Source organism: Aulonocara stuartgranti (assembly GCF_965226115.1).
Source record: "Aulonocara stuartgranti genome assembly, chromosome: 16".
Lineage (NCBI taxonomy): Eukaryota > Metazoa > Chordata > Actinopteri > Cichliformes > Cichlidae > Aulonocara > Aulonocara stuartgranti.
The window spans coordinates 34467397-34539485 of NC_138952.1; the positions used below are offsets into that span (position 1 = coordinate 34467397).

The window sequence follows — 72089 nt, forward strand, 5'->3', positions numbered from 1 at the left end:
GTACAAGATATTTACAATAAGCAGACCTCATTGCAAGAAAGAGTCTTTCCAACAATGAAAAAGCACAGAGGCCAACTTTGACATGAAAAGGTGTTCAAACAAGTGCAAGATATTTACAATAAGCAGACCTCAGTGCAAGAAAGAGTCTTTCCAACACTGAAAAGCACAGAGGCCAACTTTGACATTAAAAGGTGTTCAAACAAGTACAAGATATTTACAATAAGCAGACCTCAGTGCAAGAAAGAGTCTTTCCAACACTGAAAAGCACAGAGGCCAACTTTGACATTAAAAGGTGTAAAAACAAGTACAAGATATTTACAATAAGCAGACCTCAGTGCAAGAAAGAGCCTTTCCAACACTGATAAGCACAGAGGCCAACTTTAACATTAAAAGGTCTTCAAACAAGTACAAGATATTTACAATAAGCAGACCTCAGTGCAAGAAAGAGTCTTTCCAACACTGATAAGCACAGAGGCCAACTTTGACATTAAAAGGTGTAAAAACAAGTACAAGATATTTACAATAAGCAGACCTCAGTGCAAGAAAGAGCCTTTCCAACACTGATAAGCACAGAGGCCAACTTTGACATGAAAAGGTGTAAAAACAAGTACAAGATATTTACAATAAGCAGACCTCAGTGCAAGAAAGAGCCTTTCCAACACGGAAAAAGCACAGAGGCCAACTTTGACATTAAAAGGTATAAAAACAAGTACAATATATTAACAATAAGCAGACCTCAGTGCAAGAAAGAGTCTTTCCAAAACTGATAAGCACAGAGGCCAACTTTGACATTAAAAGGTGTTCAAACAAGTACAAGATATTTACAATAAGCAGACCTCAGTGCAAAAACGTGTCTTTCCAACACTGACAAGCACAGAGGCCAACTTTGACATTAAAAGGTGTTCAAACAAGTACAAGATATTTACAATAAGCAGACCTCAGTGCAAGAAAGAGTCTTTCCAACACTGAAAAAGCACAGAGGCCAACTTTGACATGAAAAGGTGTAAATACAAGTACAAGATATTTACAATAAGCAGACCTCGGTGCAAGAAAGAGTCTTTCCAACACTGAAAAGCACAGAGGCCAACTTTGACATTAAAAGGTGTTCAAACAAGTACAAGATATTTACAATAAGCAGACCTCGGTGCAAGAAAGAGTCTTTCCAACACTGAAAAGCACAGAGGTCAACTTTGACATTAAAAGGTGTTCAAACAAGTACAAGATATTTACAATAAGCAGACCTCGGTGCATGAAAGAGTCTTTCCAACACTGAAAAGCACAGAGGCCAACTTTGACATTAAAAGGTGTTCAAACAAGTACAAGATATTTACAATAAGCAGACCTCAGTGCAAGAAAGAGTCTTTCCAACACTGATAAGCACAGAGGCCAACTTTGACATTAAAAGGTGTTCAAACAAGTACAAGATATTTACAATAAGCAGACCTCAGTGCAAGAAAGAGTCTTTCCAACACTGATAAGCACAGAGGCCAACTTTGACATTAAAAGGTGTAAAAACAAGTACAAGATATTTACAAGAAGCAGACCTCGGTGCAAGAAAGAGTCTTTCCAACACTGAAAAGCACAGAGGCCAACTTTGACATTAAAAGATGTAAAAACAAGTACAAGATATTTACAAAAAGCAGACCTCAGTGCAAGAAAGAGCCTTTCCAACACTGATAAGCACAGAGGCCAACTTTGACATTAAAAGGTGTTCAAGCAAGTACAAGATATTTACAATAAGCAGACCTCAGTGCAAGAAAGAGTCTTTCCAACACTGAAAAAGCACAGAGGCCAACTTTGACATGAAAAGGTGTAAATACAAGTACAAGATATTTACAATAAGCAGACCTCGGTGCAAGAAAGAGTCTTTCCAACACTGAAAAAGCACAGAGGCCAACTTTGACATGAAAAGGTGTTCAAACAAGTACAAGATATTTACAATAAGCAGACCTTGGTGCAAGAAAGAGTCTTTCCAACACTGAAAAGCACAGAGGCCAACTTTGACATTAAAAGGTGTTCAAACAAGTACAAGATATTTACAATAAGCAGACCTCGGTGCAAGAAAGAGTCTTTCCAACACTGAAAAGCACAGAGGCCAACTTTGACATGAAAAGGTGTTCAAACAAGTACAAGATATTTACAAAAAGCAGACCTCAGTGCAAGAAAGAGCCTTTCCAACACTGATAAGCACAGAGGCCAACTTTGACATTAAAAGGTGTAAAAACAAGTACAAGATATTTACAATAAGCAGACCTCGGTGCAAGAAAGAGTCTTTCCAACACTGAAAAGCACAGAGGCCAACTTTGACATGAAAAGGTGTTCAAACAAGTACAAGATATTTACAATAAGCAGACCTCAGTGCAAGAAAGAGTCTTTCCAACACTGAAAAAGCACAGAGGCCAACTTTGACATTAAAAGGTGTTCAAACAAGTACAAGATATTTACAATAAGCAGACCTCAGTGCAAGAAAGAGTCTTTCCAACACGGAAAAAGCACAGAGGCCAAATTTGACATGAAAAGGTGTAAAAACAAGTACAAGATATTTACAATAAGCAGACCTCAGTGCAAGAAAGAGTCTTTCCAACACGGAAAAAGCACAGAGGCCAACTTTGACATGAAAAGGTGTAAAAATCAAGTACAAGATATTTACAATAACCAGACCTCAGTGCAAGAAAGAGTCTTTCCAACACGGAAAAAGCACAGAGGCCAACTTTGACATGAAAAGGTGTTCAAACAAGTACAAGATATTTACAATAAGCAGCCCTCAGTGCAAGAAAGTGTCTTTCTAACACTGCAGAAGCACAGAGGCCAACTTTGACATGAAAAGGTGTTCAAACAAGTACAAGATATTTACAATAAGCAGACCTCAGTGCAAGAAAGAGTCTTTCCAACACTGATAAGCACAGAGGCCAACTTTGACATTAAAAGGTGTTCAAACAAGTACAAGATATTTACAATAAGCAGACCTCAGTGCAAGAAGGAGTCTTTCCAACACTGAAAAGCCCAGAGGCCAACTTTGACATGAAAAGGTGTTCAAACAAGTACAAGATATTTACAATAAGCAGACCTCAGTGCAAGAAAGAGTCTTTCCAACACTGAAAAAGCACAGAGGCCAACTTTGACATTAAAAGGTGTTCAAACAAGTACAAGATATTTACAATAAGCAGACCTCAGTGCAAGAAAGAGTCTTTCCAACACTGAAAAAGCACAGAGGCCAACTTTGACATTAAAAGGTGTTCAAACAAGTACAAGATATTTACAATAAGCAGACCTCAGTGCAAGAAAGAGCCTTTCCAACACTGATAAGCACAGAGGCCAACTTTGACATTAAAAGGTGTAAAAACAATTACAAGATATTTACAATAAGAAGACCTCGGTGCAAGAAAGAGTCTTTCCAACACTGAAAAGCGCAGAGGCCAACTTTGACATGAAAAGGTGTAAAAACAAGTACAAGGTATTTACAATAAGCAGACCTCAGTGCAAGAAAGAGTCTTTCCAACACTGAAAAAGCACAGAGGCCAACTTTGACATGAAAAGGTGTTCAAACAAGTACAAGATATTTACAATAAGCAGACCTCAGTGCAAGAAAGAGTCTTTCCAACACTGAAAAAGCACAGAGGCCAAATTTGACATTAAAAGGTGTTCAAACAAGTACAAGATATTTACAATAAGCAGACCTCAGTGCAAGAAAGAGTCTTTCCAACACGGAAAAAGCACAGAGGCCAACTTTGACATGAAAAGGTGTAAAAATCAAGTACAAGATATTTACAATAAGCAGACCTCAGTGCAAGAAAGAGTCTTTCTAACACTGCAGAAGCACAGAGGCCAACTTTGACATGAAAAGGTGTTCAAACAAGTACAAGATATTTACAATAAGCAGACCTCAGTGCAAGAAAGAGTCTTTCCAACACTGATAAGCACAGAGGCCAACTTTGACATTAAAAGGTGTTCAAACAAGTACAAGATATTTACAATAAGCAGACCTCAGTGCAAGAAGGAGTCTTTCCAACACTGAAAAGCACAGAGGCCAACTTTGACATGAAAAGGTGTTCAAACAAGTACAAGATATTTACAATAAGCAGACCTCAGTGCAAGAAAGAGTCTTTCCAACACTGAAAAAGCACAGAGGCCAACTTTGACATTAAAAGGTGTTCAAACAAGTACAAGATATTTACAATAAGCAGACCTCAGTACAAGAAAGAGTCTTTCCAACACTGAAAAAGCACAGAGGCCAACTTTGACATGAAAAGGTGTAAAAACAAGTACAAGATATTTACAATAAGCAGACCTCAGTACAAGAAAGAGTCTTTCCAACACGGAAAAAGCACAGAGGCCAACTTTGACATGAAAAGGTGTAAAAACAAGTACAAGATATTTACAATAAGCAGACCTCAGTGCAAGAAAGAGTCTTTCCAACACTGATAAGCTCAGAGGCCAACTTTGACATTAAAAGGTGTTCAAACAAGTACAAGATATTTACAATAAGCAGACCTCAGTGCAAGAAAGAGTCTTTCCAACACTGATAAGCACAGAGGCCAACTTTGACATTAAAAGGTGTTCAAACAAGTACAAGATATTTACAATAAGCAGACCTCAGTGTAAGAAAGAGTCTTTCCAACACGGAAAAAGCAAAGAGGCCAACTTTAACATTAAAAGGTGTTCAAACAAGTACAAGATATTTACAATAAGCAGACCTCAGTGTAAGAAAGAGTCTTTCCAACAATGAAAAAGCACAGAGGCCAACTTTGACATTAAAAGGTGTAAAAATCAAGTACAAGATATTTACAATAAGCAGACCTCAGTGCAAGAAAGAGTCTTTCCAACACGGAAAAAGCAAAGAGGCCAACTTTAACATTAAAAGGTCTTCAAACAAGTACAAGATATTTACAATAAGCAGACCTCAGTGCAAGAAAGAGTCTTTCCAACACTGATAAGCACAGAGGCCAACTTTGACATGAAAAGGTGTAAAAACAAGTACAAGATATTTACAATAAGCAGACCTCAGTGCAAGAAAGAGCCTTTCCAACACGGAAAAAGCACAGAGGCCAACTTTGACATTAAAAGGTATAAAAACAAGTACAAGATATTTACAATAAGCAGACCTCAGTGCAAGAAAGAGTCTTTCCAACACTGAAAAAGCACAGAGGCCAACTTTGACATGAAAAGGTGTAAATACAAGTACAAGATATTTACAATAAGCAGACCTCGGTGCAAGAAAGAGTCTTTCCAACACTGATAAGCACAGAGGCCAACTTTGACATTAAAAGGTGTTCAAACAAGTACAAGATATTTACAATAAGCAGACCTCAGTGCAAGAAAGAGTCTTTCCAACACTGATAAGCACAGAGGCCAACTTTGACATTAAAAGGTGTAAAAACAAGTACAAGATATTAACAATAAGCAGACCTCAGTGCAAGAAAGAGCCTTTCCAACACTGATAAGCACAGAGGCCAACTTTGACATGAAAAGGTGTAAAAACAAGTACAAGATATTTACAAAAAGCAGACCTCAGTGCAAGAAAGAGTCTTTCTAACACTGATAAGCACAGAGGCCAACTTTGACATTAAAAGGTGTTCAAACAAGTACAATATATTAACAATAAGCAGACCTCAGTGCAAGAAAGAGCCTTTCCAACACTGAAAAGCACAGAGGCCAACTTTGACATTAAAAGGTGTTCAAACAAGTACAAGATATTTACAATAAGCAGACCTCAGTGCAAGAAAGAGTCTTTCCAACACTGAAAAAGCACAGAGGCCAACTTTGACATGAAAAGGTGTAAATACAAGTACAAGATATTTACAATAAGCAGACCTCGGTGCAAGAAAGAGTCTTTCCAACACTGAAAAGCACAGAGGCCAACTTTGACATTAAAAGGTCTTCAAACAAGTACAAGATATTTACAATAAGCAGACCTCGGTGCAAGAAAGAGTCTTTCCAACACTGAAAAGCACAGAGGCCAACTTTGACATTAAAAGGTGTAAAAACAAGTACAAGATATTTACAATAAGCAGACCTCAGTGCAAGAAAGAGTCTTTCCAACACTGATAAGCACAGAGGCCAACTTTGACATTAAAAGGTGTAAAAACAAGTACAAGATATTTACAAAAAGCAGACCTCAGTGCAAGAAAGAGCCTTTCCAACACTGATAAGCACAGAGGCCAACTTTGACATTAAAAGGTGTAAAAACAAGTACAAGATATTTACAATAAGCAGACCTCAGTGCAAGAAAGAGTCTTTCCAACACTGATAAGCACAGAGGCCAACTTTGACATTAAAAGGTGTAAAAACAAGTACAAGATATTTACAATAAGCAGACCTCAGTGCAAGAAAGAGTCTTTCCAACACTGAAGAAGCACAGAGGCCAACTTTGACATTAAAAGGTGTTCAAACAAGTACAAGATATTTACAATAAGCAGACCTCAGTGCAAGAAAGAGTCTTTCTAACACTGAAAAAGCACAGAGGCCAACTTTGACATGAAAAGGTGTAAAAATCAAGTACAAGATATTTACAATAAGCAGACCTCAGTGCAAGAAAGAGTCTTTCCAACACTGATAAGCACAGAGGCCAACTTTGACATTAAAAGGTGTAAAAACTCGTACAAGATATTTACAATAAGCAGACCTCAGTGCAAGAAAGAGTCTTTTCAACACTGAAAAAGCACAGAGGCCAACTTTGACATGAAAAGGTGTAAAAATCAAGTACAAGATATTTACAATAAGCAGACCTCAGTGCAAGAAAGAGTCTTTCCAACACGGAAAAAGCACAGAGGCCAACTTTGACATTAAAAGGTCTTCAAACAAGTACAAGATATTTACAATAAGCAGACCTCAGTGCAAGAAAGAGTCTTTCCAACACGGAAAAAGCACAGAGGCCAACTTTAACATTAAAAGGTCTTCAAACAAGTACAAGATATTTACAATAAGCAGACCTCAGTGCAAGAAAGAGTCTTTCCAACACGGAAAAAGCACAGAGGCCAACTTTGACATTAAAAGGTATAAAAACAAGTACAATATATTAACAATAAGCAGACCTCAGTGCAAGAAAGAGTCTTTCTAACACTGATAAGCACAGAGGCCAACTTTGACATTAAAAGGTGTTCAAACAAGTACAAGATATTCACAATAAGCAGACCTCAGTGCAAGAAAGAGTCTTTTCAACACTGAAAAAGCACAGAGGCCAACTTTGACATGAAAAGGTGTAAAAATCAAGTACAAGATATTTACAATAAGCAGACCTCAGTGCAAGAAAGAGTCTTTCCAACACGGAAAAAGCAAAGAGGCCAACTTTAACATTAAAAGGTCTTCAAACAAGTACAAGATATTTACAATAAGCAGACCTCAGTGCAAGAAAGAGTCTTTCCAACACTGATAAGCACAGAGGCCAACTTTGACATTAAAAGGTGTAAAAACAAGTACAAGATATTTACAATAAGCAGACCTCAGTGCAAGAAAGAGCCTTTCCAACACTGATAAGCACAGAGGCCAACTTTGACATGAAAAGGTGTAAAAACAAGTACAAGATATTTACAAAAAGCAGACCTCAGTGCAAGAAAGAGCCTTTCCAACACTGATAAGCACAGAGGCCAACTTTGACATTAAAAGGTGTAAAAACAAGTACAAGATATTTACAATAAGCAGACCTCAGTGCAAGAAAGAGTCTTTCCAACACTGAAGAAGCACAGAGGCCAACTTTGACATTAAAAGGTGTTCAAACAAGTACAAGATATTTACAATAAGCAGACCTCAGTGCAAGAAAGAGTCTTTCTAACACTGAAAAAGCACAGAGGCCAACTTTAACATTAAAAGGTCTTCAAACAAGTACAAGATATTTACAATAAGCAGACCTCAGTGCAAGAAAGAGTCTTTCCAACACTGAAAAAGCACAGAGGCCAACTTTGACATGAAAAGGTGTAAAAATCAAGTACAAGATATTTACAATAAGCAGACCTCAGTGCAAGAAAGAGTCTTTCCAACACTGATAAGCACAGAGGCCAACTTTGACATTAAAAGGTGTAAAAACTCGTACAAGATATTTACAATAAGCAGACCTCAGTGCAAGAAAGAGTCTTTCCAACACGGAAAAAGCACAGAGGCCAACTTTGACATTAAAAGGTATAAAAACAAGTACAATATATTAACAATAAGCAGACCTCAGTGCAAGAAAGAGTCTTTCTAACACTGATAAGCACAGAGGCCAACTTTGACATTAAAAGGTGTTCAAACAAGTACAAGATATTCACAATAAGCAGACCTCAGTGCAAGAAAGAGTCTTTTCAACACTGAAAAAGCACAGAGGCCAACTTTGACATGAAAAGGTGTAAAAATCAAGTACAAGATATTTACAATAAGCAGACCTCAGTGCAAGAAAGAGTCTTTCCAACACGGAAAAAGCAAAGAGGCCAACTTTAACATTAAAAGGTCTTCAAACAAGTACAAGATATTTACAATAAGCAGACCTCAGTGCAAGAAAGAGTCTTTCCAACACTGATAAGCACAGAGGCCAACTTTGACATTAAAAGGTGTAAAAACAAGTACAAGATATTTACAATAAGCAGACCTCAGTGCAAGAAAGAGCCTTTCCAACACTGATAAGCACAGAGGCCAACTTTGACATGAAAAGGTGTAAAAACAAGTACAAGATATTTACAAAAAGCAGACCTCAGTGCAAGAAAGAGCCTTTCCAACACTGATAAGCACAGAGGCCAACTTTGACATTAAAAGGTGTAAAAACAAGTACAAGATATTTACAATAAGCAGACCTCAGTGCAAGAAAGAGTCTTTCCAACACTGAAGAAGCACAGAGGCCAACTTTGACATTAAAAGGTGTTCAAACAAGTACAAGATATTTACAATAAGCAGACCTCAGTGCAAGAAAGAGTCTTTCTAACACTGAAAAAGCACAGAGGCCAACTTTAACATTAAAAGGTCTTCAAACAAGTACAAGATATTTACAATAAGCAGACCTCAGTGCAAGAAAGAGTCTTTCCAACACTGAAAAAGCACAGAGGCCAACTTTGACATGAAAAGGTGTAAAAATCAAGTACAAGATATTTACAATAAGCAGACCTCAGTGCAAGAAAGAGTCTTTCCAACACTGATAAGCACAGAGGCCAACTTTGACATTAAAAGGTGTAAAAACTCGTACAAGATATTTACAATAAGCAGACCTCAGTGCAAGAAAGAGTCTTTCCAACACGGAAAAAGCACAGAGGCCAACTTTGACATTAAAAGGTATAAAAACAAGTACAATATATTAACAATAAGCAGACCTCAGTGCAAGAAAGAGTCTTTCTAACACTGATAAGCACAGAGGCCAACTTTGACATTAAAAGGTGTTCAAACAAGTACAAGATATTCACAATAAGCAGACCTCAGTGCAAGAAAGAGTCTTTTCAACACTGAAAAAGCACAGAGGCCAACTTTGACATGAAAAGGTGTAAAAATCAAGTACAAGATATTTACAATAAGCAGACCTCAGTGCAAGAAAGAGTCTTTCCAACACGGAAAAAGCACAGAGGCCAACTTTGACATTAAAAGGTATAAAAACAAGTACAATATATTAACAATAAGCAGACCTCAGTGCAAGAAAGAGTCTTTCTAACACTGATAAGCACAGAGGCCAACTTTGACATTAAAAGGTGTTCAAACAAGTACAAGATATTCACAATAAGCAGACCTCAGTGCAAGAAAGAGTCTTTCTAACACGGAAAAAGCACAGAGGCCAACTTTGACATTAAAAGGTGTAAAATCAAGTACAAGATATTTACAATAAGCAGACCTCAGTGCAAGAAAGAGTCTTTCCAACACTGAAAAAGCACAGAGGCCAACTTTGACATGAAAAGGTGTTCAAACAAGTACAAGATATTTACAATAAGCAGACCTCAGTGCAAGAAAGAGTCTTTCCAACACTGATAAGCACAGAGGCCAACTTTGACATTAAAAGGTGTTCAAACAAGTACAAGATATTTACAATAAGCAGACCTCAGTGCAAGAAAGAGTCTTTCCAACACTGAAAAAGCACAGAGGCCAACTTTGACATTAAAAGGTGTTCAAACAAGTACAAGATATTTACAATAAGCAGACCTCAGTGCAAGAAAGAGTCTTTCCAACACTGACAAGCACAGAGGCCAACTTTGACATTAAAAGGTGTAAAAACAAGTACAAGATATTTACAATAAGCAGACCTCAGTGCAAGAAAGAGTCTTTCCAACACTGAAAAAGCACAGAGGCCAACTTTGACATTAAAAGTTGTTCAAATAAGTACAAGATATTTACAATAAGCAGACCTCAGTGCAAGAAAGAGTCTTTCCAACACTGATAAGCACAGAGGCCAACTTTGACATGAAAAGGTGTAAAAACAAGTACAAGATATTTACAATAAGCAGACCTCAGTGCAAGAAAGAGTCTTTCCAACACAGAAAAAGCACAGAGGCCAACTTTGACATTAAAAGGTGTTCAAACAAGTACAAGATATTTACAATAAGCAGACCTCAGTGCAAGAAAGAGTCTTTCCAACACTGATAAGCACAGAGGCCAACTTTGACATTAAAAGGTGTAAAAACAAGTACAAGATATTTACAAAAAGCAGACCTCAGTGCAAGAAAGAGCCTTTCCAACACTGATAAGCACAGAGGCCAACTTTGACATGAAAAGGTGTAAAAACAAGTACAAGATATTTACAAAAAGCAGATCTCAGTGCAAGAAAGAGTCTTTCTAACACTGATAAGCACAGAGGCCAACTTTGACATTAAAAGGTGTTCAAACAAGTACAAGATATTTACAATAAGCAGACCTCAGTGCAAGAAAGAGTCTTTCCAACACTGAAAAAGCACAGAGGCCAACTTTGACATGAAAAGGTGTAAAAATCAAGTACAAGATATTTACAATAAGCAGACCTCAGTGCAAGAAAGAGTCTTTCCAACACTGATAAGCACAGAGGCCAACTTTGACATTAAAAGGTGTTCAAACAAGTACAAGATATTTACAAAAAGCAGACCTCAGTGCAAGAAAGAGTCTTTCCAACACGGAAAAAGCACAGAGGCCAACTTTGACATGAAAAGGTGTAAAAATCAAGTACAAGATATTTACAATAAGCAGACCTCAGTGCAAGAAAGAGTCTTTCCAACACGGAAAAAGCAAAGAGGCCAACTTTAACATTAAAAGGTCTTCAAACAAGTACAAGATATTTACAATAAGCAGCCCTCAGTGCAAGAAAGAGTCTTTCCAACACTGAAAAAGCACAGAGGCCAACTTTGACATGAAAAGGTGTTCAAACAAGTACAAGATATTTACAATAAGCAGCCCTCAGTGCAAAAAAGAGTCTTTCCAACACTGAAAAAGCACAGAGGCCAACTTTGACATGAAAAGGTGTAAAAATCAAGTACAAGATATTTACAATAAGCAGACCTCAGTGCAAGAAAGAGTCTTTCCAACACTGATAAGCACAGAGGCCAACTTTGACATTAAAAGGTGTTCAAACAAGTACAAGATATTTACAATAAGCAGACCTTAGTGCAAGAAAGAGTCTTTCCAACACTGATAAGCACAGAGGCCAACTTTGACATTAAAAGGTGTTCAAACAAGTACAAGATATTTACTATAAGCAGACCTCAGTGCAAGAAAGAGTCTTTCCAACACTGATAAGCACAGAGGCCAACTTTGACATTAAAAGGTGTTCAAACAAGTACAAGATATTTACAATAAGCAGACCTCAGTGCAAGAAAGAGTCTTTCTAACACTGAGGAAGCGCAGAGGCCAACTTTGACATTAAAAGGTGTAAAAACAAGTACAAGATATTTACAATAAGCAGACCTCAGTGCAAGAAAGAGTCTTTCCAACACTGATAAGCTCAGAGGCCAACTTTGACATGAAAAGGTGTTCAAACAAGTACAAGGTATTTACAATAAGCAGACCTCGGTGCAAGAAAGAGTCTTTCCAACACGGAAAAAGCACAGAGGCCAACTTTGACATTAAAAGGTGTAAAAACAAGTACAAGATATTTACAATAAGCAGACCTCAGTGCAAGAAAGAGTCTTTCTAACACTGAGGAAGCGCAGAGGCCAACTTTGACATGAAAAGGTGTAAAAACAAGTACAAGGTATTTACAATAAGCAGACCTCGGTGCAAGAAAGAGTCTTTCCAACACGGAAAAAGCACAGAGGCCAACTTTGACATTAAAAGGTGTTCAAACAAGTACAAGATATTTACAATAAGCACACCTCAGTGCAAAAACGTGTCTTTCCAACACTGACAAGCACAGAGGCCAACTTTGACATGAAAAGGTGTTCAAACAAGTACAAGATATTTACTATAAGCAGACCTCAGTGCAAGAAAGAGTCTTTCTAACACTGATAAGCACAGAGGCCAACTTTGACATTAAAAGGTGTAAAAACAAGTACAAGATATTTACAATAAGCAGACCTCAGTGCAAGAAAGAGCCTTTCCAACACTGATAAGCACAGAGGCCAACTTTGACATGAAAAGGTGTAAAAACAAGTACAAGATATTTACAAAAAGCAGACCTCAGTGCAAGAAAGAGTCTTTCTAACACTGATAAGCACAGAGGCCAACTTTAACATTAAAAGGTCTTCAAACAAGTACAAGATATTTACAATAAGCAGACCTCAGTGCAAGAAAGAGTCTTTCTAACACTGATAAGCACAGAGGCCAACTTTGACATTAAAAGGTGTTCAAACAAGTACAAGATATTCACAATAAGCAGCCCTCAGTGCAAGAAAGAGTCTTTCTAACACTGATAAGCACAGAGGCCAACTTTGACATTAAAAGGTGTTCAAACAAGTACAAGATATTCACAATAAGCAGACCTCAGTGCAAGAAAGAGTCTTTCCAACACTGAAAAAGCACAGAGGCCAACTTTAACATTAAAAGGTCTTCAAACAAGTACAAGATATTCACAATAAGCAGCCCTCAGTGCAAGAAAGAGTCTTTCCAACACTGAAAAAGCACAGAGGCCAACTTTGACATGAAAAGGTTTTCAAACAAGTACAAGATATTTACAATAAGCAGACCTCAGTGCAAGAAAGAGTCTTTCCAACACTGAAAAAGCACAGAGGCCAACTTTGACATGAAAAGGTGTAAAAATCAAGTACAAGATATTTACAATAAGCAGACCTCAGTGCAAGAAAGAGTCTTTCCAACACGGAAAAAGCACAGAGGCCAACTTTGACATGAAAAGGTGTAAAAATCAAGTACGAGATATTTACAATAAGCAGACCTCAGTGCAAGAAAGAGTCTTTCCAACACTGCAGAAGCACAGAGGCCAACTTTGACATTAAAAGGTGTTCAAACAAGTACAAGATATTTACAATAAGCAGACCTCAGTGCAAGAAAGAGTCTTTCCAACACGGAAAAAGCAAAGAGGCCAACTTTAACATTAAAAGGTCTTCAAACAAGTACAAGATATTTACAATAAGCAGCCCTCAGTGCAAGAAAGAGTCTTTCCAACACGGAAAAAGCACAGATGCCAACTTTGACATGAAAAGGTGTAAAAACAAGTACAAGATATTTACAATAAGCAGCCCTCAGTGCAAGAAAGAGTCTTTCCAACACGGAAAAAGCACAGATGCCAACTTTGACATGAAAAGGTGTAAAAACAAGTACAAGATATTTACAATAAGCAGCCCTCAGTGCAAGAAAGAGTCTTTCCAACATGGAAAAAGCAAAGAGGCCAACTTTGACATTAAAAGGTGTTCAAACAAGTACAAGATATTTACAATAAGCAGACCTCAGTGCAAGAAAGAGTCTTTCTAACACTGAAAAAGTACAGAGGCCAACTTTGACATGAAAAGGTGTAAAAATCAAGTACAAGATATTTACAATAAGCAGACCTCAGTGCAAGAAAGTGTCTTTCCAACACTGATAAGCACAGAGGCCAACTTTGACATTAAAAGGTGTAAAAAAAAGTACAAGATATTTACAATAAGCAGACCTCAGTGCAAGAAAGAGTCTTTCCAACACTGAAAAAGCACAGAGGCCAACTTTGACATGAAAAGGTGTAAAAAAAAGTACAAGATATTTACAATAAGCAGACTTCGGTGCAAGAAAGAGTCTTTCCATCACTGATAAGCTCAGAGGCCAACTTTGACATGAAAAGGTGTTCAAACAAGTACAAGATATTTACAATAAGCAGACCTCAGTGCAAGAAAGAGTCTTTCCAACACTGAAAAAGCACAGAGGCCAACTTTGACATGAAAAGGTGTTCAAACAAGTACAAGATATTTACAATAAGCAGACCTCAGTGCAAGAAAGAGTCTTTCCAACACTGAAAAAGCACAGAGGCCAACTTTGACATGAAAAGGTGTAAAAAAAAGTACAAGATATTTACAATAAGCAGACTTCGGTGCAAGAAAGAGTCTTTCCATCACTGATAAGCTCAGAGGCCAACTTTGACATGAAAAGGTGTAAAAACAAGTACAAGATATTTACAATAAGCAGACCTCAGTGCAAGAAAGAGTCTTACCAACACTGAAAAAGGACAGAGGCCAACTTTGACATTAAAAGGTGTAAAAACAAGTACAAGATATTTACAATAAGCAGACCTCAGTGCAAAAACGTGTCTTTCCAACACTGACAAGCACAGAGGCCAACTTTGACATGAAAAGGTGTTCAAACAAGTACAAGATATTTACTATAAGCAGACCTCAGTGCAAGAAAGAGTCTTTCTAACACTGAGGAAGCGCAGAGGCCAACTTTGACATGAAAAGGTGTAAAATCAAGTACAAGATATTTACAATAAGCAGACCTCGGTGCAAGAAAGAGTCTTTCCAACACGGAAAAAGCACAGAGGCCAACTTTGACATTAAAAGGTGTTCAAACAAGTACAAGGTATTTACAATAAGCAGACCTCGGTGCAAGAAAGAGTCTTTCCAACACTGATAAGCACAGAGGCCAACTTTGACATGAAAAGGTGTTCAAACAAGTACAAGATATTTACAATAAGCAGACCTCAGTGCAAGAAAGAGTCTTTCCAACACTGAAAAAGCACAGAGGCCAACTTTGACATGAAAAGGTGTTCAAACAAGTACAAGATATTTACTATAAGCAGACCTCAGTGCAAGAAAGAGTCTTTCCAACACTGATAAGCACAGAGGCCAACTTTGACATTAAAAGGTGTAAAAACAAGTACAAGATATTTACAATAAGCAGACCTTAGTGCAAGAAAGAGTCTTTCCAACACTGATAAGCACAGAGGCCAACTTTGACATTAAAAGGTGTTCAAACAAGTACAAGATATTTACAATAAGCAGACCTCAGTGCAAGAAAGAGTCTTTCCAACACTGATAAGCACAGAGGCCAACTTTGACATTAAAAGGTGTTCAAACAAGTACAAGATATTTACAATAAGCAGACCTCAGTGCAAGAAAGAGTCTTTCTAACACTGAGGAAGCGCAGAGGCCAACTTTGACATTAAAAGGTGTAAAAACAAGTACAAGATATTTACAATAAGCAGACCTCAGTGCAAGAAAGAGTCTTTCCAACACTGATAAGCACAGAGGCCAACTTTGACATTAAAAGGTGTTCAAACAAGTACAAGATATTTACAATAAGCAGACCTCAGTGCAAGAAAGAGCCTTTCCAACACTGATAAGCACAGAGGCCAACTTTGACATGAAAAGGTGTAAAAACAAGTACAAGATATTTACAAAAAGCAGACCTCAGTGCAAGAAAGAGTCTTTCTAACACTGATAAGCACAGAGGCCAACTTTAACATTAAAAGGTGTTCAAACAAGTACAAGATATTTACAATAAGCAGACCTCAGTGCAAAAACGTGTCTTTCCAACACTGACAAGCACAGAGGCCAACTTTGACATGAAAAGGTGTAAAAACAAGTACAAGGTATTTACAATAAGCAGACCTCGGTGCAAGAAAGAGTCTTTCCAACACGGAAAAAGCACAGAGGCCAACTTTGACATTAAAAGGTGTTCAAACAAGTACAAGGTATTTACAATAAGCAGACCTCGGTGCAAGAAAGAGTCTTTCCAACACTGATAAGCACAGAGGCCAACTTTGACATGAAAAGGTGTTCAAACAAGTACAAGATATTTACAATAAGCAGACCTCGGTGCAAGAAAGAGTCTTTCCAACACGGAAAAAGCACAGAGGCCAACTTTGACATTAAAAGGTGTTCAAACAAGTACAAGATATTTACAATAAGCAGACCTCAGTGCAAAAACGTGTCTTTCCAACACTGACAAGCACAGAGGCCAACTTTGACATGAAAAGGTGTTCAAACAAGTACAAGATATTTACTATAAGCAGACCTCAGTGCAAGAAAGAGTCTTTCCAACACTGATAAGCACAGAGGCCAACTTTGACATTAAAAGGTGTAAAAACAAGTACAAGATATTTACAATAAGCAGACCTTAGTGCAAGAAAGAGTCTTTCCAACACTGATAAGCACAGAGGCCAACTTTGACATTAAAAGGTGTTCAAACAAGTACAAGATATTTACAATAAGCAGACCTCAGTGCAAGAAAGAGTCTTTCTAACACTGAGGAAGCGCAGAGGCCAACTTTGACATTAAAAGGTGTAAAAACAAGTACAAGATATTTACAATAAGCAGACCTCAGTGCAAGAAAGAGCCTTTCCAACACTGATAAGCACAGAGGCCAACTTTGACATTAAAAGGTGTTCAAACAAGTACAAGATATTTACAATAAGCAGACCTCAGTGCAAGAAAGAGCCTTTCCAACACTGATAAGCACAGAGGCCAACTTTGACATGAAAAGGTGTAAAAACAAGTACAAGATATTTACAAAAAGCAGACCTCAGTGCAAGAAAGAGTCTTTCTAACACTGATAAGCACAGAGGCCAACTTTAACATTAAAAGGTCTTCCAACAAGTACAAGATATTTACAATAAGCAGCCCTCAGTGCAAGAAAGAGTCTTTCTAACACTGCAGAAGCACAGAGGCCAACTTTGACATGAAAAGGTTTTCAAACAAGTACAAGATATTTACAATAAGCAGACCTCAGTGCAAGAAAGAGTCTTTCCAACACGGAAAAAGCAAAGAGGCCAACTTTAACATTAAAAGGTCTTCAAACAAGTACAAGATATTTACAATAAGCAGCCCTCAGTGCAAGAAAGAGTCTTTCTAACACTGCAGAAGCACAGAGGCCAACTTTGACATGAAAAGGTGTAAAAACAAGTACAAGATATTTACAATAAGCAGACTTTGGTGCAAGAAAGAGTCTTTCCATCACTGATAAGCTCAGAGGCCAACTTTGACATGAAAAGGTGTAAAAACAAGTACAAGATATTTACAATAAGCAGACCTCAGTGCAAGAAAGAGTCTTTCCAACACTGATAAGCACAGAGGCCAACTTTGACATTAAAAGGTGTTCAAACAAGTACAAGATATTTACAAAAAGCAGACCTCAGTGCAAGAAAGAGTCTTTCCAACACGGAAAAAGCAAAGAGGCCAACTTTAACATTAAAAGGTCTTCAAACAAGTACAAGATATTTACAATAAGCAGCCCTCAGTGCAAGAAAGAGTCTTTCTAACACTGCAGAAGCACAGAGGCCAACTTTGACATGAAAAGGTGTAAAAACAAGTACAAGATATTTACAATAAGCAGACTTTGGTGCAAGAAAGAGTCTTTCTAACACTGATAAGCTCAGAGGCCAACTTTGACATGAAAAGGTGTAAAAACAAGTACAAGATATTTACAATAAGCAGACCTCAGTGCAAGAAAGAGTCTTTCCAACACTGAAAAAGCACAGAGGCCAACTTTGACATGAAAAGGTGTTCAAACAAGTACAAGATATTTACAATAAGCAGACCTCAGTGCAAGAAAGAGTCTTTCCAACACTGATAAGCACAGAGGCCAACTTTGACATTAAAAGGTGTTCAAACAAGTACAAGATATTTACAATAAGCAGACCTCAGTGCAAAAACGTGTCTTTCCAACACTGACAAGCACAGAGGCCAACTCTGACATGAAAAGCTGTTGAAACAAGTATAAGATATTTACAATAAGCAGACCTCAGTGCAAAAACGTGTCTTTCCAACACTGACAAGCACAGAGGCCAACTTTGACATGAAAAGGTGTTCAAACAAGTACAACATATTTACAATAAGCAGACCTCAGTGCAAGAAAGAGTCTTTCCAACACTGAAAAAGCACAGAGGCCAACTTTGACATGAAAAGGTGTTCAAACAAGTACAAGATATTTACAATAAGCAGACCTCAGTGCAAAAACGTGTCTTTCCAACACTGACAAGCACAGAGGCCAACTTTGACATGAAAAGGTGTTCAAACAAGTATAAGATATTTACAATAAGCAGACCTCAGTGCAAGAAAGAGTCTTTCTAACACTGAGGAAGCGCAGAGGCCAACTTTGACATTAAAAGGTGTAAAAACAAGTACAAGATATTTACAATAAGCAGACCTTAGTGCAAGAAAGAGTCTTTCCAACACTGATAAGCACAGAGGCCAACTTTGACATTAAAAGGTGTTCAAACAAGTACAAGATATTTACAATAAGCAGACCTCAGTGCAAGAAAGAGTCTTTCTAACACTGAGGAAGCGCAGAGGCCAACTTTGACATTAAAAGGTGTAAAAACAAGTACAAGATATTTACAATAAGCAGACCTTAGTGCAAGAAAGAGTCTTTCCAACACTGATAAGCACAGAGGCCAACTTTGACATGAAAAGGTGTAAAAACAAGTACAAGGTATTTACAATAAGCAGACCTCGGTGCAAGAAAGAGTCTTTCCAACACGGAAAAAGCACAGAGGCCAACTTTGACATTAAAAGGTGTTCAAACAAGTACAAGATATTTACAATAAGCAGACCTCAGTGCAAAAACGTGTCTTTCCAACACTGACAAGCACAGAGGCCAACTTTGACATGAAAAGGTGTTCAAACAAGTACAAGATATTTACTATAAGCAGACCTCAGTGCAAGAAAGAGTCTTTCCAACACTGATAAGCACAGAGGCCAACTTTGACATTAAAAGGTGTAAAAACAAGTACAAGATATTTACAATAAGCAGACCTCAGTGCAAGAAAGAGTCTTTCCAACACTGATAAGCACAGAGGCCAACTTTGACATTAAAAGGTGTTCAAACAAGTACAAGATATTTACAATAAGCAGACCTCAGTGCAAGAAAGAGTCTTTCCAACACTGATAAGCACAGAGGCCAACTTTGACATTAAAAGGTGTAAAAACAAGTACAAGATATTTACAATAAGCAGACCTCAGTGCAAGAAAGAGTCTTTCTAACACTGAGGAAGCGCAGAGGCCAACTTTGACATTAAAAGGTGTAAAAACAAGTACAAGATATTTACAATAAGCAGACCTCAGTGCAAGAAAGAGCCTTTCCAACACTGATAAGCACAGAGGCCAACTTTGACATGAAAAGGTGTAAAAACAAGTACAAGATATTTACAAAAAGCAGACCTCAGTGCAAGAAAGAGTCTTTCTAACACTGATAAGCACAGAGGCCAACTTTGACATGAAAAGGTGTAAAAACAAGTACAAGATATTTACAAAAAGCAGACCTCAGTGCAAGAAAGAGTCTTTCCAACACTGATAAGCACAGAGGCCAACTTTGACATTAAAAGGTGTTCAAACAAGTACAAGATATTTACAATAAGCAGACCTCAGTGCAAGAAAGAGCCTTTCCAACACTGATAAGCACAGAGGCCAACTTTGACATGAAAAGGTGTAAAAACAAGTACAAGATATTTACAAAAAGCAGACCTCAGTGCAAGAAAGAGTCTTTCTAACACTGATAAGCACAGAGGCCAACTTTAACATTAAAAGGTGTTCAAACAAGTACAAGATATTTACAATAAGCAGACCTCAGTGCAAGAAAGAGTCTTTCTAACACTGATAAGCACAGAGGCCAACTTTAACATTAAAAGGTCTTCCAACAAGTACAAGATATTTACAATAAGCAGCCCTCAGTGCAAGAAAGAGTCTTTCTAACACTGCAGAAGCACAGAGGCCAACTTTGACATGAAAAGGTTTTCAAACAAGTACAAGATATTTACAATAAGCAGACCTCAGTGCAAGAAAGAGTCTTTCCAACACTGAAAAAGCACAGAGGCCAACTTTGACATGAAAAGGTGTAAAAATCAAGTACAAGATATTTACAATAAGCAGACCTCAGTGCAAGAAAGAGTCTTTCCAACACTGATAAGCACAGAGGCCAACTTTGACATTAAAAGGTGTTCAAACAAGTACAAGATATTTACAAAAAGCAGACCTCAGTGCAAGAAAGAGTCTTTCCAACACGGAAAAAGCAAAGAGGCCAACTTTAACATTAAAAGGTCTTCAAACAAGTACAAGATATTTACAATAAGCAGCCCTCAGTGCAAGAAAGAGTCTTTCTAACACTGCAGAAGCACAGAGGCCAACTTTGACATGAAAAGGTGTTCAAACAAGTACAAGATATTTACAATAAGCAGACCTCAGTGCAAGAAAGAGTCTTTCCAACACTGAAAAAGCACAGAGGCCAACTTTGACATGAAAAGGTGTTCAAACAAGTACAAGATATTTACAATAAGCAGACCTCAGTGCAAGAAAGAGTCTTTCCAACACTGATAAGCACAGAGGCCAACTTTGACATGAAAAGGTGTAAAAACAAGTACAAGATATTTACAATAAGCAGACTTCGGTGCAAGTAAGAGTCTTTCCATCACTGATAAGCTCAGAGGCCAACTTTGACATGAAAAGGTGTAAAAACAAGTACAAGATATTTACAATAAGCAGACCTCAGTGCAAGAAAGAGTCTTTCCAACACTGAAAAAGCACAGAGGCCAACTTTGACATTAAAAGGTGTTCAAACAAGTACAAGATATTTACAATAAGCAGACCTCAGTGCAAAAACGTGTCTTTCCAACACTGACAAGCACAGAGGCCAACTTTGACATGAAAAGGTGTTCAAACAAGTACAAGATATTTACAATAAGCAGACCTCAGTGCAAGAAAGAGTCTTTCTAACACTGAGGAAGCGCAGAGGCCAACTTTGACATGAAAAGGTGTAAAAACAAGTACAAGGTATTTACAATAAGCAGACCTCGGTGCAAGAAAGAGTCTTTCCAACACTGACAAGCACAGAGGCCAACTTTGACATGAAAAGGTGTTCAAACAAGTACAAGATATTTACAATAAGCAGACCTCAGTGCAAGAAAGAGTCTTTCCAACACTGAAAAAGCACAGAGGCCAACTTTGACATGAAAAGGTGTTCAAACAAGTACAAGATATTTACAATAAGCAGACCTCAGTGCAAGAAAGAGTCTTTCCAACACTGAAAAAGCACAGAGGCCAACTTTGACATGAAAAGGTGTTCAAACAAGTACAAGATATTTACAATAAGCAGACCTCAGTGCAAGAAAGAGTCTTTCCAACACTGATAAGCACAGAGGCCAACTTTGACATGAAAAGGTGTAAAAACAAGTACAAGATATTTACAATAAGCAGACTTCGGTGCAAGAAAGAGTCTTTCCATCACTGATAAGCTCAGAGGCCAACTTTGACATGAAAAGGTGTAAAAACAAGTACAAGATATTTACAATAAGCAGACCTCAGTGCAAGAAAGAGTCTTTCCATCACTGATAAGCTCAGAGGCCAACTTTGACATGAAAAGGTGTAAAAACAAGTACAAGATATTTACAATAAGCAGACCTCAGTGCAAGAAAGAGTCTTTCCAACACTGATAACCTCAGAGGCCAACTTTGACATGAAAAGGTGTAAAAACAAGTACAAGATATTTACAATAAGCAGACTTCGGTGCAAGAAAGAGTCTTTCCAACACGGAAAAAGCACAGAGGCCAACTTTGACATGAAAAGGTGTAAAAATCAAGTACAAAATATTTACAATAAGCAGACCTCAGTGCAAGAAAGAGTCTTTCCAACACTGAAAAAGCACAGAGGCCAACTTTGACATTAAAAGGTGTTCAAACAAGTACAAGATATTTACAATAAGCAGACCTCAGTGCAAGAAAGAGTCTTTCTAAAACTGCAGAAGCACAGATGCCAAATTTGACATTAAAAGGTGTAAAATCAAGTACAAGATATTTACAATAAGCAGACCTCAGTGCAAGAAAGAGTCTTTCTAACACTGCAGAAGTGCAGAGGCCAACTTTGACATTAAAAGGTGTTCAAACAAGTACAAGATATTTACAATAAGCAGACCTCAGTGCAAGAAAGAGTCTTTCCAACACTGAAAAAGCACAGAGGCCAACTTTGACATTAAAAGGTGTTCAAACAAGTACAAGATATTTACAATAAGCAGACCTCAGTGCAAAAACGTGTCTTTCCAACACTGATAAGCACAGAGGCCAACTTTGACATTAAAAGGTGTTCAAACAAGTACAAGATATTCACAATAAGCAGACCTCAGTGCAAGAAAGAGTCTTTCCAACACGGAAAAAGCAAAGAGGCCAACTTTAACATTAAAAGGTCTTAAAACAAGTACAAGATATTTACAATAAGCAGCCCTCAGTGCAAGAAAGAGTCTTTCTAACACTGCAGAAGCACAGAGGCCAACTTTGACATGAAAAGGTGTTCAAACAAGTACAAGATATTTACAATAAGCAGACCTCAGTGCAAGAAAGAGTCTTTCCAACACTGAAAAAGCACAGAGCCCAACTTTGACATGAAAAGGTGTAAAAATCAAGTACAAGATATTTACAATAAGCAGACCTCAGTGCAAGAAAGAGTCTTTCCAACACTGATAAGCACAGAGGCCAACTTTGACATTAAAAGGTGTTCAAACAAGTACAAGATATTTACAATAAGCAGACCTCAGTGCAAGAAAGAGTCTTTCCAACACTGAAAAAGCACAGAGGCCAACTTTGACATGAAAAGGTGTTCAAACAAGTACAAGATATTTACAATAAGCAGACCTCAGTGCAAGAAAGAGTCTTTCCAACACTGATAAGCACAGAGGCCAACTTTGACATGAAAAGGTGTAAAAACAAGTACAAGATATTTACAATAAGCAGACTTCGGTGCAAGAAAGAGTCTTTCCATCACTGATAAGCTCAGAGGCCAACTTTGACATGAAAAGGTGTAAAAACAAGTACAAGATATTTACAATAAGCAGACCTCAGTGCAAGAAAGAGTCTTTCCATCACTGATAAGCTCAGAGGCCAACTTTGACATGAAAAGGTGTAAAAACAAGTACAAGATATTTACAATAAGCAGACCTCAGTGCAAGAAAGAGTCTTTCCAACACTGATAACCTCAGAGGCCAACTTTGACATGAAAAGGTGTAAAAACAAGTACAAGATATTTACAATAAGCAGACTTCGGTGCAAGAAAGAGTCTTTCCAACACGGAAAAAGCACAGAGGCCAACTTTGACATGAAAAGGTGTAAAAATCAAGTACAAGATATTTACAATAAGCAGACCTCAGTGCAAGAAAGAGTCTTTCCAACACTGAAAAAGCACAGAGGCCAACTTTGACATTAAAAGGTGTCCAAACAAGTACAAGATATTTACAATAAGCAGACCTCAGTGCAAAAACGTGTCTTTCCAACACTGACAAGAACAGAGGCCAACTTTGACATTAAAAGGTGTAAAATCAAGTACAAGATATTCACAATAAGCAGACCTCAGTGCAAGAAAGAGTCTTTCTAAAACTGCAGAAGCACAGACGCCAAATTTGACATTAAAAGGTGTAAAATCAAGTACAAGATATTTACAATAAGCAGACCTCAGTGCAAGAAAGAGTCTTTCTAACACTGCAGAAGTGCAGAGGCCAACTTTGACATTAAAAGGTGTTCAAACAAGTACAAGATATTTACAATAAGCAGACCTCAGTGCAAGAAAGAGTCTTTCCAACACTGAAAAAGCACAGAGGCCAACTTTGACATTAAAAGGTGTTCAAACAAGTACAAGATATTTACAATAAGCAGACCTCAGTGCAAAAACGTGTCTTTCCAACACTGATAAGCACAGAGGCCAACTTTGACATTAAAAGGTGTTCAAACAAGTACAAGATATTTACAATAAGCAGACCTCAGTGCAAGAAAGAGTCTTTCCAACACTGAAAAAGCACAGAGGCCAACTTTGACATGAAAAGGTGTAAAAACAAGTACAAGATATTTACAATAAGCAGACCTCAGTGCAAGAAAGAGTCTTTCTAACACTGAGGAAGCGCAGAGGCCAACTTTGACATTAAAAGGTGTAAAAAAAAGTACAAGATATTTACAATAAGCAGACCTCAGTGCAAGAAAGAGTCTTTCCAACACTGACAAGCACAGAGGCCAACTTTGACATTAAAAGGTGTTCAAACAAGTACAAGATATTCACAATAAGCAGACCTCAGTGCAAGAAAGAGTCTTTCCAACACTGAAAAAGCACAGAGGCCAACTTTGACATGAAAAGGTGTAAAAATCAAGTACAAGATATTTACAATAAGCAGACCTCAGTGCAAGAAAGAGTCTTTCCAACACTGAAAAAGCACAGAGGCCAACTTTGACATTAAAAGGTGTCCAAACAAGTACAAGATATTTACAATAAGCAGACCTCAGTGCAAAAACGTGTCTTTCCAACACTGACAAGAACAGAGGCCAACTTTGACATTAAAAGGTGTAAAATCAAGTACAAGATATTCACAATAAGCAGACCTCAGTGCAAGAAAGAGTCTTTCTAAAACTGCAGAAGCACAGACGCCAAATTTGACATTAAAAGGTGTAAAATCAAGTACAAGATATTTACAATAAGCAGACCTCAGTGCAAGAAAGAGTCTTTCTAACACTGCAGAAGTGCAGAGGCCAACTTTGACATTAAAAGGTGTTCAAACAAGTACAAGATATTTACAATAAGCAGACCTCAGTGCAAGAAAGAGTCTTTCCAACACTGAAAAAGCACAGAGGCCAACTTTGACATTAAAAGGTGTTCAAACAAGTACAAGATATTTACAATAAGCAGACCTCAGTGCAAAAACGTGTCTTTCCAACACTGATAAGCACAGAGGCCAACTTTGACATTAAAAGGTGTTCAAACAAGTACAAGATATTTACAATAAGCAGACCTCAGTGCAAGAAAGAGTCTTTCTAACACTGAAAAAGCACAGAGGCCAACTTTGACATGAAAAGGTGTAAAAACAAGTACAAGATATTTACAATAAGCAGACCTCAGTGCAAGAAAGAGTCTTTCTAACACTGAGGAAGCGCAGAGGCCAACTTTGACATTAAAAGGTGTAAAAAAAAGTACAAGATATTTACAATAAGCAGACCTCAGTGCAAGAAAGAGTCTTTCCAACACTGACAAGCACAGAGGCCAACTTTGACATTAAAAGGTGTTCAAACAAGTATAAGATATTTACAATAAGCAGACCTCAGTGCAAGAAAGAGTCTTTCTAACACTGAGGAAGCGCAGAGGCCAACTTTGACATTAAAAGGTGTAAAAAAAAGTACAAGATATTTACAATAAGCAGACCTCAGTGCAAGAAAGAGTCTTTCCAACACTGACAAGCACAGAGGCCAACTTTGACATGAAAAGGTGTAAAAACAAGTACAAGATATTTACAATAAGCAGACTTCGGTGCAAGAAAGAGTCTTTCCATCACTGATAAGCTCAGAGGCCAACTTTGACATGAAAAGGTGTAAAAACAAGTACAAGATATTTACAATAAGCAGACTTCGGTGCAAGAAAGAGTCTTTCCATCACTGATAAGCTCAGAGGCCAACTTTGACATTAAAAGGTGTTCAAACAAGTACAAGATATTTACAATAAGAAGACCTCAGTGCAAGAAAGAGTCTTTCCAACACTGAAAAGCACAGAGGCCAACTTTGACATTAAAAGGTGTTCAAACAAGTACAAGATATTTACAATAAGCAGACCTCAGTGCAAGAAAGAGTCTTTCCAACACTGAAAAAGCACAGAGGCCAACTTTGACATTAAACGGTGTTCAAACAAGTATAAGATATTTACAATAAGCAGACCTCAGTGCAAGAAAGCGTCTTTCCAACACTGAAAAGCACAGAGGCCAACTTTGACATGAAAAGGTGTTCAAACAAGTACAAGATATTTACAATAAGCAGACCTCAGTGCAAGAAAGAGTCTTTCTAACACTGAGGAAGCGCAGAGGCCAACTTTGACATTAAAAGGTGTAAAAAAAAGTACAAGATATTTACAATAAGCAGACCTCAGTGCAAGAAAGAGTCTTTCCAACACTGACAAGCACAGAGGCCAACTTTGACATGAAAAGGTGTAAAAACAAGTACAAGATATTTACAATAAGCAGACCTCAGTGCAAGAAAGAGTCTTTCCAACACTGAAAAAGCACAGAGGCCAACTTTGACATTAAACGGTGTTCAAACAAGTATAAGATATTTACAATAAGCAGACCTCAGTGCAAGAAAGAGTCTTTCCAACACTGAAAAAGCACAGAGGCCAACTTTGACATTAAAAGGTGTTCAAACAAGTACAAGATATTTACAATAAGCAGACCTCAGTGCAAGAAAGAGTCTTTCCAACACTGAAAAAGCACAGAGGCCAACTTTGACATTAAAAGGTGTTCAAACAAGTACAAGATATTTACAATAAGCAGGCCTCAGTGCAAGAAAGAGTCTTTCCAACACTGAAAAAGCACAGAGGCCAACTTTGACATGAAAAGGTGTAAAATCAAGTACAAGATATTCACAATAAGCAGACCTCATTGCAAGAAAGAGTCTTTCTAAAACTGCAGAAGCACAGAGGCCAACTTTGACATTAAAAGGTGTAAAATCAAGTACAAGATATTTACAATAAGCAGACCTCAGTGCAAGAAAGAGTCTTTTCAACACTGAAAAAGCACAGAGGCCAACTTTGACATTAAAAGGTGTTCAAACATGTACAAGATATTTACAATAAGCAGACCTCAGTGCAAGAAAGAGTCTTTCCAACACTGAAAAAGCACAGAGGCCAACTTTGACATTAAAAGGTGTTCAAACAAGTACAAGATATTTACAATAAGCAGAACTCAGTGCAAGAAAGAGTCTTTCTAACACTGCAGAAGTGCAGAGGCCAACTTTGACATTAAAAGGTGTTCAAACATGTACAAGATATTTACAATAAGCAGACCTCAGTGCAAGAAAGAGTCTTTCCAACACTGAAAAAGCACAGAGGCCAACTTTGACATTAAAAGGTGTTCAAACATGTACAAGATATTTACAATAAGCAGACCTCAGTGCAAGAAAGAGTCTTTCCAACAATGAAAAAGCACAGAGGCCAACTTTGACATAAAAGGTGTAAAAACAAGTACAAGATATTTACAATAAGCAGACCTCAGTGCAAGAAATAGTCTTTCCAACACTGATAAGCACAGAGGCCAACTTTGACATTAAAAGGTGTAAAATCAAGTACAAGATATTTACAATAACCAGACCTCAGTGCAAGAAAGAGTCTTTCCAACACTGAAAAAGCACAGAGGCCAACTTTGACATGAAAAGGTGTAAAAACAAGTACAAGATATTTACAATAAGCAGACCTCAGTGCAAGAAAGAGTCTTTCCAACACTGAAAAAGCACAGAGGCCAACTTTGACATTAAAAGGTGTAAAATCAAGTACAAGATATTCACAATAAGCAGACCTCAGTGCAAGAAAGAGTCTTTCCAACACGGAAAAAGCACAGAGGCCAACTTTGACATTAAAAGGTGTAAAATCAAGTACAAGATATTTACAATAAGCAGACCTCAGTGCAAGAAAGAGTCTTTCCAACACGGAAAAAGCACAGAGGCCAACTTTAACATTAAAAGGTCTTCAAACAAGTACAAGATATTTACAATAAGCAGACCTCAGTGCAAGAAAGAGTCTTTCTAACACTGATAAGCACAGAGGCCAACTTTGACATGAAAAGGTGTAAAAATCAAGTACAAGATATTTACAATAAGCAGACCTCAGTGCAAGAAAGAGTCTTTCCAACACTGAAAAAGCATAGAGGCCAACTTTGACATGAAAAGGTGTAAAAATCAAGTACAAGATATTTACAATAAGCAGACCTCAGTGCAAGAAAGAGTCTTTCCAACACTGATAAGCACAGAGGCCAACTTTGACATTAAAAGGTGTTCAAACAAGTACAAGATATTTACAATAAGCAGACCTCAGTGCAAGAAAGAGTCTTTCCAACACTGAAAAAGCACAGAGGCCAACTTTGACATGAAAAGGTGTTCAAACAAGTACAAGATATTTACAATAAGCAGACCTCAGTGCAAGAAATAGTCTTTCCAACACTGATAAGCACAGAGGCCAACTTTGACATGAAAAGGTGTAAAAACAAGTACAAGATATTTACAATAAGCAGACCTCAGTGCAAGAAAGAGTCTTTCCAACACTGACAAGCACAGAGGCCAACTTTGACATGAAAAGGTATTCAAACAAGTACAAGATATTTACAATAAGCAGACCTCAGTGCAAGAAAGAGTCTTTCCAACACTGAAAAAGCACAGAGGCCAACTTTGACATTAAAAGGTGTTCAAACAAGTACAAGATATTTACAATAAGCAGACCTCAGTGCAAGAAAGAGTCTTTCCAACACTGAAAAAGCACAGAGGCCAACTTTGACATGAAAAGGTGTAAAAACAAGTACAAGATATTTACAATAAGCAGACCTCAGTGCAAGAAAGAGTCTTTCCAACACTGAAAAAGCACAGAGGCCAACTTTGACATTAAAAGGTGTAAAAACAAGTACAAGGTATTTACAATAAGCAGACCTCATTGCAAGAAAGAGTCTTTCCAACACTGATAAGCACAGAGGCCAACTTTGACATTAAAAGGTGTAAAATCAAGTACAAGATATTTACAATAAGCAGACCTCAGTGCAAGAAAGAGTCTTTCCAACACTGAAAAAGCACAGAGGCCAACTTTGACATTAAAAGGTGTTCAAACAAGTACAAGATATTTACAATAAGCAGACCTCAGTGCAAGAAAGAGTCTTTCCAACACTGAAAAAGCACAGAGGCCAACTTTGACATAAAAGGTGTAAAAACAAGTATAAGATATTTACAATAAGCAGACCTCAGTGCAAGAAAGAGTCTTTCCAACACTGAAAAAGCACAGAGGCCAACTTTGACATAAAAGGTGTAAAAACAAGTATAAGATATTTACAATAAGCAGACCTCAGTGCAAGAAAGAGTCTTTCCAACACTGATAAGCACAGAGGCCAACTTTGACATTAAAAGGTGTAAAATCAAGTACAAGATATTTACAATAAGCAGACCTCAGTGCAAGAAAGAGTCTTTCCAACACTGAAAAAGCACAGAGGCCAACTTTGACATTAAAAGGTGTTCAAACAAGTACAAGATATTTACAATAAGCAGACCTCAGTGCAAGAAAGAGTCTTTCCAACACTGAAAAAGCACAGAGGCCAACTTTGACATGAAAAGGTGTAAAAACAAGTACAAGATATTTACAATAAGCAGACCTCAGTGCAAGAAAGAGTCTTTCCAACACTGAAAAAGTACAGAGGCCAACTTTGACATTAAAAGGTGTAAAAACAAGTACAAGATATTTACAATAAGCAGACCTCATTGCAAGAAAGAGTCTTTCCAACAATGAAAAAGCACAGAGGCCAACTTTGACATTAAAAGGTGTTCAAACAAGTACAAGATATTTACAATAAGCAGACCTCAGTGCAAGAAAGAGTCTTTCTAACACTGAAAAATCACAGAGACCAACTTTGACATTAAAAGGTGTAAAAACAAGTACAAGTGTTAACTCAAAATACACGACGTCGTACTCTCAGTCACAGCGCTTTATTTGTTCCGCCATTTTTCATACGGACAACAACAACAACCCTTCGCGGGCTACAGTACTCTCGCGATAAAATAGAAAATAACAAGTTAACAATCTCCCTCTTTCTTAAAATAAAATAAAATAAAAGTATAAACACACCCCTGTAAACATTTGTATACATATATGTATATATTTATATAAACAAAAAAAAAATTTCAAAAGTGCTTTGCTTTACTTAAAGCATACTATCATTGCACACAATAAACAATGGTACATTTGAATGCAAAGACAACTTTGTAAACAAAGGATTACAGTATCCAGAGTCCTTCATCTAGCGCCTTTAGAAGGGTTAAAGGTGAAACTCCCTTTTTTGTCAGACAATCAGCAAGTTGAGATTTTGAATCTGACCAACAAACCTGTCTGATTTTCTTGCCTTGTATGAGCTCTTTAATGCTGCTCATTTCTAGCCCCAGTCTCTTCTCTGTAACCTGCTTAGTAGACTTGAGTGCATCAAACAAGGAATGATTATCAGTCACACAGATCAAAGGAAGAGCGTTTAGACCAGTGTAAGACCAGTTGTAAGCTCAGAAAAAAGTGTTGCCAGGAAGACTGCACTGTTCATGTTTTCAGTGATGCTTCATTTGGCAACCTTCCTGATGGCGGTACTCAAGGAGGGGCATTAATCGTCCTTATGGGTAAAGGAGGAAAGTTTTGTCCTCTCTTCTGGCAGTCTAAAAAAATCAGGCGCGTGGTCAGAAGTACACTGGCAGGAGAAACTCTTGCCATGTCAGATGGAATTCCATCTGACATGGCCATGTCTTGCCATCAGGAAGGTTGCCAAATGAAGCATCACTGAAAACATGAACAGTGCAGTCTTCCTGGCAAAACATCCATCTGACATGGCAAGAGTTTCTCCTGCCAGTGTACTTCTGACCACGCGCCTGATTTTTTTAGACTGCCAGAAGAGAGGACAAAACTTTCCTCCTTTACCCATAAGGACGATTAATGCCCCTCCTTGAGTACCGCCATCAGGAAGGTTGCCAAATGAAGCATCACTGAAAACAACCAATGCCAGATCCTCACTGTTACCCAAGTGCTGAAACTTAAGAGTCACTTTCTCTGCCTTAAGTTTACGGATTACTTTGTTCACTTCATGAATAGACTGTACAGTTGCATCTTTGATATTAGATCCAAGGCTACATGTGTCAAACATAACATCAGGCCTTGTTTGTTTGGCAACCCACAAAATCTGTCCTATTTTTGACCTGAGTTGCTCACGTTCTGTTTCACTTAAGGAAGCCTCCCTCTGTACAGCCCGTGCTGCTTGTAACTGAACCGGTTGTAGGTTGTCAATGTAAAGTTGTTGATGCACCTCTATTACATCATTAACTGTACAAATGTCCATACCAACATAAGAAAAGCTGTCATGTTCTTCACGGCCCACAAGGAAGGTAGATTTCAGTACAGGAATGATATGAGTTGCAAAGTGACTTGAACCAGCCCAAAGGAAATCATCAACGTGACATGCAAGCACTCCTGTAACCTCAGATTGTTCATTCTGCCAATAGAACACTGCAGGATCAACCTGTGATATTTTACCACCAGTTTTGAGCATAATGTCTTTGACCTTATTGTACCAATAAAGTGAAGCATCTGCAAGTCCATAAACACACTTTTTCAGTTTCCATTGAACATTGTCCTTGCCAGCTTCAGGTGGGGGACGAAGATAGATGCCTCTTGACAGTTCCATTCCCTGCAAGAAGGCAGATTTAATGTCCATTGAATTTACTCTCCACTTGTTTTGACATATCACAGCTAGCACCAGTCTGAGGGACTCAGACGCACATGTTGGAGAGTCTTTCTGTAGTTCTTTAGTATTTACCTCTTCAAACCCCCGTGCCACAAGTCGAGCCTTTGGGACAACACCATTAGTAGTTTCTTTGAGTGTACAGACCCATCTAGTAGACAGACATTTTTGACCCAGGTCTTTCACTTCATCAAACACACCATTACTTTGCCAGCTCTCAATCTCCTGCTGCTTAGCAGAATCAAAGGAAATATCTTTTGTTATGAGTACATCTGCATCTCTGTTTTCACCTTCACTACCATCATGCTCAAGATATTGCACATTGTACCAGTTTTTGTATTGCCCTTTTGCTTTTCCCGCTCTGCCTAGCACTCTGGCTGTGTGTTGAACACCGTTGTCTCTGTTGGTAAAAGCAATCAGCTGTCCTGATCTTAATTTTACATTTGCAGAGACGTGATCAGTGGGTGTAGAGGGCTCATTTGCAGTTTGTGTGACAGACATGTTTTCTGTAGTGTTGGTTTCTCTGTCAATAGTGATGTCTTCTTCCTCACTAATACTCTGTTCACCATCGTGTGTGTCAGTGTCATCATTTTCAACTGCGTCTTTGTTGTCATCATCAGTAGTACTGTGTGGTATTTGTTTATCTCCAGTCTGTGAATCCACTTTAGTCAATCTTGACTGGTGTACTCTTACAAGAGTCCCCCCATGTCTTACAAATACAACAGTTCCATCCTGCCCAATAACTACACCTGGACCCTTCCACTCTGTACAGTCGACTCGTTTGTAGTATACTTTATCTCCTGCCTCATATTTGTCATCTGTAGGCCTAAGTTGTTTGCGTAGTGCTCTCCTGATCCTTTCTGAACACTCTGCCTCAGTAAATGCTTTCCTGGAAGCATGTAATGCTGAGATATGTTCAGCTACTCTTGCACTTACAGTTGTGCCCTCTAAGGCAGGTGGCTTATCCATCAACACAGAAGGAAGGTTGGGGTTTTGGCCAAACACAAGTTGATGTGGACTATAACCATGTACATTAAGCATACTGTTTTTGGCCATAAGGGCCCAGTCTAGCGCAGTGTGCCAGTCACATCCACATTCCTTTTTTACCTTCAGGAGGATTTCTGTAAGTGTTATGTTATGTCTCTCCAGTAGTCCGTTGCTCCAGGGACTATACCCCGCCGTTGTTTTTACCTCAATGTTGAAGTTTTCAGCCATGTCCCGAATGTCTGTGTTGTTGAACTCTCCGCCGTTGTCTGTGTAGAGCCGTCTGGGGGCACCGTGAATGCTTATCCAGGTGTGAATGAAGGAGTTGATGATCTCTGCAGCTTTCTTTGTCTTTACGATGCTGCCGGCACTGAAGCGTGTGAAGTGGTCGATGATGTGAAGGTACCACACATTGGGCTCCAGCTCATGTAGATCCATCGCTACTGTCTCATTATACTCAGAAGCCAGGGGTAGACCAACAGCAGGTCTCGGCTTGGTTTTGCAATATTTCTGACAAATGTCACAGTCATGAACTATCTCTTGTAGAATAACTGCACATTGTTTATCTGTATTGCCAGAGCTTTGGATGAGCCTCAATAACCTCTCTGCAGATGCATGACCAAACTGCTTATGAAGTTTCACAAGGACTTTCTGTTTCTCTTTTGTAGACATTTCAGCAGTTACCATGAGAACTTCATTTTCATTGCAACTTTCTGTAGTATTTTCATCTCTAATGTCCACGCAATAGTGTCCCGAACTAGTGAGCTCTAGAGGAACAGGCTGCTTGAACATGACAACACTGTCATTCTCCATGTCTAGAACAGTCCCTGCTTTCTTGAGAGACGTTTTGCTCAGTAGTAGTGGAATGTCAACAGGAACTACTTCACTTTCAATGTCACATTTTGTTTGTCCAATTTTGGCTGGAAGTTTCACTTTTCTGCTGGAATACACTACAATACCATCCCCAAAGCGAAATGGTCTGGAGCTGGGGGTTTCTGATTGCAACAGCTTGTTTACTTGGCCTTGGCTGAGGTCACGCATGTAACTATCTAGCCACTTCTGACCACAAACTGTACGTGTACATGCAGTATCAATAATGGTTGACCCCAGTGCCTCAGTCAGGAAAATTTCAGCGTCTGTCATTGAGGCTTTAGTGTACAAAGTAATGTTACACTCCTCCACTTTTTCATCCGGTTATAACGCTGTTCAAAGTCTATAATGTAGTCTGCCATGGACACGCTGTGGTTCTTTGCAATGGAGTCAAAACACGAGTAGGCTTCATAAGCGCGGTCTTTCTCTTCTCTCTGAAACACCGCGTCAAGTTTTGCAAGCAGTATTTCCATACCGTCATCTTTGTCTGCGGGTATCTCCATGGCCGTTTCTCTGGCTCTTCCCTCGAGGCCCAGCACCACCGCGAGTGCCTGTTTCTTTTTATCCAGCTCCGTAACTCGTCTCCAGATGTTGACTTCATTCTTCCAGCATTCGTATGGCCTGGCTACATCAAGCTTTGGTGGTACTTTGTAATTGGAAACCATCCTCTGCTACCAATGTTAACTCAAAAGACACGACGTCGTACTCTCATTCACAGCGCTTTATTCATTCCGCCATTTTTCATACGGACAACAACAACAACCCTTCGCGGGCAACAGTACTCTCGCGATAAAACAGAAAATAACAAGTTAACACAATATATTTACAATAAGCAGACCTCAGTGCAAGAAAGAGTCTTTCCACCAATGAAAAAGCACAAAGACCAACTTTGAAATTAAAAGGTGTAAAAACAAGTACAAGATATTTGCAATAAGCAGACCTCAGTGCAAGAAAGAGTCTTTCTAACACTGATAAGCACAGAGGTGAACTTTGACATGAAAAGGTGTAAAAACAAGTACAAGATATTTACAATAAGCAGACCTCAGTGCAAGAAAGAGTCTTTCCAACACTGATAAGCACAGAGGCCAACTTTGACATGAAAAGGTGTAAAAACAAGTACAAGATATTTACAATAAGCAGACCTCAGTGCAAGAAAGAGTCTTTCTAACACTGATAAGCACAGAGGTGAACTTTGACATGAAAAGGTGTAAAAACAAGTACAAGATATTTACAATAAGCAGACCTCAGTGCAAGAAAGAGTCTTTCCAACACTGATAAGCACAGAGGCCAACTTTGACATGAAAAGGTGTAAAAACAAGTACAAGATATTTACAATAAGCAGACCTCAGTGCAAGAAAGCAAGGTGGGGAGGGGGTACTCACCTTCCACTTCACTGACACGCATCAGCATCCAGTTCTTCATGAGAAGAGGGGGAGGATGAGAGGGCGATGTACTCACCTTTACTGACACGCACGGTATCAGTGTCCCACGCTTCATCAGAAGAGATGGCGCTCAGGAGACTGTCATCAAGGATCCTGATGACTTCAGAAAGGTCTCGTTCTTGGGACGTTCAACAATGTAGTCAAGACAGCCTGTAAGGAAACAAAGTTTAAAATAACAGTAGGAATGTAGTAAGCACCCAGTGCTAAAGCTACAGGCTACATTCATATCAGACTGAATGACACTTTACTTGTTCATGTGAGAAGAAAACAAGATTTCAACTATGTCCACAATCATTAAGTGAAGCATCCAAATCTCTGCCAAGGCAGCTCACTCTGTGCACACTACACTTTTAAGGTAACAGTATTGTATTTTGTATACATTCATTTTGTTTATTTGTTCTTTTTAAACCTTTATGCAAACACTACGTTGGACTAGGTCATGGATAATAGGTACTGATTTGTAAAGAACTGGACATGAATAGCATACTGCAGAAAACCCATAAATAATTTAGCAGCTCATTCTCATATTTTTTTTAATTCTTTCATTAACGATGTAAAATATAACGAAACATTTAATCTCCCCATGTACCAATTCCATGTCCTAAATATTGCTAATGCAAAAAAGGCAGTAGAACTCCACACACAATTTTAAAAATAAAACACATTTTTGTAACAGTTTGACTTTATGATTATTTTTGACTATGATTGATGTTTTAATATTCTTTTTTATATTATTTTCATTTTATTTTATTTATCATCGCATATGTAGCTGGGGAAAAGTTATAGTTTATTCAAATGAAGCCTTTGAGAAGAAAATGATGTCAGGACCTACAGGGGACCTGGTGTGTTTACTCCTATATGTCCTAACATTGTGAGGAGATGCTGTTACCATAGAAACCGATATACACATATACATATGTATATTTGGGGAGGGGGGCATTTTACGAATTTTAAGCTAATTTTAACCATTTCATTGGAAAAAAGTGTCAAATTTGAAGGCTTCAAATCAAAGTAAAACCTTTTTTCACATTCATACACCAGTCGGTAATAAATTCTACACCTCTCCTGGAAAATTTAAAGCATAAAAGCGATTTGCCAGGAAAAGTCTTAGAACACACTTATTTTGATCACATTAAAACGTGATATTCACACTGGAACCTGTAAAATTACTATAGTCATCTAGTGATTCTTGAAATAATTGAAGAAATTTTGAAATGTACCTGGTGGCTGTCGACGAGTCGGGGTCCACGATCTTCAAGCTTTGCTGTTATGATGAAACACAAGTACAAAAGATCCAAAGATGCAGTAGTTGTTGTTGCTTTGTAGTAAAATCTGCTTTCTGTAGAAATATTCTCCAAAAGTTATCTTTCCACAAGCTGAGCTTGGAGCAGGTCAAGACAAATCCAAGAGCAAGTGTAAAGGAACAGCTGGAACCTTGCGCAGCATTCATATACCAACAGCCTGCATGGTTACGGTTGCTAACATGCGTGTGCACGTGATATAACTATATGAACTGAGCCCATCAGTGTAATTTACAGTAAAGTTATGGTCATTTATAGTTACTGCCTTTGTCACCCTTTATGTGGGATGTCTAATAACCATGTAGGTATATCCAGAAATAAACACAGATATTAGAAAGCAGTAAGTCAGTACCTGAGATGTTTGTTTCAGTGAATAACATTAGCATAGCTCATGCTAATATTACAGCTTCACATTTTTCTTTTCAAAGGTAACAAAAACTTTGCGTTCTCGCTACTTACCATGCTGTAATACAGGTATATGCTAGCAATGACAACATTTAACAGATGTTTTTTAAATGCTAGCCGTGCTAATTAGCCTTAGGATCGCTTGAGGTCTTGTTTCCAGCTCTAGTTGTCATAAGGGAACTTAGGCCTGTGCGAGCCTTTGGCACGAAAATGAGTCTCGTAAAGCTCACTATTAAACTGACAAAAAGCCTTAGAACCTAGAAACTATTATTCTTACAACTGTGCTGTGTTTATGTTATAACATATAGCAAGAACCTATAACGATAATTGACATTTGACCTCACTGTATGATTATAGCAGCTGTGTGTTATGTCATGGCATGTTTTTAAAATGCCACCTGAAATTTAGGAGGGGGGTTCTTGAGAGTTTTGTACTTTCATCTGATAACACATACTGTTTATGTATATTTAACACAACAGGCAAGGGATTGTGGTATAATTAGAATTAACACAGATTGTGTAGTCTTTAAATAGACGAGCATTTTTAAAAGCACACATATTATTTGAACACTTCCGTAACTTATTTTTAGTTTTGCTGCACATAAGTTGAATGCAATTAAATCTCATTACCTTTTATTATCCTTGAACTTATTTCATTACACGTAATATAAACACTGCTTATTTAGAAAATAATAATTAAAACACTCCTTGTAATGCGTTAAAATCAGCCCAACTTTTATTTTCAAATTTAAAGCATTTCAGCCAACATACTGGACACTGTTCTGCTGAACAACACACATATTTCCAATATTGTAGCTGGTGTTACTTAATAATTTATTATTTTATTTGTCACACACTTTAAAACTTTAATAACTTTTCAATAAAACAAAGTCTCAGATTTAATTATTCTGAAACTAAGTTTAAGCTTCCCATAACTTTTTATTGCAAGTTACATTACTAATATAATAAATATAAAATGTTTTTATTGTTCATCCACAAGTGCAGTCTCTGGCTCAAACAACACAGAAGCTTGGTATGTTCGTTTGTCAGTCGAGGCATTACTGCTTGAGTGCCTGTCATGAATTTAGCTCATCCAAATGCAATTGTCTGACGAAAGTCTTTAACATTGTCCCAACTTCCCTTAAGTACAGTGGCAGTAGATGTGGGCTGGAGATGCAATGACCTTGAACCTGCAGGTGACCACACCATCTGTGATGGAGGGCTCATCTCTCCTGGTGTCCTGCAAGGAAACAACAATATTCTTTAGAACACCAAGTTATATTTGATCTACTTATTTCACTTATCTGTGGCCGGGTTGTGGGGGCAGCAGCCTAAGCAGAGAACTCCAGACCTCCTTTTCCACACCCACCTCCTCCAGCTTATCTAGGGGAACTCCATCATGTCTTGGGTCTGATTCAGGGCCTCCTCCTGGTGGGAGCTCGTCCAGTACACCTCACCTGGGAGACGCTCAGGAGGAATCCTTGTCAGATGCCAGAACCACTTTAACCTGCTCCTTTTGATGTGGATGAGAGAAAAATACAGAAAAAAACCAATAATCATATGATTTCTGATGAGCATGCGCTTTGGCAACAGTGGGAAGGAAAAACTCCATTTTAAAAGAAAGAATCCTCCAGTAGCACCAGGCTGAGGAAGGGACAGCCATCTGCCACAACCTGTTGGGATGAGCAGAGGAAGACAGGACAAAAGATAAAACTGAAGGCTCTGCCTCCCATTCTACTTTTAAATACTCTAGGAACAACAAGTAAGCCTGCAGTGTGAGAGCGAAGTGCTCTAATAGGGTGATATGGTACTACAAGGTCATTAAGATAAGATGGGGCCTGATTATTTAAGACCTTGTATGTGAGGAGCAGGATTTTGAATTCAATTCTGGATTTAACAGGGAGCCATAGTCTGTCCCCCAGTGCATGTAGCAGGCATGGAGGAGATCCAGGCCCCAGACACCCAGAGGCCCCCAGAATGTGAGAGCCCAAGGAGGACTATCGGAGTTGCAGCCATGCCACCCTCCTGGGAAGCGTTGAGGAGAGCCCCAGATTAGAGGTCACCCAGCAGCCACGGAGCAGAAGCCGCAGGGGGCCCGTGATGTGGCCGTGGGCTCTGCCGGCAGACAGCTGTGCCAGAGTGACCTGAGCCACAGGCCCAGAGGACTGAGAGCCCCCCACCCCCCGGAAGTGGCCTGACGGAGCCACGGGTGCCAGACCCCGCCAAGCAGTCACTGGGAGTGAGCCGGTACATACCTGAGCGCCCAGCCCCGGACACCAGAACCACCAACACACCGACGCCTGAGGGCATCAGCTAACGGCAAGGAGTGTGGTGAATCGAGATAGGCCTCCATACCTTGGAGGGCCTGAGATGTTCCCAGAGACATGGAGTGTAACCGACCTGACATACAGACACAGTCGAACAGGCGCACGCAGCCACCAACGGGCATTCCCACCCTCATGCACACATATTCAAATACTCCACAATCACCCAACGTGGAGACAGACACAAATGGACACTGTACACAGTCCTCTTTTAAGGAAGAAAAATCATTGCAGATTCATGTATTACTCACTTTGAAACAGTTACAACAACATATCTAATAAAATGGACATTCTCAGTCACCCACACATGAAGTCCTACCCCACCACCCTCGGGAAAAAACATACGTTACTTATGTTGTTTCTTTTTATGTGTTTTACAACTGTGAAAGATTCACTGACTCTTACTAAATGACCTCACACAGTGCCTAATTTCTAAAAAGGATTTCACACTAATAGAAACACATCGACGTCTCTTTTTCTCAGAGAGAAACATGTAAACCTGCACTCACACTGTATTCTTTTTGTTAAACCGTCACTGGCTCCTTCACTGGCCTCCTCATGTTTGGGTGACACTTAACAGCTAATTACTGAAATGTTCTCATTGCATGTTTGTATATCAACTAACGCACGGTTGGATCACCCAGAGAACTTTCTACTCACACGAAACATTTTTGCAAATGCATCCTGACGCTAATTTGACCTGCAGGCTTTCAATTGCTCCTCTGTTGTAAACCCCACAGCAGCTTTTTCAGGCCAAAAGAAGGTTTTGCACTAGCACAGAATCTGACCCTGAATATCACCATGATAGCTCTGACCACTTGATTTCTCGTTCTTAACTTTATCAAATGAAACACTCTGAAGATGACAGCTGAATTCCAATCAATTAAACTAACTCTGCATATTGTATTCCTGTCTTGGGATCAAAGTGCTGGAGAGGTGATCCGGTGAGTTCCTGCAGGACAACATGATGTGAAAAATTCTTGTTTGGTTTGAACAACAAAACTGATGAGTTGCTGACTGTGAGCTGCAGCTAGTGTAAATCATGCTTTTGATGGATATTTCTCACTGACACACTTTTTGACCTCCTCTAATAACAAATGTTACCTGAGTTCAGTGTGCACTGCTTTCGTGTCAAGCAGATATGTGTCATATGTCATATGTGTTCTTGATTGAACCTCCTGCTCTGGTTGTTTCATGCAGGCTATACTTATGTTCTTGATCAAAACCGACCTCAAAAATAAATGATGTTTATCTTAAGATAGACACTCAGTGATGCTGCAATAGCAGGAACTGACCTTCAAACCCTCATCCTGCCCTGCACCAGTGGTCACAGTGGGAGATTGAAGTAGTTTAAGCAGTTTTGTCCTGTTGAAATCATCTTTAGTGAGCCCCTCTGATAAATATTTAGACTTTCACACATTTCAGGTTGTAGGAGTGGGCTGATTAAAGTGTCTACTTTCTTCACTTTACAAGCAGCTTAATATTGTACAAGGACATTGCTCAAAATTTTATAACACATCTGTTCTGCTATCCCTCCTGTCAGCTAAGCACAGAAAGCTGAGGCTACAGTTCATATGGGTTTGGAAAATTGGGAAACAATGCTGAGTTTCAATTTCAATCTTGTTGTAACACAGATTATATTTTTCATGAATAGAGTCAGCCAGGACACAGCCTTCCCCTGCACCCGTACCTACTCCTAATACCTAATACACAGAAGAGTAAACACAGTCAGTAAGCTTGTCACTTACGGAACTCATCAGGAATCAGAAGACTGCAAATCCTGTAAAAGAGTTAAAGATGCAGCGTTAAGAGCATATGAGCTGGCATTATGGTTAGTTTATTGAAATTTAATTTTACACTTTTTTATTTAACAAGCAGACCTCAGTGCAAGAAAGAGTCTTTCCAACACTGAAAAATCACAGAGACCAACTTTGACATTAAAAGGTGTAAAAACAAGTACAAGATAAAAATGTAGGAGACTCTCACCCACGCTTGACTGCAAAAGGTGGCTTGTGTAAAATCCTGTCCCTGCTGAGATTTCTTCTGCTATGATGGGTCATTGAAGTCTAACTGCCTAACAGTTACATTTATTTCTGTATCTCAATAAATCATGTTCGGTTTTACCACATGATCTCTCCTTATTGAACTGCTTTTGTAGATAAGCTTCAAGCCAGAAATGAACTATACCTAAACCAAAAATATTAGTGAGAAAGTGTCTGGACAATCTCCAGCTGTGCTGCGTGTATTAAAGATAACTTCATACACTGTCTGGTTGTCATGTCTGAAACAGGCTGTACAGTCACACAGATAAAAGACAGCAGTCATGTTTCTAATGATATAAATCAACCAGAAAGATTTTAAAGATAAAAGCTGTGAGGCCTCACTAGAGAAAGGATGGCTTGTTATCATTACATGAAGTGATTTAGAAATATTATGTAAGCTTTCAGGGCAGCACTCACAGCTTCTTAAAACTGATTACCTGATGGTAAGCTTACACAGATATGTAAACATACAGGTGAACTCTAAGAGGTTATAAAGAAGAGAGCTGTGCTGCTATTTTTACAGAACACAATTTATTTACATTTTTATATTTACAATCAGTTTTTATTTATTTAAACAAAATAAACACTACAAAACTAGAACAAAACTATCTTATGTACAATATCAACAGTTTCTCCCCTATTTCCTTTTTTCTTCCACCCATCTTTGTCTCTCTGCCTCGTAGAAAGGAGACTCCTGAAACTCCTTCCAGGTAATCTCCTTGGCCATGCCCTTGTGCCTGTGCAGAGATTGCACTTTTGAAGGGCAGTAGATATATTTCCCTGCCACTCCAGGGAAGCCCGTGCGAACATGTGGGCTATTTGGGCCCTGTTTCAGGTTCATGTGGCAGAACCTGCAGAGGCGGCCTGTTAGTTGGGTTTCTGGCCTTTTCCTCTTTTCCTCCATCCTTTCCTCTGACCTCTTCCTGGTAGCATCCAGTTGCCTTTGGAAAAAGTCTGTCTGGGCAAATTCCTCAAAGGGCATTTTAATTCCATCACCAGGTTTTCTTGTTTTGTTTCCTCTCTCTACACCACAACCACCATTTATACTCTAATCCCTGAGTCATTTGGTAACCCTTCATTATTACCCAGAACCTGTCTCAGCTCCTCCCTGAATTCTTCGCAATATTCATACGTTTTCAGCTTCCATCATTTAAATCTGGCCTCTGTCTTCACTCGCTTCCTCTAATTGATTTCCAAAGTCACCTTGCAGTCTCCTATCTCTTTCAGATTTTTTTTTTAATTGTGTGCACCTTCCTCCACTGTTTTATATGTGTGTTACCCTGTGTTTATTCATCTGCTCTGTTGTGCAAAATCAAGTATTTGTACTTCTGTATTCTTCTCAATTCTCCCTTCGTGCTTGAATTTTAGTGCACTAGAAAAACCTTGGTGCGGTTTGCAGCAGCAAAAATGGTGTCATCAAAACTATGTGACTAAGTTTCCACTTGTGTTTTGCAAAATGTGCAACTTGTATAACGATTCACATGAAGAATCTTCTAATTCCCACAGTGTTAGCTTGTTTCCCATCACTTTTGGTTTGTATTAGGGAACTGAAAGTTCCTCAGAAAAAAAATACTTTTGTTTCTTTTCACATCGCCCAGCTATTACTGTGATAAGTTTAGTTCCCCTAAAGTTATTAAGAGAAGAAATTGAAACTAATGACGCATTCACAGTATTGCTGGCCTGTTCTGCAGAGCTGACCATCTCAGGAATATCTGGCATTCTAACAAATGATGGAGGAAATTTATATGAATACTGAGTATGACAAATTTGACAATGCAAAAAACTGCACAGGTAAGAAACAGAGTAGACATATTTTTATCATCAGTCATAACTATTTTCCACTTCATTAGTGTTTGTTTCTCTTTTCAGGTCCAAGGAACTATAAGAGGAGTTTCCACTCAGGTGTGATTCCCTGTTTGGGCCTGCTGAGTTTTTTCCTGCTAATCGGACTCATCACCCTTGGTGTTTACTGTGAGTCTGATTCTAACACTCATGAGCCCACATATGAACAGAATAAAATGTCTTGAACTTTGTATTTTGGATGGTTTCAGACCATGCTGAATGAACTGTGACACACACACACTCATACTCTCCCATAGAGTACACTATCATAAATATCAGTTTAAGAACATTTTTCATTGCCTACAGGCAAATTTGAAATACTTTAGTTTTGGTCTAAAAACTATAAAAATTTATGCACAAGCTTTTTTCTGTGTCTCAAAAACATGCATCTCCAATTATTTTAGTTCATGATTCAGCTGCAGATGTCTCAGCTGTGAGTAGTAAACTTTCTTCCATGACTGAGGAGAGAGACCTTCTTAAGGCAAGTCTGTCCACTACCGGAAACAAACTTTCCTCCATGACTGAAGAGAGAGACCTTCTTAAGGCAAATCTGTCCAGTACCGGAAACAAGCTTTCCTCCATGACTGAGGAGAGAGACCTTCTGCAGGCCAACCTTGCTGAAAAGGCAAATGAGTTGGAACGGCTTCAGAGTTTGTCAAAGCAGAGTGAGTATGTGTATTTCCTGTTGAAATTACTTGTGTGTGTTTGTAAAAGTTAATAATGAAAAACAAGGATTCACTTTCCAGGTATTGTGAAAAGTCCTTGTCTCTTTGTGCCTTAATGAATAGAATTTTTGAATTTTTATATTTAAATCTAAAATTTTGAGGATAAAGTTGAAATTCTGATGAATGAAGTTTAAATACTATTTCAATAATAAGGATGAAATGCCAAAATAACCTATCGTTTTTGTCAGGGAGTTTTTAATGTTTTATTTGATTATGCTTCAAATGTTATGTTATACTTATGTTCACATATTTCACCAGACACAGTTTTCTGTTGAAACAGGAAGCTGACCCTGTGACTCTGTGACATTTACCGCAAGAGATGAGTACAGAAATACACATCCGCAGAAGTTGACTTGCATTATCTTATTCTTAGAAATTGACTTGTAGCACACACACTTTATGACACACACACACACACACACACACAGCTTACACACAGACAGCATCAGGACCTGCGTAACAGGAAATGTGATTATATTTGCATATTGACGATGTAACCTATAAAAGTAAACGAATACTGCAGTTCGGTGTGTCTCTCTGTCTGAGATTCACCCGTGCCACACATTATCAATCTCAAGTGTCTCAGTGTTGTTTACTCACCTGACTGTTTGTTAACTGTAAATCTCTGACAGTTTTCAGTCAAACTGTTACTGCCTCTTCCTTACGGTGGGTCATGCTGGAAAGTCTCGTTGCCTCGCCACTGTTAATGCAGACCTCAGAACAGTTAAGGCATTGTTCATAACACAGATTCACAACAAAGACACTCAGATAATCAAAACTTTTTTTTCTTTTCAACATTAATTTAAGACGAATATCAAATAGTTTTCTACTTTTATCAAAATCGTACTGACTTTGGAAAGAGTACTACACAAAAAGAAAAGACATCTAGTTTAAAATCAAAACAACTACTAGCTAAGTATTTGAACAACTAGAAAAAGCACCTGCTATCACAACTAGAGATTTACAAGGTAAAACACAAACGCTATGGAGAGAGGGAACCGGGATGTCAGGTCAGGATGGAGATATCATAATCCCCACACTCCGAGACTGACACTCCAAGCCCCAAGAACAACTGGTGCATTCAAGGTGTGGAATATGAGAGCACCTGAAGGAGAAGAGTGTGTATGTGGTTTGTGGCCCAGCTGCAGGGGAGGGGTGAAGCAATGTGTTTATGGCGTGGTGTCAGATCAGTGCAGGTCATGATGATGGTCTCCATCATCTAATCATGCCTTCCCTACTTGAGTAGGTCGGCGGGACCTGACAAGAGAACTGTGAGGTGTGTGCCGATCTGAAGCTGGAAATCCATGCAGACGAAAGGAACAAGAAAAACACTGCAAATAAACATTTGAAAACTTGCAATGCTATGTGCGTCAGGTCCTTTTGTGTTACAAGAAGATCAGGGCTATGGTGGAAACCTGGACCCTCAGTGCCTCAGTGGCTGATTACCATTAGTATGTGAAGTACTCTCCAAAAGTCTATTTGAAGATGTGAATTTAGCATTATGCATAATGCCTACTGTAACCATCACTGAAACCACAGAGAGTTAGACAGACAGAAGTTAGCCCACTATGAGAACAGCTGAAAGGAGTGATGAAGAGAGGGGTTCCTAAGAAGTACAACTAGGTGTCCATACCTGACTAAAAACTGCGTGCCAAGCAAAGACTCACAGTCTTAGCTAACTGTTAGGAAAAAAAGCAGTAACTCAATACGGCAAGACCAGGCTGACCAACCTTTGCATCTCTTGGATTAACTGCAAGAAAGCCAATAAACTCAATGCCTCACAAATGGATCTTATAATGCCCAGAACCACCAGGACCCTAAGAGCCTTCATCAGGAATTCAGTGGAGATGTGGAGAACAACACTACAGGCCAACTTCAAGCAAACTGTACAAGTCATCATCAAGTGCGAGATTTACCAAAGAGATGCTGTGACTCCACTGCTATTCTGCATAAGCCTATGTAGTCGGAAGGTAACAAAGAGAGGGAAGGTAGTTAGAAATGAGGGGATTGCACTACCAGAAGTCAGTGCTGCAGACATTGTGGACCGCTACAAGTACCTGAGAATCCCACAGGAAAATGGGAAACACGAAGAGGCCTCTTGGAAAACCGCAACCAAATAACTGCAGAGAGTAAGGCTTGTCCTGAGGAGTCAGCTGAACAGGAAGAACAAGATATAAGCAATCAAGCCTATGCCCTGCTGGTTGTCAGATACCCTTCTGGGATAATAAACTGGCCACAGGAGGAGATGCAAATGGAGAGTCCTCTTTATACACAGGGTTCAGTGCTAGGACCAATTCTGTTTACATTATACAAGCTTTCCTTAGGCAGTATCATTAGAAAGCATAGCATGCATTTTCATGGCTATGCATATGACACCTGACTTTATCTATCCATGAAGCCAGATAACACACATCAATTAGTTAACCTGCAGGGATGTCTTAAAGACATAAAGACCTGGATAAACTCTAATTTTTCTCCGTCTATATTGAGATAAAACTGAGGTTATTGTCCTTGGCCCTAAAAAGATTAGAAATACGATAGCTAACCAAATGCTTACTCTGGATGGCATTATTTTTGTCTCCAGTAACACTGTGGGGAACCTTGGAGTGATTTTTGACCTGGATATGTCCTTCAATCCACATATTAAATAAATATGTAGGACTGCTTTTTTTCAAATGTGAGGCTGAAAAATATGTGAAAAGTGTGGTGTGTAACACTGGTAACTTAGATCTGTCACATCCTTCATCAAAATGAGCACACAAACAATTTGGTTCTAGTGCTTTCACAATTTTATTTTATGACACAATTTGTTTTATCTTGATTCTCCAGCAGGACATGTGATGTTTAGTTGATCTAACTGACAAAATATGTTAATATAAAACTAATTTATATTAACATAATAAGTAATAGGTACTGTTAATAACTATTAAAACTACTGTTTGATGTTTCTTGTTTGATGTTTCTTCCAGAAAAAACGTGTCCCACAGGATGGAGCATATTCAGTGGTAGTTGTTATTTCCTCTCTGTAAGATCTGGTAACTGGGGTGAAGCTAGACAGGACTGTAGAGGCAAAGGGGCAGATCTGGTGGTGATGAAGAACTCTGAAGAACAGGTACAGTATGTGTATATATATATATATATATATATATATATATATATATATATATATATATATATATATATATATATATATATATATATACTACCAGTCAAACGTTTTAGAACACACATTTTTTCTAGTTGTTTATTAAAAATTATGCTATTTAATGTCTCATTGTAGTCTTAAATGAAAGCATAGCACAAATAAGCAATTGAGTGAAAAAAGAAATCACAGAATCAAAATGTATTCTAAACTCTAGACTCATCGAAGTAGCCTCATTTGGCAGATACAACAGTTGAACACACCCATGTAGGGCTGTACGATATGACCAAAATCTCATATCCCGATATAAGACATTTATCATCCAACGATATAAATCACAAAAATGTAACATTTTCTGTAAATTCTGTGAAGCTCGGGCAACCCGACTTGGGTGAAGTGTTTTCAGCTGGACTGACTGTTGCAAAAGTTGAAACGGCCGCAATTTTCTTTGTATTTATTACACAACGTGCTGCTGGCAAGAGCCTGTTCTAAGGTTTATTTTTTTAGCACCTGACGGCTCTTTTTAGCTTCTCATCTGTAAACACTCTGCATACTATTTCATGTGATTCATTTTGAAAAATCTCAATAGGATCTTCAGCTTTATTGTGAAAGGTTTATGTGGAAAACAAACAAGCAGACGGCAGAGCCACGTGACGGTTTTACCCATGTTGTTGCTAACTACAACGCATAAAAACAGTCGGTTCTCCGTCCGTAGTGTGGTTAATTTAAATATAAGTGAAAGAGAGAACTTTAAGAAACCATCAAAATGATAAAATATTGCCGTTAACAGTTTATTTTGCAACACCACAAAACAAGCGATAGCATAATTTGAAACAATAGACGTTTTCATATTGCCATCCGATCCACATCGTTATATCAAACAGGCACTTGTAGGTGCTTTGCTTTCACTCTTCTGTCCAGTTCATCCCCAACCAGCTTTATGGAGTTTAAGTCTGCAGACTGTGCTGGCCACTCCATGTTTTTAAGTTTACCATCATGTTATTTTTTATTGAGGTAGTTCTGGGATAGCTTGGACTCATGTTTTGGATCGTTATCTTGCTTTAGGATGAACCCCTGACCAACTAGGTGCATACCAGAGGGTATTGCATGGCACTGCAGAATGCTGCAGTATCCGTTTTGGTTCAGGGTGCCTCTCAATCTGTACTTTTCTGTGAATGTACATATGACTTATTGAAACCTCAAGTCTGCTTAGATAAATATTTTATGCAGTCAGCCAGCTAACGACGGAACAATCAGAAACGTGATGTGTGGAGGCAGAAAAAGACAACAGAATGTAAAAAAGCAGAAGATGAATGTGATGTACACACTGGTTCTCCACCTTGATGTGACATGTGTTAGTTTTCAGGTTCCTGTTAGCTCATTGCACTGAAGGAAAAAATATTTACCTGATTGTGAGAAATGTGTCAAAGAAATTGAGAATTTTCTTCAAAAAAACAGCACACCCTAAATTCTGTTTAAAAAATAAACAAATTTTTTTTTTGCATGTTAAACAGAACTTTCTCGCTACAATCATCAACGATAACACTTGGATTGGTTTGACTGACTATGGAATGGAGGGACTGTGGAAATGGGTAGATGGAACTCCACTCACTCTGGCGTAAGTCTTTACTGTGGTTCAGTTTATTACTTTTACTGAATTTCTAGCAGATGTTTTCTCATGAACATAGAGCTTACATGTCAGTAGGTCTGTGAAGGTTCTCAGTCATCCAGGTCATCAGCATGTGCCCAAAAGAAGTCAGTACAATCCATCTTTAAAGTTCTGCTCTTATTTTGGCTCATCCTACTGACATGTAGTCTAAGGAAATTGGAAAGAAAAGTGTCTGGACTTCTTTGAGTTGCTTGAAGACATTTCACCTCTTATCCGAGAAGCTTCTTCAGTTCTAAGGTCAAATGGTGGAGAGTCCCAGATTTAAACCCAGTTGGAGTTTCCCCCCAAAGAGGGACAAAAGGACCTCCTGATGATCCTCTACCTAATCACATGAGCCAAGGTATGGAAATGGGTGTGGGTCACAATCAGCCAGGGTTTCGGGTGAGCTCATAGTGAAACCTGGCCCCACCCTATCATGTGATTTCCTGAGGTCAGATGGCCCAGGATGTGAGCGGGCGTTGAGGCGTCTGGGAAGAATCTCAAAACTGGATTATAGATGGCAGACAGTTGGTGTCGTAAACCCCCGCCTCTGTTCAAAGATGGTCGCTCACAATGGACATAGATGCTTCTTTCACTCCTCTTTCAAACCATCTATCCTCTCTGTCCAAAATGTGAACATTGGCATCCTCAAAAGTGTGACCTTTGACCTTTAGATGCAGATGGACTGCTGAGTCTTGTCCTGTGGAGGTGGCTCTTCTGTGTTGTGCCATGCGCTTGTGAAGTAGCTGTTTGGTCTCTCCAATGTAGTCCCCCAAAGCGCTTTACATATCCAGTCATCCACCCATTCACACACACATTCACACACTGGTGATGGCAAATCTGGGACTCTCCACCATTTGACCTTAGAACTGAAGAAGCTTCTCGGATGAGAGGTGAAACGTCTTCAAGCAACTCAAAGAAGTCCAGACACTTTTCTTTCCAATTTCCTTAGACTACATGTCAGTAGGATGAGCCAAAATAAGAGCAGAACTTTAAAGATGGATTGTACTGACTTCTTTTAGGCACATGCTGACAGAAGAACTCAGTTATAATGTTTTAAATATTTCATGACATCTATCCATTTTCTCCTCTATTAAGATAGCACACATCTTTGGACTGTGGGAGGAAGTGACAGAGAACTCACATAGGCAGAGAAAATGCAAACTGCGCACAGAGAGGACTCTGGTAGCCAATAGATTTAAACCTAGGCAACAGTGCTAACCACCACATTAATACACTGCATTATTTTTATCTGGAATAGTGTGTTTGACTTTGCTGTACTCTGTGTAGGCTTATTTCTTCCATAACTATGTCCTAAGAAAAGCATTTGTTCACCTCAATTTTTCCTACAGCTAAAGAGCTGTAGAGTCAGGAGTGTCATATTTAATTTTTTATCCTCATTAAACACCTTTATTGTTAATTGTCCTATCAGGAACTGGGCAAAAAATGAACCCAATAATGGAGGCTCACGGCATGGTGAAGAAGACTGTGTGCATATAAGAGCTGCAGACCAGAGGACTTGGAATGATATTTCATGTACAGCTTCTATGAAATGGATCTGTAAAAAAATACCATAACACCATTTTACATCGAGACCATATATTTTTACATGCTTTGAAATTTTAGCTATGATTGTTATTCTATTCTGAATTTCATTTTAATGATGAATTCTATTCTCACTATAAATAAGTGCAACTTTTTAAATCTGCAATATTACATTAACGGAAAAATTAGCCAATGTTTGTATTTCTTGTTACAACATTTAATCAGCAGCCAGTTTTTAATTCAGAGAATCAAACACAGTCGTTTATTAGTAAACACACAAAGATTGTAGTTTCTAAAGTGCTGGGGGGGGGGGGGGGGGGGGGGGGAGCCTGCAGACTACTTTACTTCAGTTACTTCAGTTTACTTCACTGGTGTCTGTCAAAAAGGCAACAATTTCAACAGAGAATATAAAAGAGTATGAGAGAATATATTTTAAAATAATGCTGACAAACTATTGCTTTGCTTTTAAACGGAAAATCTTTAAATCTGAAGTTGTTTGTTTTGGTTTTGTTTGTTTATTTTTGGTATAACATTGTCCACAATCTAGCGCCTCTTGAACAGTTTGAAATGACAAGCGCTTCCACTAGAGGGTGCTGTTGTGTTAAATGTTAGTGAACACCATTTGGAAGAATGTTGTTGTTGTTTTTTTTACTCTGTTATTTCTGATCATTTTTATGCACTTTTCATATGAGCAACATCATTCTCAAGTCTCTACTGTCAAAAAAGTTAAGGCTTTTCACATGACATAACACAGACTCACTTGTGCAAGAGATGATAAAATAATGAAAACCATCTCAATCATATGTCAGGATATAAAGTGAGTCAGCAGTCAATTTGACTCTGTGTTTAAAGAATTAAAACATTTCACCATCGTTTTAAGACTTAGACACAAATGCTTTTATAATTTAACCAAAACATTACTGACTGGTAAGCATACTGCAAAAAAAAAAAAAATGTAGGTCTAATGTAGAGCAAAAAAAAAAAATCAGACACAAAAATGTAATGTGCATTTATTTTTCATTTACAGTTTTTGCCCGTTGCCTGAACACATTTTGCAAAACTTTGCTCATTGTGCCAAAACCCTAAACACAAGTAAACATGACACAACACTGGGAAATATACCATTCACATCTGCACCAAATTGAAACTCTACTCTCAAAACCTAAACTCTGCTATCAAAACCTAACATTCCTTTGTCAAAATGTAACTCTGTTGACAAAATGACACATACTTGCATCATATGCAAACACTTACAGAGCAGGGGGAACACACTAGTCTACTTTATATAAAGCACTGCAGTCTTTGATTTCCATTGTTCATTCAGAAGGCATATTGGTACATATTCAGCTCGAAGTCCTTTGACCCTGTCACTGTTCCTCTCAAATGGGACTCTGTAGAGCTGCTTCATGGTGATGCTGTGTTTTCCCAAGATGCGTCTGATGGTGGTGATGCTCACATGGTTTATGTTGTTGAACACTTGCCTGTCTGCAAGTATTTGCTTTCGTAGCTGGTGGAGACGGATGGCATTGTCTGCCCTCACTAGGTCCACAACGGCAAGTTCCTGCCGTTGTGTGAACAGGCGTTGGCGTCCTCCCCCAGAAGGTCTTCGAGTCATTCTAGAGAAATACAACCACATATTGTCATCGGTTTGCTTATTTTTCTTACAGTACTTTACTGTATATACTGTGTCATCCACTGTACAACACTGTACTTCAATATAAGTAATCATGGTATGTTTCACAGAAACTACCACTTTGGCTGCAAAAGGAGCATTAGCACCCTGCAGTACGCTGTACACTTGATATGGTAACTGTAGAACAGTACTATAAAACCATCTGAGTGGAGTAGAAGGCAGTGAGATGAAGACAGACCTGTTTTCTAGTTGGAATTTTCTTATTACAGATGCCACTGTGAAGCGGCTTAGATGTGGGTGGACTCTCTGCCCAGCTTCCCTCATAGTCAGGCCGTGGTTGATGACATGGTCCACCAAAGTTGCTCTTATATCATCAGAAATATGGGTCCGTGCATGGCCTCTTTGACCTCCTCCTCCTCTTCCTCTTGCTCTCCCTCCATCCATGCTTGCAAAGTTCTTGAAATGGCTAAACTGAGGGCTTTTTGTGGTTGGCTAATTGGTGTTCAGTTTTGCAAGTAAGTGCCTTCAGGTGTATATTTGAGTGGTTGCAATTACCCGATGTGTTTTGTATTTTGGATACATGTGTTTTCCAAATGGCACCCTGAAATTTCATTTTTGAACGAAGTGTCTTATGTATGAAATAGAGTGTAGCATGCAGGACCATGTGTGTTGCATAAAGGAGTAAGTGTGTTGCATAATTGCAACCAGAGTGCAAAGCAGCACTTTTGTTTAAGGTATGGGTACATGTGTTTGAGGTATGGTAACAAAAGCTTCAAGTTGTGTTACTTTAGTCTAAGCATGGGTTTATAGTGTTCAAGCAACGAGCAAAAACTGTAACAGAAGGAAGACATCTCTACAGCTAATATCTCCCAAAACTGGGCAACTCACACCAAAACAATTTAAGCGGATAAACAGCAGGCCAAAAGAAAATGTGTGTTACGGCGGGGTACGCTAGACCCAAAAGCAGACAGTGAGAGAAACTGAACTTTAAACAAAAGCGAGCCTTTATTTGGGCTGATGGCAGGAGTAAAAACAAAAGCTAAGGCAAAACAATGACAATATGTACAGTTGATTTTGATGCGAGCTGTCCCTTTAATGCTAACCTCAAACCTGGTTTCAACAGAACTGAAACATGCAGTCATTTTCAAAGCATTTTAAAAAGTAAACAGTCCTTATGAAATCTGATGTAACAGACAACTAAACCATCAGAAAATTAACTTGATGACAGCTCACTATATCGATGAATGCATCAAATCCTTCAATGACAAATAAAAAAAGACAGAATATATGAACTCAGGGATAATTATAACATTTACATCTGTAACCATTAGTACTCCCATCAAGTTCAAATGATGTGCATTTCAAAGTAATTGCTGGAAAGGACAAACTCGGTGCAAAATTCAGGATAAGAACTGTCAGTGCATGGTACTTCAAGGGTAGCTCCACAGGTGTGAGCAACAGGCTTTCTGTTGAGCCCAGTTTCAGCATTAAAGCACGTGAGAATTTTGTCAACACAGATGACAGAAGACCCAGTGCAGAAGTGCAGGAGTTTTTCAGCTCTGGTTTCATCAGCATTTTTGACATAATGCTGAAGATGGTTAAAGGTTGTCTGTTCTCTCTGAGATAGCATCAATTTTGTTGTTTCGAATAGCTGATTCACTCTTTTTCCTGTGGCCTTCTTTGTCACAAACAGAGACTTTTTCTCTCTTGTCTGACAGTTTAAGCTGCAGACATGCCATGGTTGTGGAGAAGAAATCCATTATATACTATGGCAGTGTTGGGAAGTAACAGAATACATGCACCAAAGTTATGTATTTAAAATACAAAATATGAGTAACTTTTCTGTTACAGTTACCATTTAAAAAGGTGGTATTCAGAATACAGTTACTTTGTTGAAATAAATGGATTACACGGCGGTCTTTCCTGTTTCATATGTTCGGCTATGCCCTCTCTATTTTTGGTAATTCCACGCCGGTGGAAACGCAAACAAAACACGCATTAAGAGGTTCTGATACCTGTGTCTCAATCTCGCAGCCTATGTCACCTCTACTTGCATAAAACTCAATGAGAGTAACGTATTCTGAATTCTGAAGTGGCTGTTTAGTCTCTCCAATGTAGAGGTCTGAGCATTTCTCGCGACACTGTACATCATACACTACGTTGTCAAGTTTGTGTTTGGGGGTTTTGTCTTTGGGATGAACCAGTTTTTGTCTGAGTGTGTTGCTGGGTCTGAAGTAAGCTGGGATGTCGTGCTTGGAAAAAACTCTCCTGAGTTTCTCTGATAAACCTGCTACATAGGGGATGGCAATTTTGTTCCACTTGTTCTTCTTATCCTCCTTAGTTGGTGCCTGATCTTCTTTTCTGTGCATCTTTGCTGACTTGATAAAAGCCCAATTAAGATAACCACATGTTTTAAGAGCTTTCTTTACATGTGTGTGTTCCTTCTTTTTCTCTTCAGGCTTAGAAGGAATATTTTTGCCTGGTGTTGTAGGGTCCGGATTACTCCACGTTTGTGTTCCAGAGGGTGGTGGGAGTAAAAGAGGAGGTACTAGTCTATATGTGTCTGTGAATGTGTATGTGTGGGCTTCCGGTAAACTTTAATGTTGAGGTTTCCATTCCCTTCAATGTGCACGGCACAGTCCAGGATTGGCAAACAGTTATTCTTTGTGTCTTCCCTGGCGAACTTTATGTTTTTATCCACAGCGTTGATGTTTGCAGTGAAGGATACTTCTTGAGTTTTGATTTTGACCCAGGTGTCGTCCGCATATCTGTAGCAGTGGCTGGGCCAATTTGTTTCCCCTCTCTGATATGTTTTTATATACATTAGGGGTGGGCGATATAAACGATATACGATAAAAACGATATAAATTTGGCCAACGATAGAGATTTTGACTATACCGCTCTATCGCGATAGCGCATATTGATGATGTCATCAAGCTGCGCCTGTTTTGGTCGAAAGTAGTGATGGTAAATTTGATTCTTTTTACTGAATCGAGTTTTAATGAGTCACTCACCAAAGTGAATCTGGTTTTTTGAGTCATTTGATTCACTGAGTCAGTTGACCAGAGAGTGCAAAAATGTACATTTTCATGTATATCCTACTGCTAAGATGAGTGATTCTAAAACTAAAAGTATTTTATAGAGCAAAAAACAGCAAAAACATTTCTAAAACTAAGCAATTTCCTATCAAAATTGCTTAATAAACATTTATTTTGTTTATTTTTATTTTATTAGTATTTTCGTTAAATGTGTCAAATATATATTTTCTCATCTAAATGTCCACTGAGCTGTGAGCCAGGGGGCGGTAATGCGCCTTAACATTGGTTGCCAACCAAGAAGAAGAAGAAGCTGTGAGCCAGGAGGGAGTGGGTTAGTGAGTCCTGAGTGATTCGTTCGCTCTATGGCTGTATCCCAATTCAGGGTCTGCAGCCTTAAAGGCTGCATTTTAAGGCCGATTACGTCACAGCGGCGCGCCGAAGGCTGTCCCAATTTGAAGGCTGCTCGAAATGCGGCCCTCAAATGCGTCCTTCATTTCCCTGAATTTTAAGGATGTTTTTTTTTATTTTTATTATTATTATTTGCACAGAAATGTACAACAATTATGGCAATCTCTACAAAGATTCTATTTTCCCAACATGAAATAGTATCAGAAAAGGCTGAATTCCAGCATATAGGCTGTATCCCAATTCAGGGTCTGCAGCCTTAAAGTACGCAGCCTCAACGATCCTCAAGGGCCGCGCACTCAAAGACCGCTAAGGCCGGAAGTGCGAGGCTTGTGAAATGGGATGGTCTAGCCTCCGTTGTGCTGCCCAGGTTGCCTAGCAACCATGATACTAACAGCTGGAAACGTGTCATACAACTTTGTGTGACAGAAATGAAGGAGAAAATCTTTTGTTCATTTGTTTGTTTGTTTCTACATGAGCTTTGATCATTCTCTGTAAGATTAAGGTCAGCTATTGAACGGCGTATATTTTAAAGTAAAGGCTTTAAAACAAAGTTAGTACAAACGTCACTAATGTCACATAACTTTGCCGACATGTGGCCAACAGTAATGTTTTAATGTTCTTCGTTATTAAACATTTGCACATAAATAAGTGACATAATATTTGTTAGATTTGTATTGTTCATTGTCATTTATGCTTAGAAATATTTAACCATATATGCTTAGAGGTGTATAATCATTTGTAGATTGAAAGAATGTCTCATCCTAGGAGGTCTGTAACAGCTCTGTGTAGCATGAAGGGGGAGTGCGTTCACTCCCTCTACAGAGTGTTCTGGCGTAGATCACACCTCCTAGGAGAGGTCGTATCTTCTCTTGTTGATATATGGTATAGCAAACACACGTATATCTGTTTAAGTATAAGAGCCTTTTGTTCAGATGGACCCGCTCCTGGCACCAGCGTTTGGGGAGTCTTCACAGGGTCACACCTTGACCTCACACACACACACACACACACACACACAGTATTCTTTGTTCACATGTATACCTATGTAGACGTCATATGTTAATGAACCTATGCATATTCATGTAACCTCAATAAAAGAACAGTGGTACGGGAGAGCGGACGAGAGCAACTGGGGTCAGGCGAGGGAACGGCGCCTCTTCGGTTTTCTCCCGTGCACGAATAACATGAAGAACTTTGCCTACTCGTGTCTTGCTTTGCAGTGTAATTATATTGTCTTCAATTTATTGTCACATCACATGTGCAGGCACACTGGCACAGCACATGCGAGTGAAATTCTTGTGTGCGAGCCCCACAAGCAACAGAGATGTGCAAACACAACAACACAAACGAGCAAAATACAAGAATGGCCAACCTGAAACTAATAAATATATGTACAATATATAATAGTGTATGCATTTCTGGATGTGTATACTAAATATTTTCCTACGTGTGTGTGTGTGTGTGTGTGTATACACATTTTTACAAATTAAATAGTAAAAAAAAAAAAATAATAATAATAATAATAATAAAATATATAAAATATACAGAGTTGAATATGTGCAAAACAAGTGGCATTTATATACAGTATGGAGTGCATAATGTTGAAGTTCCAGTAGTGAAGCTGAGGTGTCTATGATGTATTCAGCAGTCTGATGGCCTGATGGAAAAAGCTGTCTCTCAGTCTGCTGGTACGGGACCGGATGCTGCAGAACCTCCTTCCTGATGGAAGCAGTCTGAACAGTTTATGGCTGGGGTGACTGGAGTCCTTGATGATCCTCCCCGCTTTCCTCAGGCAGCGCTTCCTGTAGATGTCTTGGAGGGAGGGAAGCTCACCTCCAATTATCCGTTCAGAGCACCGCACTACTCGCTGGAGAGCTTTGCAGTTGTAAGCGGTGCTGTTGCCATACCAGGTGGTGATGCATCCAGTGAGGATGCTCTCAATGGCACAGTGATAGAAGGTCCTGAGGATGCGGGGGCTCATGCCGAATCTTTTCAGTCTCCTGAGAAAGAAGAGGCGCTGCTGCGCCTTCTTCACTGTTTTGTTTGTGTGTACTGACCACGTAAGATCCTCAGCCAGATGTACTCCAAGGAACCGGAAGCTGCTCACTCTCTCCACAGCAGCGCCGTTGATGGTGATGGGGGTGTGTACTTCTCTGCACCTCCGGAAGTCCACTATCAACTCCTTTGTCTTTGCGACGTTGAGGGTGAGATGGTTGTCTTGACACCAGTGGGTCAGGGCGCTGACCTCCTCCCTGTAAGCCGTCTCATCACCGTTGGTGATAAGACCCACCACTGTAGTGTCGTCCGCAAACTTCACAATGATGTTGGAGCTGTTAGTGGCTGTGCAGTCATAGGTGTAGAGTGAGTACAGGAGAGGGCTCAGTACACACCCCTGTGGAGCACCAGTGTTCAGTGTGATGGGGGATGAGGTGATGCTGCCCAGTCTGACCACCTGGCGTCTGTCAGACAGGAAGCTAAGGATCCAGCTGCAGAGGGAGCTGCTCAGTCCTAGATCCTGCAGTTTCCTGTCCAGCTTCGAGGGAACGATGGTATTGAATGCTGAGCTGTAATCTACAAACAGCATCCTCACATACGTGTCTCTCTTCTCCAGGTGTGACAGGGCAGTGTGTAGTGTCAGGGCTATGGCATCATCAGTGGACCTGTTGTGGCGGTATGCAAACTGTAGAGGGTCCAGTGAGTCGGGTAGTGCAGAGCAGATGAAGTCCCTGACCAGCTTCTCGAAGCATTTGCTTACGATGGGGGTCAGGGCTACAGGTCGCCAGTCGTTCAATGAGGAGATGGTGGAGGATTTGGGTACAGGGACGATGGTGGCCATTTTGAAGCAGGCTGGGACTACAGACAGAGAGAGGGAAAGGTTGAAGATGTGTGTGAACACTCCAGCCAGCTGAGCCGCGCATGACTTGAGGACGCGGCCGGGAATCCCGTCCGGACCAGTAGCTTTGCGCGCGTTCACCTTCCTGAAGCACTTCCGCACATCCTCCTCAGACACAGTGTGCGCACTGACGTCATCCGCGGTACGCACACTGTCCGGTCTCATGGTGTTCGCTGTGTCGAATCTAGCGTAGAATACGTTTAGATCCTCACACAGGATGGTTTCCCTCTAAAGTCTGTGATCGTGTTTAGTCCCTGCCACATACTCCGAGGGTTGTCAAACTGTTGCTCCACCCTGTCCCTGTACTCACGTTTGGCTGCTTTGATCGTCTTCCGGAGTTGGTAATGTGCGTGTTTGTAGTCCGATGTGTTCGCGGAGGCAAAGGCGGTGTTCCGTGCCGCGCGAACATCTCTGTTAATCCAGGGTTTTTGATTTGGGAAGGATTTAACTGTTCTGGATGGGACGACATCTTCCACGCATTTCCTGATAAATCCACAGACTGAGTCTGTGTACTCATCAATGTCTCTGGCGGCCACGTGAAACATTTCCCAGTCCGCGTGATCAAAACAGTCCCGCAGCGCAGACTCCGATTGGTCCGTCCAACAGTGCACCGCCCTCCGGGTTGGAGCTTCCTGTTTCAGCTTCTGCCTATAGGCGGGCAGGAGCAGGATGGAGCAGTGATCTGATTGGCCGAATGGGGCGCGGGGGAGGGCTTTGTACGCATCCCGGAAAGAGGTGTAACAGTGGTCGAGTAGCCGGTTTCCACGTGTGTTAAAAAGGATGTGTTGATGGAGTTTTGGTGAGACTTTCTTCAGGTTTCCCTTATTAAAGTCTCCGGCTGTGATAAACGCTGCCTCTGGGTGTGCGGTTTCCTCACTGCTGATCACGCTGTACAGTTCCCTGAGTGCACGGTCAGTGTCGGCTTGTGGGGGTATGTAAACAGCCGTAATAATCACTGCTGTAAATTCCCTCGGTAGCCAGAATGGCCGGCACTTAATCATCAGGTACTCCAGGTCCGGTGAGCAGAAGGATTTGACCGGGTGCACGTTCGCATAATCACACCAGCTGTTCGAGGCTGATATTACACGCTAAGCAACACCGAGTAAGTTTAGAGTCCAACTCTATAACTGTACGTCTTCGCCGCTCAGTGGGGCGTTGTCCGTGGCCGCTCAGTGGGGATAAAATTGTTTGTACGTCTTCGCCGCTCAGTGGGGAGTTGTCCGTGGCCGCTCAGTGGGGCTAAAATTTGCCGTCTAAGTGGGGCGATGTACAAAGCCGCTCAGTGGGGTTTTTTGTACAGAAGCATTAAGTCGCAGAGTTGCGCAGTTCGAACTTTTTTTTGTTCGCCGTCTTAGTGGGGCGAAATACAGACCGCTGTGTGGGGTACTGTAGTGAGTTCTCCACCGCTCAGTGGGGTGTTGAGAAGTTCCGCAGGGTCCAGATTGTGCTGGACAATAGGCCTATTTTGTGTTGTTGTCATTGTTGTCATCGTCGTTTTTGTTGTTGCTGTGTGTGAGTGTGTGCGGAGCAGAACACGTGGTCTGTGACACCGACTGTTGTTATTATCATGGGTTTCTAAGCAACCAAGAGTGAGTCGGAGGGAGACAGACGTTTGTGCTGGACTTTGCTCCTGGCAGCACAAAGTATTTAAATAAAGATGAGAGAGAAGTTTTCAGAAAACACACCAGCCTTGAAGAGCGTGTGGAGAAGGCCTGCCACATCAGCAGCACTTGAGATGTGCTGTGGTGAATGGCTTTCCCCCACCCCCTTGCTGACACAAAATGTTAACTCTTTAGCTTGCCCTGATCGACAACAGCCTGTGTGCCAGACCACAGACGTAATTGAGGTGGATAGTTGTTAAAAGTAATCTACATTAAGCTTGTGGTTGCTCAAATTCAGTACAATGACATATGAGGTGAAGTGATATAGGCAAATATTTGAACTAATGAAGTGCATAGAGGCACTTGTTCTGTGTGAAAGACTGTCGTCTTATTATGAGCCGTTGTTGAGATATACAGCACACCTGTGAAAACAACTAATATGCTGAACCCTGTATGGCACATCTAAAAGTACATGATGGAGAAGCTGTATTGAATATGAAAGTGTAAGACTTTGCCGCTGTGGGCAGAGCATGCAACTACTGCGTGATGTTGCGTTGCGGGGTTTTTTCCTCTGAGCTGATGAGCAAGCTACACATTATCAGATCAAGAGCTGTCTGAGAACTACTCAAAGAGAGGGAAACAGAGCTATGAGTGTGCAGCGTTTCCGTGAGCAGTTTTCCTGCACCTTGACTCGTGTGTGTGTAGCATCAGCATCATGTTTTTGTTTATTTGTTTTGTTGGGTTAAAAATAATTAAATAAACTGGTGATCATATTTATGGATCACCATGGTATCATCAGCCATGTGATTTATTTATGCAGATGAAAAAGAGAAAGAATTTATATTGTAGATGAAAAATAATCATAGGGAAAAGGTTTTGTGTTGATCAGCCAAAAACAACCACAATTTCATTTTCTGCTTTTAAGAAAGGATTGTTCACAAAAACACAGAGAGAGAGAGAGAGAGAGAGAGAGATGTGTGTTGGTTAAGCAGCGATGATAATAATGAAAATGTCTTAGTTTGTCACTTTCAGGTGAAAAGCAGACCTGAATCAATTTTCCACATGCAGCAGTCGGAAGAGAGTTATAGTTTAACATCATTGGAAACATGCAGGCCAAGTTTCTGGCTGACTTATTTAAAGCGCAATGTGTATGTGTCTCTCAACCTCACAAGCAAGTGCTCACTCCTCCCTGAAGATAACGAATGCAGCTCCAAAGAGCAATAACATGGCAGATAAAGAGACAGCAGCAAAGTCCTGAACAAAGAGTCCCAGCAAAAGCAGCAGTGCGGACAAACAGCATCAGAGAAGAAGAGCAAACCCATCATCCTGACTGATCGGATGAATGGCACTGTGTTTACAACAAGCTGAAACTTCACTGTGCATGTGACAAGAACATTTGAGGAGAACTGAGGAGACTGTTGGAGTTTGACATTTGCCACCTGTGGAGTAAAATGGCAAGAAGAGACAGTGAAACACAGGACAAAGCTGAAGGAGAACTGCCAGCTGTTGGACTGTTGAAGTGGGAGAGGACAACAGAGTGAGAGGACAACAGAGTGAGAAGACTAGGTGAGAACACATAGGAATTATTTAATGTGGGAAATCAAAATTTGGGTTAGCAAACCTGGGGAAAAGAAAACTGACTGCTTAAGTTGGAAAATTGTGAAGGAGTCTGAAACACTGCGAAAATAGAAACATACAAAATCACACAAACAAGCAGAACATGCATTAACCCTACTAACAATTCCAAACACAAAATAACTCATGAAGACTCATAGCACATTAGTTAAGAAATGATTAAATAATAGTAGAGAAGTGTGTAGGAAAGGCAGGTTTAAGAACATGCTCTGCTGGAGATGCAGCTCCACAGACATGCATTAAACCTGCCTAATAACACAAACACCCATGCAATGAAAATTAGCTTGTTATCTTTCATCAGTGTTAAAATAGTGTCAATTTAGCAGACACTTGTTATCAAACACTGAATTTATCCAATGCAAAAAATTGACTCTCTAGGTTGCAGGACAACAGTTTAACTTTTGTGGGAAAAAAGATTCTGGTTTGACCAACCAGTGATCAGACAATAAATTTAGTTGTTAATATAGTAAATTGGGAGAAGCTTCCTGCTTGATTGATGCAGCACAAGTAATTTACTGTATGAGGGAAATTGTCTTTTGTGATACTATTTTGAACATGCATTTCTGTCGTCCTGTCAACTTAGTGGGTTAATAGCTGATATGCAAATTAGTTGATCGTTCTTAGATTAATGAAAGGTGATTGAATTCTAGCACGAGTGAATGAGATGTGTTGGAGTTTGTTGTGTGTTGTGTGGAGACTCTAAAACACTGAGTTTCCTGTTTTGATGTGCGAGTAAATCCTGTATTTAGATACACAACTCTGAATACGTCAGAACAAACTTCTTTTGTGAAGTGCATGACAGCATGTCACATGTTTTATGATGAAGGGAAAAAGGAAAAATTGAATAAAATAGATCTGTGGCCTAAATGAGTGAAGAGCACAGACCTGGTGATTAAACTCATAGCTAATATGACATTAGGGTTATGTTGTGTGTTGTGCAGCTGATGGTTGATTTGGAGTGAATCTAGCTGATGATTCTTCTCCTGTTGTGAAGTTGATGAGGAGTTTGTGTCATGACTTAACAAGGCCTTTTTATTTTGATACTTTTACAGTGCACTGAGAGTTTGGTTTGATAATCTCTGTTATTTTTTCATTTTTATCTTTTGAACAGGCACTGATTTTGTTTGTCTATTTCTTTTCTTTAAGCAGATCTGCACGTCGGGAATTAAAAGTGCTATACGACCTGTCGAGAAAGCCGTTACAAGTGAGTTTTCTCCACGTTGAAATGGGCTCAGGAGAAAGCTACTTATTGGGACAATATTAAATGAAAGCCCCGGCCTAAAAAGGATTCAGCGATGTAATCCGATCTAAAGTTCTTTTTCTTTTTGAGATGACGTCATTTTGCTGGAAGTGGAAACTAAATGCGACGATAGGTTCCACTATCAGCAAAGAAAGAATGCATGAATGAATGAGTGAAAGAAAAAAAAAACTGACTGACTGGTAAATGCTGACAAAAGCTGACAAGACTTTACTGATGTAACACGACTGTGTGAAGTTAAACCCCACTTGACAAAGGTGCAGATGAATCTATGTGTGTTTCCTTTTACGGGAGCGGAAGATGACAGCAACATTCGAGGTTGCGTGATCATTTAACCTTTTAAGTGCCACTTTCTGTGTCTGTGCATCTACCAGGGGTGTTATTCACTACCTTGTGTTGCTCACAGAGGAAACTGTGAGAAAGTGTGTATACGTGTCATGGTCCCCGTGCCTGCTCGGCTGGCCCTGTGTGGCTACATGTTATGTTTTGTCTATTCTCTCTCTCCTCTCTCTCTGCTCGCTGCCTGGGCGGAGCTCATTGTGAGCTCCCGGCCTCCACCACCTGTAGGCAATCACCTGTGGCTCCTCACCTTGTTTGCTCCCGCTACTTAAGGCAGTGACTGAGAGCACCTCGCCGCTGGACTATTGAGTAACGCTCGTCAGTGCTACTTTAGCCTCAGCCAGTTTTGAGCTCTGTCCGTGAAAGTTCTGTGCTAACTCTTGTTCTCTGTATGCAGATTTCTCGTGCTTGGTTTGGGGACTCTGGACACTTTTCCCGACTCCTCTCTGCACCCCTGGGAACCCTGGCCCCCTTCTCCTTCACCTGTATATAGTGCACCTGGAGTGTGTAAATAAACCTGTTTTTCTGAGATTTCAGTCTGCGCCGAGTCCTCCCTGCTCCTCCGTGACAATACGTCTGCGCAGCGCTAACATTTGCATTTCTTTTACATTCTTACAGCATGCCAGTTCTTCATGTGAATTGATGATGCGATTTATACCAGGACAACTGGTTGATGTTTTTTCCTACTACAGGATTTCTGGGTTTATGTGTGAAGAAAACTGTGTTTATAGGTTATGAGTGGTGATGCTGTTACACTGTGTTTTTGGGAAAATGTGACGGTTACTTTGATGATATGAATAACATTCTTTCCACAGCAATGGATGGTTGATTTTATGGTCTTTTTTATGGCACCTCTGGAACCTGTTGACCTGTGTCTGACCTGCGTCTGACCACAGTCAATGTGTATTGCTAATGTTTGTTTTTCTGAGACTGCATGTGGAAGATTCAGCGGAAGCGGACAAGTGACATGAGAAAAACAGATAGGAGATGCAGTGTTTATGGAAAAGTTGAATATGGGCTCTTAGCTGGCCACTTTGAGCCCATAGTAATATATGAGCGGAGTGACTTTGCTTAAGAGCAGTCACCGATTACGTTAATGTTGCCTGAGTACATGGGATTATCCATGTCCGAGGCGACTTATGGAAATAATTGTAGTTTACTGATTTGAGAAAACCTGCACATGACACTTGTCTTGCTGATGTTGAATGCTTATTGTTCTTATGATACAATTGTTTACGAGTGTGAAGTTTGATTTCATTTCCAGATCTTGTTTCCAGGCCATGATGGTGTGTATGCAGGCTCCTGGCAGAGCCAGGTGTTAAGCAAACTTAATATGCAAAACACGCTAACATCTTTTATTGCAGGGTTACGGAGCTACTCCAGCGGAGATGCCCTGATGTTGCCTGGGACATGATCTAGCTAACCTTTTTCTTTATGACAGGGATCCAGGTTTGGTGAGTTGACGCATGAGAGTGTCCATGCGTCAAGAGGTGGGGTCCAGGAATTAACATTAAACAATGTTTTCTATTATTGTTGCAGTGATTTGTGTGATTAACCGTTTATTTACAAGTATTAAACCTATGCAAGTGGTGCATCCATGTTCAGATGAGGCTTTGATGGCCTATAAGTGAAGTTCACTGAACTAAAGAATGTGGTTTGATGATTGTTGACATGCTCTCCAAATAGAAGTTTTTCCTCCTAGCAAGGAAATACAGGTGCAGCAGTAATCTCCTGAGGAATCTTCAGAGGCCCAGTGAGAAGCGAGAACCATTCCAGGCATAACTGACAGCCCAGGCAGTGGTTGAGTTCAAAGGTCGAGCTGGTTGGGGCCCATCATGAGATCAGACCTCGGAGCCACAGCAAGGACCATGAAACTGCCTGCAAACTTATCAGAGCCACTGCAAAGAGGTCGAGGTCCCAGGAAACCCCAGCACCCTCAAGACAGCACAATAGAGAAATCTCACACTTGGTTGTTTCAGTGGTGAGGGGGGAGTGCTGATTGAGCCCCCGTAGGGTAAGCTCGCACTTCAACCTCCAGCCTCTGATCAACTCTAGGGCAACCAAGTGCGAGGCGTGACGGCTGAATCAGCTGAACCAGGAGGAAGGCAGAGAAGCTGAGTGTTTTGAGACAGGTCCAGCAGGCCCAAAATCAGGACTATGCGTGACGAGAAGGAGTGCCTGAGAGGATCGTCCACAAGATGGGAGCTGAGGCCAGGAGAGAGACTTCAGGAGGATCAGAGATCATCTTCAGCACAGCAGACATCACACAGAGAGCTGTGCTACTGAGCTTCCAGGAGATCAAGAGGAGACTTCCCACAGCAAGATTTTAAATAAAATGAAAGATTCAATATTGATGCTGAGGAAGACAACTAAGGTGTACGACGTGCTCTGCCTTAAACCTTCAGCAGCGTTAGAACATGTAAACTCGAGGGATGAGGGGAGCGTGCCAAGCTCCATCGACAACGCAGAGGGAATCTAAGGATGACATCATGATTCTGTGAAAGCACAGGAACCGGAAGCTATGGTGGTGATGACAGCAGTTTCCTATGAACATCACCTAATGCTGTGCCACTGTACTGTGCATACGATGACACTCTGAAGGCTGCTGGGATCACAACAGCAGTAAGATAACGGAACCCAGCACCCTTTCCACAGAGAGGTTTTTCTGCAGAGCGTGGACAGTGGAGGATTCATAAATATTCCCCTCACAAGACGAAGGTAGAGGCCATAAAACTAGAGTGCTGAGAGGTCTGCAGCTTTCATGATAGCTGAGACCCATGTTGACAAACAACAAAACCAACTGGTATGTTTGAATGTCTATTCTACATACATTTGGACTCTGGTCCTATGGACAATGATGGAAACAACTGGAAGAGACATTACTGACGCCCTGCAGAACTCAAACCACTCTGCAGAGAGACATGTGATGTGCACACCCGGAGGAAGCATCACCAAGCTGAGATATTTTTGAAAATGTTACTTTCTTATTTTCACTATTGAATTAACAATTTCTTTGTTTGTTTGTAGGATGCAATTTGCCATTGGATGAGATCAATGAGTAATGGGATAACTGCTAATACATTTGTTAAACTGTGTACTTTTTCAGTAATTTAAGGTGATTGACATATGCTGTGTATAAAAATGTTTGCATTGAAACTGTCAGACATGAAGTATTCATAACTGGGAACTTTTCAAGCATAAAGGTCAAAAAGGGGGGAAATGTTAGATTTGTATTGTTCATTGTCATTTATGCTTAGAAATATTTAACCATATATGCTTAGAGGTGTATAATCAATTGTAGATTGAAAGAATGTCTCATCCTAGGAGGTCTGTAACAGCTCTGTGTAGCATGAAGGGGGAGTGCGTTCACTCCCTCTACAGAGTGTTCTGGCGTAGATCACACCTCCTAGGAGAGGTCGTATCTTCTCTTGTTGATATATGGTATAGCAAACACACGTATATCTGTTTAAGTATAAGAGCCTTTTGTTCAGATGGACCCGCTCCTAGCACCAGCGTTTGGGGAGTCTTCACAGGGTCACACCTTGACCTCACACACACACACACACACACACACACACACACACACACACACACACAGTATTCTTTGTTCACATGTATACCTATGTAGACGTCATATGTTAATGAACCTATGCATATTCATGTAACCTCAATAAAAAGAACAGTGGTACGGGAGAGCGGACGAGAGCAACTGGGGTCAGGCGAGGGAACGGCGCCTCTTCGGTTTTCTCCCGTGCACGAATAACATGAAGAACTTTGCCTACTCGTATCTTGCTTTGCAGTGTAATTATATTGTCTTCAACGTTCCAGCGGATGGGTTCAAGCTAAAAACCTATCAATATTCAGTACTTACTTAAAGTTTACTCTTCGGGCACCCCCATCCGCCGTTTTTTTTCCAGCAAAATTATCCACACCCACCGCCGCGCTATGCATTCTGGGATATGTTGGGCCACGAAGTCTACATCGTCACGTCCTTAAAATTCAGGGAAATGAAGGACGCATTTCAGGGCCGCATTTTGAGCAGCCTTTGAATTGGGACAGCCTTCGGCGCGCCGCTGTGACGTAATCGGCCTTGAAATGCGTACTTTAAGGCTGCAGACCCTGAATTGGGATACAGCCATAAAAGATAGATAATGAACAGGAAGTACAAACAACAACAAAAAAAATAAAAATAAAATCAAACCCCAAACAGAATCAAAGCAAACAAACTGTCACGGTTTGCGGGGCAAGCCGTGTGGATTTGTAGTAAGGACCCAAAAGGCGGCAGCTCTGGTGCAGGTGAGTGTTTATTTACAGGGGTGTAAGTACAAACAGCGGTGGCGACAAAACATGAAACCGGAAACCTAAACTGGGTAAACTAATAAGACAAACCAGAATGAGGATGCAGGGAGGTCCGGAAAAATACATACGGGGAGACGCAGGGAGACCGAGGGGAAACAACACAGACGAACCAGCGATTACTAAGACAGAAAATACAACTTAAATACACTCAGAACACAGGGAGATTACACACAGGTGGGAGACACAGCTGGGAGTGATTAACATGACGAGACCAGGGAGGCAAACTGAAAACACTCACATAAGACACAGACCTTCACAATAAAACAGGAACACACGGGGGGGAACAGGGTAAACACCAATTAGAGAACAGAACCAAAATCGCGAAGAGAAAACACAAAACGCTGGGTCAAAAGGACCCAGGATCATGACACAAACAAAACAAAAAAAAAAAAAAAAGACATTATGCTTTAGGGATTTCTTGCAGATCTAGTTCAATAATCATATGATTCAGGACCAGAGCTTGTTTTTTGTCAATAAATTTAACAGATGAGAGGAAGAGGCAGAGTTCTTTGTGAAAAGTTTTCAGAAAACGACATTTGTGAATGACGAATTTCCCCATAATAATTATTACATTTAAAACATTTTCAAGCTTCTTTTCTTTTCTTAGAGAACCAAAGATAATATCATTTTTAGAAAATTCAAGTAAGTTTGGAATCTTTGGAAAGTGCCAGTAGTGCACATCGTTCCAAGGGGCTTTACAGAATATACAATCATAAAATAAATGTTCTGTTGATTCAATATCCCCATCACAAAAAGAGCAAGAATTATTATCAATAGCAAAGCGACGTCTGAGAAATTCTTTGGAAGGGTAAATACCAGAGAGTATTTTGTAGTGGACCTCCTTAACTTTGGGAGGAATGGGAAGTTTTAGGTAATTTTTTCTGATCTCTTTTTGATCACCGGAGAACAGATGTGAGATGGAATTTGGATTGGATCTATAAGGGAAAAACATTAGTAAATAATTCCCTAATTTGGGAGTTTTTTAGACTGTTAGCTGTAATGTTATGCCCATTTACCAAGAGTTCAGGGAGGTCAGGGGATCTATAGTCAGGGTTTTGACAAAGATTATATGCTGTACAAAGAATGTTTTGAGGGATAGCCTTAGTAATTTTTTGAAATTCTTTGTTATTTATTTACAGATTATAATTGGTGGTGAAATCTTCTAATAAAATTTTACCTCTATCATTTAACAAATGCATCACTGACCAGATGCCCTTATCGTACCATTTTTTTTATACAGATTGATTTGTTTCTGTTTTTGTTGCTGGGCAAACAGGTTTTGCAGCTGTTTGAGCTAAGATTTTCAAGTTATTCACATAATGAAAACCTATGCTTTGTTTCGTGCGAGTTCCCCATTCAAATGCATGTAACAGTGAGAAACGCACTGTCTTGGCGAAAGAAAGCGTTTTTGCACAACTTCATATAAATCGGTGTAACTTTTGATAGAAGATTCAGATTCACATGTTCATGGCTTCATCTTATAGAATTCAATATCCCCGTGCTGGGCAAACAGGTTTTGCAGCTGTTTGAGCTAAGATTTTCAAGTTATTCACAAAATGAATACCTATACTTTGTTTCGTGGGAGTTCCCCATTCAAATGCATGTAATCGTCAGAAACGCACTAACGTGGTGAAATAAAGCGTTTTTCATGGTCTTCATAAAGACAGCTGTAACTTAAACCCAGAAATACATATTTATGGCTTTATCTTATAGAATTCAATATCCCCGACTTTGTGTCGGGCGAGAACGCCATTCAAATGCATTTGCGTGATAGAATTCAATATCCCCGTGTTGAGCAAGCGGTTTTTGCAGCTGTTTGAGCTAAGATTTTCAAGTTATTCACATAATGAAAACCTATACTTTGTTTCGTGCGAGTTCCCCATTCAAATGCATGTAATCGTCAGAAACGCACTGTCTTGGCGAAAGAAAGCGTTTTTGCACAACTTCATATAAATCGGTGTAACTTTTGATAGAAGATTCAGACTCACATGTTCATGGCTTCATCTTATAGAATTCAATATCCCCGTGCTGGGTTTTGCAGCTGTTTGAGCTAAGATTTTCAAGTTATTCACATAATGAAAACCAATAAGTAAGAGTACAAGATATTTACAAAAAGCAGACCTCAGTGCAAGAAAGAGTCTTTCTAACACTGCTGAAGCACAGAGGCCAACTTTGACATTAAAAGGTATAAAAACAAGTACAAGATATTTACAATAAGCAGACCTCAGTGCAAGAAAGAGTCTTTCTAACACTGATAAGTACAGAGGCCAACTTTGACATTAAAAGGTGTAAAAACAAGTACAAGATATTCACAATAAGCAGACCTCAGTGCAAGAAAGAGTCTTTCTAACACTGATAAGCACAGAGGCCAACTTTGACATTAAAAGGTGTTCAAACAAGTACAAGATATTTACAATAAGCAGACCTCAGTGTAAGAAAGAGTCTTTCCAACACTGATAAGCACAGAGGCCAACTTTGACATTAAAAGGTATAAAAACAAGTACAATATATTCACAATAAGCAGACCTCAGTGCAAGAAAGAGTCTTTCCAACACTGATAAGCACAGAGGCCAACTTTGACATTAAAAGGTATAAAAACAAGTACAATATATTCACAATAAGCAGACCTCAGTGCAAGAAAGAGTCTTTCTAACACTGATAAGCACAGAGGCCAACTTTGACATTAAAAGGTGTTCAAACAAGTACAAGATATTTACAATAAGCAGACCTCAGTGTAAGAAAGAGTCTTTCCAACACTGATAAGCACAGAGGCCAACTTTGACATTAAAAGGTGTAAAATCAAGTACAAGATATTTACAATAAGCAGACCTCAGTGTAAGAAAGAGTCTTTCTAACACTGAAAAAGCACAGAGGCCAACTTTGACATTAAAAGGTGTTCAAACAAGTACAAGATATTTATAATAAGCAGACCTCAGTGCAAGAAAGAGTCTTTCCAACACTGAAAAAGCACAGAGGCCAACTTTGACATTAAAAGGTGTAAAAATCAAGTACAAGATATTTATAATAAGCAGACCTCAGTGCAAGAAAGAGTCTTTCCAACACTGAAAAAGCACAGAGGCCAACTTTGACATTAAAAGGTGTAAAAATCAAGTACAAGATATTTATAATAAGCAGACCTCAGTGCAAGAAAGAGTCTTTCCAACAATGAAAAAGCACAGAGGCCAACTTTGACATGAAAAGGTGTAAAAACAAGTACAAGATATTTACAATAAGCAGACCTCAGTGCAAGAAAGAGCCTTTCCAACACTGATAAGCACAGAGGCCAACTTTGACATTAAAAGGTGTAAAAATCAAGTACAAGATATTTACAATAAGCAGACCTCAGTGCAAGAAAGAGTCTTTCCAACACTGAAAAAGCACAGAGGCCAACTTTAACATTAAAAGGTCTTCAAACAAGTACAAGATATTTACAATAAGCAGCCCTCAGTGCAAGAAAGAGTCTTTCTAACACTGCAGAAGCACAGAGGCCAACTTTGACATGAAAAGGTGTTCAAACAAGTACAAGATATTTACAATAAGCAGACCTCAGTGCAAGAAAGAGTCTTTCCAACAATGAAAAAGCACAGAGGCCAACTTTGACATGAAAAGGTGTTCAAACAAGTACAAGATATTTACAATAAGCAGACTTCGGTGCAAGAAAGAGTCTTTCCAACACGGAAAAAGCACAGAGGCCAACTTTGACATTAAAAGGTCTTCAAACAAGTACAAGATATTTACAATAAGCAGCCCTCAGTGCAAGAAAGAGTCTTTCCAACACTGATAAGCACAGAGGCCAACTTTGACATGAAAAGGTGTTCAAACAAGTACAAGATATTTACAATAAGCAGACTTCGGTGCAAGAAAGAGTCTTTCCAACACTGATAAGCACAGAGGCCAACTTTGACATGAAAAGGTGTTCAAACAAGTACAAGATATTTACAATAAGCAGACCTCAGTGCAAGAAAGAGTCTTTCCAACACTGAAAAAGCACAGAGGCCAACTTTGACATGAAAAGGTGTAAAAACAAGTACAAGATATTTACAATAAGCAGACCTCAGTGCAAGAAAGAGTCTTTCCAACACTGAAAAAGCACAGAGGCCAACTTTGACATTAAAAGGTGTAAAAACAAGTACAAGATATTTACAATAAGCAGACCTCAGTGCAAGAAAGAGTCTTTTCAACACTGATAAGGTCAGAGGCCAACTTTGACATAAAAGGTGTAAAAACAAGTACAAGATATTTACAATAAGCAGACCTCAGTGCAAGAAAGAGTCTTTCCAACACTGAAAAAGCACAGAGGCCAACTTTGACATAAAAGGTGTAAAAACAAGTACAAGATATTTACAATAAGCAGACCTCAGTGCAAGAAAGAGTCTTTCCAACACTGATAAGCACAGAGGCCAACATTGACATGAAAAGGTGTAAAAACAAGTACAAGGTATTTACAATAAGCAGACCTCAGTGCAAGAAAGAGTCTTTCCAACACTGAAAAAGCACAGAGGCCAACTTTGACATAAAAGGTGTTCAAACAAGTACAAGATATTTACAATAAGCAGACCTCAGTGCAAGAAAGAGTCTTTCCAACACTGATAAGCACAGAGGCCAACATTGACATGAAAAGGTGTAAAAACAAGTACAAGGTATTTACAATAAGCAGACCTCAGTGCAAGAAAGAGTCTTTCCAACAATGAAAAAGCACAGAGGCCAACTTTGACATGAAAAGGTGTTCAAACAAGTACAAGATATTTACAATAAGCAGACCTCAGTGCAAGAAAGAGTCTTTCCAACACTGACAAGCACAGAGGCCAACTTTGACATTAAAAGGTGTAAAAACAAGTACAAGATATTTACAATAAGCAGACCTCAGTGCAAGAAAGAGCCTTTCCAACACTGATAAGCACAGAGGCCAACTTTGACATGAAAAGGTGTAAAAACAAGTACAAGATATTTACAATAAGCAGACCTCAGTGCAAGAAAGAGTCTTTCCAACACTGCAGAAGCACAGAGGCCAACTTTGACATGAAAAGGTGTTCAAACAAGTACAAGATATTTACAATAAGCAGACTTCGGTGCAAGAAAGAGTCTTTCCAACACGGAAAAAGCACAGAGGCCAACTTTGACATGAAAAGGTGTTCAAACAAGTACAAGATATT

The 72089-nt window shown here is 39.5% G+C and overlaps 1 protein-coding gene and 2 long non-coding RNA genes across 4 annotated transcripts; 1 reads left to right on the forward strand and 2 right to left on the reverse strand.

Annotated features, from left to right (window-relative positions):
• Positions 1-34628: 34628 nt before the first annotated feature.
• LOC309690766 lies at positions 34629-36894 on the reverse strand. Its single transcript, XR_014271809.1, has 3 exons — positions 36560-36894; positions 36020-36063; positions 34629-34949 (listed from the first exon to the last, which is right to left on the reverse strand). It is a non-coding gene; the product is annotated as an uncharacterized lncRNA (long non-coding RNA).
• A 328-nt stretch (positions 36895-37222) lies between these two features.
• On the reverse strand, positions 37223-37980 carry LOC309691324. The gene is made up of 2 exons (XR_014271958.1): positions 37874-37980; positions 37223-37744 (listed from the first exon to the last, which is right to left on the reverse strand). It is a non-coding gene; the product is annotated as an uncharacterized lncRNA (long non-coding RNA).
• Positions 37981-42551: 4571 nt separating this feature from the next.
• LOC309691051 (uncharacterized protein) lies at positions 42552-56935 on the forward strand. Of its 2 annotated transcripts, none has more exons than XM_082508567.1 (6): positions 42552-42661; positions 42740-42841; positions 43117-43377; positions 46407-46549; positions 48094-48197; positions 56497-56935. In XM_082508567.1, exons 1-6 carry the CDS (start codon positions 42598-42600, stop codon positions 56510-56512), a joined length of 690 nt encoding a protein of 229 aa, XP_082364693.1. In that variant the 5' UTR covers positions 42552-42597; the 3' UTR covers positions 56513-56935. The 2 variants fall into 2 exon arrangements, with proteins under 2 accessions (XP_082364693.1, XP_082364692.1); XM_082508566.1 differs by lacking the exon at positions 56497-56935 and adding an exon at positions 49660-50076.
• Positions 56936-72089: the final 15154 nt, after the last annotated feature.

What these genes read in the sequence shown, in the direction of transcription:
- LOC309691051 (XM_082508566.1), top strand. Translation starts at nt 42,598, where the DNA reads ATGATGGAGGAAATTTATATGAATACTGAGTATGACAAATTTGACAAT. An exon ending in TCAGAGTTTGTCAAAGCAGA is followed by an intron (nt 43,378 to 46,406) that starts GTGAGTATGTGT and finishes TGTTTCTTCCAG; the next exon opens with AAAAAACGTGTCCCACAGGA. An exon ending in TGAAGAACTCTGAAGAACAG is followed by an intron (nt 46,550 to 48,093) that starts GTACAGTATGTG and finishes CATGTTAAACAG; the next exon opens with AACTTTCTCGCTACAATCAT.